The sequence below is a fragment of the Rutidosis leptorrhynchoides genome, chromosome 1 (genome assembly GCF_046630445.1).
Source record: "Rutidosis leptorrhynchoides isolate AG116_Rl617_1_P2 chromosome 1, CSIRO_AGI_Rlap_v1, whole genome shotgun sequence".
Taxonomy (NCBI): domain Eukaryota; kingdom Viridiplantae; phylum Streptophyta; class Magnoliopsida; order Asterales; family Asteraceae; genus Rutidosis; species Rutidosis leptorrhynchoides.
This window is the reverse complement of record NC_092333.1, coordinates 380613385-380685473: the sequence shown is the minus strand read 5'-3', so window position 1 is coordinate 380685473 and position 72089 is coordinate 380613385.

Below are 72089 nucleotides of genomic sequence, written 5' to 3'. Positions count from 1 at the left end.
TCCATTTTTAGAAAGTTTCCATATTTAGAAAGCTGCCATGATTAGGAAGTTCCCATTTTTAGTAAGTTCCTCTTTTAGTAAGTTTCCATATTTAGATAGTTTCTACGTTTAGAAAGTTTTCCATTTATAGTAAGCTTCCATTTTTAGTAAGTTTTCTCTTTTAATAAGTTAGTGTCGAACACTAGTGAGTTGTCCTAAATAAGTCTATCTCTTATTAAGTGTAAAAGTAACTAAGTGTATGATTACTATAGTCGGGTTGATATTGTGCATCATACCCAAACATCTATGCCACCGACGAGTCACTAGAATGACCAATTGTTACCAGTTGGCCCAGGATTTCTCGACCAAAATCTAAGTTTGACATTTGAAATCCACAAGCGTCCCATAGTGGTACCAAGGATCACCCTAGGCCTTAAGTAGCGTTGACGTTTGAGTAATCACACGTTATCGTGAATGACTATTGTAATCGTATGTTATACTATAAGTAGTATATTATAAGTATTAGTAATAGTGTAAGTGTTAAGTAGTATTAGTAATATAGTATAAGTAGTATTAGGGTTTTAATTAAGTAGAGTAGTATTAAATATTAGGGTTTAGTAATTAAATAATGATTAGGGTTAGTAAAGTAATGATTAAATGATTAGGTAATGATTAGGGTCATTTAATGTTTAGGGTTTTGGTAGTAAATTAGGGTTTTAATAAATTAGGGTTAGGTTAATTAGGGTTTAAGTAATATTAGGGCTTTATGTATTTAATATTTATATATATGTATGTATCGTATATATGTGTATATATATATATATATAATTTTTATATTTTTTTCATTTATATATATAACCGTGTATATATATGTATATCTATAGAAAATATATTTATATATATATATATATATATATATATATATAGAATCGTAAATGTATATATATATTAGGTATATATTTATTTGTTTCCTTTTTATACTATTAACAAATCTTTATCAAATCTCTAGGGTTTTGAAGATCAAACAAAACTTCTCTCTTTTTTTAAAACCGTAGAGGTGTATGTATATGTATATATTTTATTTTTATTTTTTTTTACATGAACAATATAGATGTTAAGCTCATGCATGAATAATTATGATTATAACGCGAATTGAAAGATAGAATCTAAAAGTTTGGATCTAAGGTTTTTACCTTGATGAACGATGATGAAGATTAACAAGAAAAGTTGAAGAAAACTTGAAGATGAAGATCAAAGCTCTCCAAAAATCAAGAACACCTTTGAAGATCCTTGAAGAACACGAAGAACACGATGAACAACTTGAAGATCACTTGAAGATCTTGAAGATGGTGTGGTGGTGGTTTCTTGGCCGCCACTTCAAGAGAGGGAGAGGGAGATTTGAGAGGTGATTTTGTGAATGAGAGAATGGGATGAGAAAAACCTAAAGATGGCTCCTCTATTTATAGTTGCATTAGGATGATTCTAGATCTAGGGTTTAATGGGAATACTTGGAGCAAAAGTTAGAGATTAGGGTTAGGGTTTTGGTGGTGGTTGTGGCCGTAAATGGGAGGGCAAAATAGTCCTTTTTGCCCATAAAAAATTGACCAAAAAAGGGTTTAGGGTTAGGGTTGAATTTTTTCATTTTAGTCCTTGATCTTGTGATTAGTTTAAATGGTTCTTTAAGTATCCAAGTTTAATCATTTAAGCGTACAAGGCTTAAGGTTATTTATTTTGTTCACGAAAGTTTGTTAGCTCATTATTTTTATTTTTTATTAACTTGTCGTTTATTACACAAGGTTAATTATTATGTCTTATAATTCTTAACTCTTAACAATTATTGATTAAAGTTTAATCGTTAAGTTTAATTATATTGTTTGGGCATTTAATATTGGAAAAATATAGAATGGAAAAATGAGGGTCGTTATAATACCTCCCCGTTATTAGAAACTTCGTCCTGAAGTTTTAGGTAGAGCTCTCGTTTACATTAGTAGTTGAGAAGAGATGGAAGTATTTCCGTATCATTTGGTCTTTGCGTTCCCAGGTATATTCGGGGCTTCTACGCAAATCCCAACGAACTTTAACAATAGAGTTTGATTTTCACGTTCCCGGGTACAATCGGGGCCCTTACATGAATTCGAATGAGTGTTAACAATATGGATATTGTTTTGTCTACACGTTTGATCTCATGATCCTTAACTTTAATAGGTCGTTTACAAAGTGCATTAAATGCGGAGATTTTCCAAGGAATAACAAGAGTGTCGTTTGACTAGTTTTCCTTTAAAAGGAAAGATGATGCTATACCAGCATTAAATGTGTCGTTGAGCTCATTAAAGTCTTGAGTGTTTATGCCGCAATAGTAGGGCAGATAAAATAGAGTAGAGTACGTAAATATTTCAGTTACGTAGTTTGATGTATGGCTAGTGTTTGTTAGAGATAGTACCAGCTTCAAGTTGCGAAAGGTAACCATAATACCTTTAGTTTTCAAAAGATGTATAATAGACAAATGAGATGTTAGTTGAGGATCCATTGACCTCAGGATAATATGAGCGATTAAATGTAAGACATCGTTCAATATACATGAGAACTTGTCTTTAGAAATAGTTTCAGAACATAGCTTTAAGATTTATGATTTCAGTTTCATGTCGAATCATAGATTAAAACTCGGCTAGAATAACATCTAGTTGCAATTCATGAAGAAAGAAATGTTTAGAGTATCTTCATAAAGGTAACTCCTTCAGAGTAGGAAAAGTGTTTTCGTACCAATGGCAACTCGGTTTATTATTTACTTACGAGTTTAAATGCGGATTCAAATAAATGTAAATCATTGTTTATAAGATATTGTTTCTATCATGAAGGAACCTTTTCTTCCTTGTTCAAATGATCGTAGTATTGATGTTTACGAGGGTGTTGTGGTTTAACCGTGAAATACCGGAAGTAGAAACTTCTTAACGATTAGCATAGCAAGGAAGAGATGATGTTTGTAGGGAGATAAGTTTCATTCTTGCACGGAGAATGAGAATGAAGGTGATCCAAACACATTGGAGAGTAATGCGAAAGTTTTAATAACAAGCCAAAGTAATTTTTGAAAAGTTGTGACGTTTGATGTGCAATATAAACGAAGAGAAGCTATTAGTAAGACTTGAGTTATGTACAACACGTATTATTTTACGTGAAATAATTTGAACATTACGAAAAAGAGTTGATTAAAAGAATGTTTAATTTGATAAAACAAAGGTAAATTGATAAAAATGCGAAAGTGTTTATATAATTACTGAAAGTAATTTTAGAGGAGGTGACAAAATGATGTTCATAGTAAAGCTAGGGTTACGTTAAATTTTGTAAAGTAATTTCGATTTAATCAAAGTGGAAATTTGTAGAAGCGAAAATATAGTTTGATATGTACTACTCAAAGTATGTAAAGTTAAATTTATGTATAAGGTTTTATAAATCGCATAAGTGAAAAAAATCATTTTTATAAATTCTGAGATAGTTTGAAAATAAAGACTCGTGTAAGAAATCTTTGGAAAACGGTATACTTGTATTTAAGAGTTTATTTGTTTGGGAAAAATTGATTTAAGATTTTAGAAATTCCAGAGGATAATGGTGTAATAATTGTTTCAAGGTAGTGAAAACTAATGAATTGGCATGAGTTCTTGGACTCAAAATGTTTAACATTAAAGTAAGAAGGAAGATAATGTGATTATCATCAAATGAGTAAATCCCTCGAATTTAGAGTTATATATGAAAGAACATCAAATAAGATTTGCAACTTTGAATCGTTCGAGTGATAGTGAGAGTTCGAGAACTCGGCATGAATAATCTGGCAGTCGTATAGACAAGTATAAGTAAATGCTAAAGTAGTGACTTTCAACTATGTAATGATCGTTTGAATTCAGCCTTAGTTGGTCTGAGAGGAGGATACGTTAAAGTATGATGGAATCATTTCAATTGTTACAGCAGTTTTTCAGATGTGGTGAGTTTAGCTCAAGCCACATCTTGAGATAGTGTATTTCACCTATGATTTTCGAGTTGACAATGATCGGTTATTGTTTGAGTATGACACCATTACTTGCATGGTGCCAAGTTGTCTACTATAAGTAAATGCACAAGTGCAGAAGTTTCTTGACTATAATAGTCAAAATGATACACGTATAGAGACTTTATTCTTCAAAAGATTATGCATATGAGATATTTATCATCTCGACATAGAAAATAATATCGACGTTTGTGGGTTCAAATGGGTTTATGAAAGTCATATGTAAATTTACACCAAAAGTATAATAATAGAGAGGATCTGGTTATAACAAGTGATGATTAAGTATCAATGATCAGGAGATATTTATTTAGGATAAAGGAATGTAAAACTTCAAGATTCGATTGTTTACAACCTTTATGGTACATGAAAGTTTGTTAAATGAGTATGAGATCGATATATAGTTTGATTAGAATGAGTTCTTTGTATCTACTAATTTCAAGATGATCATTTTTCTCCTTTCATGCCCTTGCATTTGGGTTTTTGAACAGACAGCTTGAGAGTTTTCTTTGATTCACTTTCTATTCCATACGTCATGATATTGGAATTTTTCTATAAATTACCGTTATATAATCACATTGGCCACCGTCATTATATTTCACTAATTCATATTTCCATTCCAAGGTCAATCCATAAGGTCAGGATATGTGATCAATGATGATTTCTAATATAGTGTGTTAAGGATAGCAGTAATCTTAGCTGGATCGACAACATGTCGGTTTTAAGCCAAAACTTGCACTTGGAAAAGTTTGCGTAGAGTTGTTCTTTTTCTTAAGATTTCAAGAATGAATTTGAAAATGTTGCTCATGTTCTTTCCCACTCTTGGAACAGATCGAAATGTCATCCATGAAAACATTTACGAACTTGTCGAGTTATGGTTGACTAGTTTTAAGTTGCAGTCTTCATTGACTTGGTCAACTTTCATATCTTTGAAAGTTATGGAAGTTGTGAAATGGACGTAGTCAAACGAGAAAGTTTATGAGACTTCGTGGTAAGAGTTGGTGCATTTGGACGAACCATGATTCTTCACTACATAAGGGTGTATAGAAGTTTGATAAACCTGATAGGTCATAAGTTTAAAAAATTTTAAGAGGGATGAAGATGAATATGATATAAACGAAACACTTTATATTATTAAGAACGAGGCTTTAAACAAGCCGTTTTATTACACGATTTGGAAATAGAAATAGTTTAAGGCATAGCCTTTATATAGATAGGAAAATGGAAAATAGGAAAACAAAGAACACGATACGCTTCATTTCTTCTCTTTCTCAGCCATCACTTTCTCCATCACTTTGTCCATGTTATTCTTCACAAGTTTCTCTAGCCTTTCGGTTTGAGAGTCGAAGGACTCTTTGATGATTTCCTTCAAGATTTTGTTTTCTTTTTCTAGGTTGTTTAGACGCACTTCTATCCGAGCAACATGGCGTCTGCTATACTCTCTATTCTTCTCACAACTACTCTGAAGGTTGATGATATCATGCTTCACCATTACGTGCTCCATGTTATTACAAAATAATGGACTGGTTTCACCAGTAGTAGCGGGTTCGGGTTGCTTTCTCTTTAGAGTTGAGTTTTTAGATGATTCTTCAATAGGCTCTTCTTCCGGCTCATAATTTGAGAAGTCACTGTCGTAGTTAGGGAGATCTTGAAGAGAATCTCATTCGGGAGTACTCATTGGTTTATATACCAGTGAGTGATAAGAGCCAGAGTCAGCAGAATTAGCATGACTTTTTCCTTTGATTTCAGATCCTTGAGTCGGGTGAAAATTAGGAGAAGTAGGTAGAGTATCCGGGCTATAAGTTGGTGAGGGAGGACCACCAAAGCCATAAGGTGGGCTTTGGACTGGTCTTTCAGTGGAAGACCTTTCAGTATCTTTTTCGGTTGGCTCGAAAAGATTCATTTTGTTCGCTTGATGAGAGTTAGGCATCCTAACATTAGGAAAGAGATTTTGATCAGTTTTAAGATAAGATTGTAAGGCATATGTTTTAAGATTACAAGGCAATCCTAAGTACTTTAAAGTCTAAGGCAGGAAAGGTTATAGTTTCCTAGATTGATAAGGCACCCTAGCTAACAAGTAAGACACACATAAAGATGCAATCTTGGTTCTCTATAACAGCCTGGTTATGCTCTGATACCACTCTGTGACAACCTCCAGATAGGTTCTGGAAGAAACGTCACTAATATCAAACAAACCAACATATTATAATATACGAGAATAATACTAAATGATGAAAACAAACTTTATTGAGTACGCAGTGGAAAATGAAATGTCGTTACAATAATGGAAATTACAATAAAGTAATTGTCTCAAATGAAAGAATAATAAATGCGATATTTCTTGATCCTAAGTCCACGTAGCATCACATAAGCAGTAAGTAAATAAGCTTGATCAATCGGCACCTGAGATAAACATGCTAAAGTGTCAACCAAAAAGGTTGAGTGAAATCATAGGTTTAACAACGGTAGTTATTGTTGTTTTTAGACCACAAGATTTGTTTTCATAAGTAGATCACACAGATCTTTAGTTGTTAAAGAAGATCACAAAGATCTTAAAAGTTGATCTCGCAGGGATCAAAAAGTTATGCCAGTTCGTGATATTTAGACTAAACGTTCAATTTTGCCCCAAGACAAGTTGTGTGTATACTTGTCGGTTTAATTTCATTATTAAGTAATACAATGACTTGCTCAAATGTATCGGGGATGTAACTCCCGATAGGCCTACCCCCAATAATTAAGAATACGTTCAACGAGCAATTAAAAATATCACTGTAGGGACTTAGTCGGAAATAGTCGGGTATAGCATAGGTTAACAGTTGGTACTTGTGTCTAAATTGTAAAAAGTAAAAGTAGCATGTGTCTCACCCCAAGTAAGTTAAATAATTTGTACACAAAGTAAAGTGAGGCTATGAAGTTCACCTTAATAGGAGAAGAGTTCGTTATTTCTTGGAAGAGAAGGATAAGTGAGTTGGATGATCGTGAGCCGAATGTCAACCTAATGACATTAATAATAGTTTAGATGTTTTGCCCGAGTTAAAGATAAGTTTAAGTATATATGTACTTAAGTATAGTTCGTTTTGCTAAGTTTCTATTCTTAGTAAGTTTCCACTTTTAGTAGATTTCCATTTTTAGAAAGTTTCCATATTTAGAAAGCTGCCATGATTAGGAAGTTATCATTTTTAGTAAGTTCCTCTTTTAGTAAGTTTCCATATTTAGATAGTTTCTACGTTTAGAAAGTTTTCCATTTATAGTAAGCTTCCATTTTTAGTAAGTTTCCTCTTTTAATAAGTTAGTGTCGAACACTAGTGAGTTGTCCTTAATAAGTCTATCTCTTATTAAGTGTAAAAGTAACTAAGTGTATGATTACTATAGTCAAGTTGATATTGTGCATCATACCCAAACATCTATGCCACCGTCGATTCACTAGAATGACCAATTGTTACCGGTTGGCCTAGAATTTCTCGACCAAAATCTAAGTTTGGTATTCGAAATCCACAAGCGTCCCATAGTGGTACCAAGGATCACCCTAGGCCTTAAGTAGCGTTGACGTTCGAGTAATCACACGTTATCGTAAATGACTATTGTAATCGTGTGTTATACTATAAGTAGTATATTATAAGTATTAGTAATAGTGTAAGTGTTAAGTAGTATTAGTAATATAGTATAAGTAGTATTAGGGTTTTAATTAAGTAGAGTAGTATTAAATATTAGGGTTTAGTAATTAAATAATGATTAGGGTTAGTAAAGTAATGATTAACTGATTAGGGTCATATAATGTTTAGGGTTTTGGTAGTAAATTAGGGTTTTAATAAATTAGGGTTAGGTTAATTAGGGTTTAAGTAATATTAGGGTTTTATGTATTTAATATTTATATATATATGTATGTATCATATATATGTATATATATATAATTTTTATATTTTTTTTATTTATATATATAACCGTGTATATATATGTATATCTATAGAATCGTATATGTATATATATTAGGTATATATTTATTTGTTTCCTTTTTTAACTATTAACAAATCTTTATCAAATCTCTAGGGTTTTGAAGATCAAACAAAACTTCTCTCTTTTTTTTTTTAAAAACCGTAGGGGTGTATGTATATGTATATATATATATTTTTTTTACATGAACAATATAGATGTTAAGATCATGCATGAATAATTATGAATATAACGCGAATTGAAAGATAGAATCTAAAAGTTTGGATCTAGGGTTTTTACCTTGATGAACGATGATGAAGATTAACAAGAAAAGTTGAAGAAAACTTGAAGATGAAGATCAAAGCTCTCCAAAAATCAAGAACACCTTTGAAGATCCTTGAAGAACACGAAGAACATGATGAACAACTTGAAGATCACTTGAAGATCTTGAAGATGGTGGTGGTGTGGTGGTGTTTTCTTGGCCGCCACTTCAAGAGAGGGAGAGGGAGATTTGAGAGGTGATTTTGTGAATGAGAGAATGGGATGAGAAAAACCTAAAGATGGCTCCTCTATTTATAGTTGCATTAGGATGATTCTAGATGTAGGGTTTAATGGGAATAGTTGGAGCAAAAGTTAGAGATTAGGGTTAGGGTTTTGGTGCTGGTTGTGGCCGTAAATGGGAGGGCAAAATAGTCCTTTTTGCCCATAAAAAAATCGACCAAAAAGGGTTTAGGGTTAGGGTTGTATTTTTTCATTTTAGTCCTTGATCTTGTGATTAGTTTAAATGGTTCTTTAAGTATCCAAGTTTAATCATTTAAGCGTACAAGGCTTAAGGTTATTTATTTTGTTCACGAAAGATTGTTAGCTCATTTTTTTTATTTTTTTTATTAACTTGTCGTTTATTACACAAGGTTACTTATTATGCCTTATAATTCTTAACTCTTAACAATTATTGATTAAAGTTTAATCGTTAAGTTTAATTATATTGTTTGGGCATTTAATATTGGAAAAATATAGAATGGAAAAATGAGGGTCGTTATATTGGATAAGCTGAACAATGTGACGTTTTAGCTCGAATGATTGTCGTTGTATCTCGAAAAATTGAATCGGTCCTCCTCGACCTTCAATCGAGGGTTTGGTATTTTTGGCGAGGGTACCTCGTAGTGCCATCGGGTTATCGAGAGCTTTGAGCTTGGCTTCGTTTCGCACTTTGGATAATATTGACTCCGGATCAGGAACAAATATGAGAGGTCTTGTACTGGGTCGGGTTTGGGTCATACACTAGGTATGCCTTATTATTATTTAGTTTTTCAGATAAATGAAAACCTAAGGGTTTCTAAGGTATACTAAGGATTAAATAAGGCGGATGTTTTGGTTCTTACTACTGATTCCCTGGTATTTTGGTAACAAAGTTTTTCACAAAATGGCCTTGCAAACCCAAGTGGCCAGATCGACTACGGAGAGGAAGGATCCTTTTGGTTCCAATAAATTAGAGACTGTTAGGAAAATCCAATAACCAAGTTCGTGTATAATTGTCTTTCTAAGACACCACTGTAAGTGTGTTCAACAAATTCGATTAAAACAGTATTGCCTAATACCAGTCCCCGACAGGGGCGCCAAAAACTCCTCCTCCTCTGATGTGCACAAAACAGACGGTTTATTTTATGCGGTGTCGTTAGGTCGCTAAACGTCTATTAAGTGAATAGCAAGGGTGAGTGGTTTTAAATTTATAATTGCGGGGCCTGAATCTACTACTCCTTCTTATGGTTGAGCAAGTGAAGTATGACCTAGGGTCGTTCGTTTAAGAAGTCAACAGAATCGAACCTTTTGCTATAGTGTAAACCTGATATTACTCTAGGGAGTAGTTCGGATATATTTTGGTTTTATAAATCCTGAATAATAAGTATAGAGATATATAAGTAAGTAAAGCAGTAAACCTAGTATTGTCGGCTCGTGGGTACGTTATGACCAATTACGTGCTATACTATCCAAAACGGCCCTGTCAAAGACATGTCACTGGGTAATACTGATAGGCTTGAAGATTCTGAATAGACAGCAACACCACATACCTCCGACGCTATAGCAACACGACTACGTGAATACACTAGACGGCTCATCAATAGGAGCTACCCGGTAATGTGGCGTACTAACGATCGTTAAGGTCTAAACTTTCTTAAGCATAGCTAGAATAAAAGGCATATCATAACCGAGAGACGTGATGTGTTTCGATGCTTTCTTTAATGATTGGTAAAAGATGAGTTAGGTTCTTATTTAAAACAAAGTCAACCATGATAAACACCATGGCCAGATTTACAAGCGTAAACACGTTCGGTTATCCTAACCATCCAATCCTTTGTGATATAAACAAACAGAACCTGATTTAACTAAAGAATCCCTCAAGCGAAGTGCAATGCCTGAGGCCGCGTTATGGTGTAAATGTACATTATCTACATTGAAACCGTTTCCATGGCCATACATAACAAAGGCATAGAGTACTACAACGGGTGTACCTCCTCATATACATGCGATGTTTAAATGCTACTGACTACAGTGGAATAGCCTGAGGCTAACCGTGTACTCCAAGAGTCAATCAGAGTTTCCATTTACAAAAGAACACTTACCGGAATCCATAGTGTCGGTTGACGTACTACAACCGGTGTGCCTTCGTCAAGCGCACAATATATCCGGCCGAGTTTTCTTATGAAGGGGTGAAAACAGACAGTGTACTCTAAATCGAGGATCGCGACTTCCCAATAACAGAGCCTATAACCACGTTCTATTAGTTGGAAAAGCGATTGAGGTTAGTAATAATTGGAGAGCATCATAACAACATCACATTACACATTCATTATTTCAACATTGTAACTAACTACGGCATAACATACACTAAAAGATAACTACTCGCTTATCATGTCAACAATATCATCTATCAATAGAATAATGAAAGATACTATAAAGGATAGTATAAAAAGATAAGAGTACCGTAGATTAATCGAGCTCTGAAAGTACAAAAGTGACAACTTCGGACGCAACTCCAATCGTTTACAGACTCCGTTTAACGCCTACTCTAGGTAATTATCGCTAATCGATAATTATTATCATAATCCTAGAGAGAGAAATTAGAGAAAGAAGTGAGATTGAAGTAAATTGTGTGGTTATGTGTGTGTTGAAATGGATGATGAATGAGCCTTTTAATAGGTGAAACTGAGCCTAGTAGCCCGTGTAAAGTGCGCGTGGAGAATTGGGCAGCCCGTGTGGAGTGCCCGTGTAAATGCCCTGGTGGCCCGTGGAGGATGCCCGTTTACTGTTGTGGTCGTGGAGAGTGCCCGTTTATTTGATCAATCTAGCAGCCCGTGTAGGATCATGGCAGCCGGTGCCTGGCCATCTAGCAGCCCGTGTGGCCTAGCTTGGCAGCGAGTGTTTGGCTTGTTTTCGAGGTCGTTACTTGATTTCATCGTTTTCGCTCTAGATTCTTTGTTTTCTCAGATTCTTTTTGCAATGCCCTTGTAATTACTTGATCTACCAAATAAAGTGAATAACTGCCATATTCTTTGATAAAGTCGATTACTTTATTGTATTTAGGGCTTGATATTGGGTATAAAAACATGTCGTTATTGCCGATATCAAACATGAATCCACGATTTCCAAGTTAAACTATAAAATCATTCAATTGCAAGACTCCTTACTCAAAAAGAATTCGAAAATCACACTATTCAATAAAGATGTTCTTCAAATGAAAGCTCAATTTGCAAAATATGAAGATAAACTTTACAAAAATGAGCAATCAAAAGCTTTATTTGAAATGAATATTTCGAAGCAAACCATCTATATGAATAGACCGAAAACAATACATGGTGATACATGGTGGGTTGGTTTTGAAGATCTCAGGACATTGGATGGTGCAATGAAATCCCTTCCTTGTTTGTATAACTATGATTACATTCAAGCTGGATTACCAAAGCATTTTGTTCATGCTTCTGATGCTGATATTGATGATATACTTGCTATACGTTCATCTAAGAAATGTTATCAAATTAGCTTGATGTATGAAAATATTAATGCTAAAGTGGGTAAACAAAATCATGCTTTCTAGAAGTAATTAGTTGAACTAGAAAAGAGTATGTAGTATGCTGATTATGTGCCTAAACGTAGATTGGTTTACATTCCCACACTCATGCTAGAAAAATTCATTCTGATGCTTGAGAATGAAGTGTTTGACAAACCTAGTTCTAGTATTACCATACAACAAGTGTTTGACCAACCTACTATTGAATCCAAACCAATTCTACTGACCATTACTGCATGTCCTGTACCAAAAGTTCATTTTGGTGAAGATCTAGCACATGAACTGAATGACTTTACCAACAAGTTTGTAACTAAAGTAGACAACATGGAAAAGAAGTTAAAACTTGCTAAGTCAAAATCAGTAGATCACAAGGCTCTAGATCAAAAGGTAGGACCTACGGTAAAACCTGAGGTAGAACCTCATGACAAAACAGACACAAAGCCTAAGGAAAAGAGCTTACAACATCTAGTTGATCAACTTGAGAAAGATAACATAGAATTGCAAATTAGATGTAAGTCTCTTAAACAAATGCTTGATATGTGTGATAAATTGCCTCTACTTCCTAAGGTAGAACCTACTAATGCTTTTAGGGATGGTGAATTCTTAGTTTCCATGAATGACTTATGCCTTGAGATTAAGAGCTTAAACAGCACAATAGATCTACTTAAGAAGACTAACACACATAAGCATGCTTCTCCGAATGCACACACAAAGCAAATAGATTGTATGAATGTGAAACCTGATTCTACAAGTGTTGATGGGATTGATACGAAAGTTAAGGGTACGACTAAATCTTGTGATTCTAAACCCATTACTATTCTTAAAAATTCATTACGATCTCAAAAGGAGAAAAGTTTTACATATGATTCATCTTCGAAATGGTTTATGGTTCAGAAAATAAATCATCCTGATGGTTCTCATTCAATTAAGAAGATTCCCACGATCTTAATGTCAAATCATACAAGGGAAAGTTTTTTAAACAGCCCACAGAAGTCTTCAAAACACACGAGTCCAAAACCTGATTTGACTTTTAATCATTCTGTAAAACTTGAGATTGCTTATGCTAAGGATTCATGTAATGTGCTTTTGAATGATGCTTTGAAATCTAAATTGCATGATGCATTACCTGTAACATGTTTGTGCGATCCAAAGTTTTCTACTGTTACTAACTATAGAGGACCCAAATAGCTTTGGCTACCTAAACTTTAGGAAACTAAACATTTACAGGGTTTCGACATTTGTATGTGGTATATCGACTACGGTTGTTCAAGACACATGACGGGCGATAAATCTTTGCTTGTGAACTTAGTTGAAAAATTCCTAGGAACGGTTACATTTGGAAATGATGAAATTGCGACGATAACGGGTTATGGAGATTATGTAAAGAATGGCATAACGATCAAACGGGTCTCATATGTTGAAGGTCTGGGTTGTAGCTTGTTTAATATAAGCCAATTGTGCGATGGAGATCTCAAAGTCGTATTCGAACGTCTTCAATGTGCGGTGCAATCTACCGAAGGATATTATCTCTTAGTTGGTAAACGTAGTGCTTCACTTTACACTATTAACCTAGATGATGCACCAACATATGGTAATTTGTGTTTGGCTACAAAATCTACAAAAGAAAATTCGTGGTTATGGCATCACCGGATGTCACGCCTGAATTACAAGGGAATTAATCGACTAGTCTCTAAAGACTCGGTTGATGGTATTCCTAGTTTTCACTACAATAAGCATCATGTGTGTCCATCATGTGCAATGGGTATGCTTATTCAGACTAATCATCCGCTCAAGCAAATTCCAAGTACTTCAACGTCTTTGCAACTCTTGCATATGGAGTTATGTGGACCCATGAGAGTTTCTAGCCTTGGGGGCCGGAAACATGTGCTTGTTATAGTTGATGACTATTCCCGATATACATGGATTTTTCTTTTACGATGAAACACCCTCCCTTATCATTGAGTTCATCAAGAAAACTCAATGTTATTTTAACAAGAATGTTAAAAGTATCCGAACTGATAATGGGAAGGAATTTAAGAACGACCTGCTTGATAGTTACTTAAGAGACCAAGGCATTAAACACTAATTCTCTGTTGCATGGACCTCTCAACAGAATGGAGCTGTAGAACGATGTAATCGTACATTGTGCGAGACAGCACACACGATGCTTGCCTACTCCAAACTAGCTCCAAAAATGTGGGGTGAGGCCATTTCGACTGCATGTTATACCCAAAATCGCTCAATCATAAATAAACGATTTGATAAAGCTCCTTACGAGTTCAAAACCCGATTTAAACCTGGCTTCCACTTCTTCCGCACATAAATCAAATTTCTCGAAGAAGGTGTTCCTACGGTAACTACAGAGAAACTGGATATTTTGTTTGATACAATTTACTCTCTTCAACGGAACTTAGATGTTCAGGCCGTACCGGTTACACCAACTCAATCAATTTCTATTGAGACACAACCTAGTCTTAATAATGAAGATACAATAACAAATGATTCACCTGTTGCTTCTTCATCTTCTCTCCCACCTCCAGATGTTACTCTTGATTTGATTCAAGATGCATCACTTGATTCAACTCCATATGTTTCTTCGGTTAATCAATCAGACTCCGTGGAAGCTGTTGCTTCAGAACAAGAGGATCATGGTTCAACTTCAACAATGATTGATGTTTCACTTGATACTACTAATCTTGAACCTCTTCCACATATCAACCGATGGACTAAGATTCATCCAATTGATCTTATTATTGGTGATGCTAATGCTCCGGTTACAACTCGAAGGGCTACTCGCAATTTTTGTTTTTATACTGCCTTTTTAAGTAAGATAGATCCAACTTCGGTTGCTCAAAATTTACTTGATCCTAACTCGGTGATAGCAATTCAAGAAGAAATAGGTCAATTTGATCTTTTCCAAGTATGGCGATTACTTTCAAGACTACGGGGTGAACAACCAATCGGGGTTTAGTGGATTTTCAAAAACAAGAAAGATTCTGATGGGGTTGTGGTTCGAAATAAGGCACGTCTTGTAGTCAAAGGATACTGACAAAAAGAGGGTATTGACTACGATGAGACATTTTCTCCAGTTGCAAGGATCCAGGCTATTCGTCTTTTTACTGCGTATGCTTCGTGTTTACGGTGTTTCAAATGGATGTCAAGACTACTTTTCTCAATAGTCAACTTCAAAAAAAGTTTGTGTTGATCAACCTGAAGGCTTTGTCGATCCTATTCATCCAAACCACATCTATTACTTCATGAAGAATCAAGGACCAAAACGTCTTCAAAATACCAAAATAATTGAAGAACGGTGGCAGGGACTTTGAAGAACACTTGAGAATTAATATCGAAATATGCAATGTTTCAGATTTTGATATGAATCAAATATGCTTAAAAACATCTTTCAAGTGCTCGCCAATCATCATTTGTACCTAAAATCAATCTATTAGCTCGAATTTGAAATAATCAAATTTATGCTCAACCATGAGCTTTTAGATCTGAAAATTTACGGATGAGATTAATCAGAATCGAAGGTTCAGATAGCTTTAGATAGCATCCACACACATAAATCAATGATTAATCCGATGTGTTAACTATTGAAATGCTCCAGAGACCAAAACACATTAAGTTTTCGAATGAACACGATCTCAATCTCTATAGATTCAAAGTTGTTAATCTCGTTTGATGATAATCGAGTGCTCGGTTTTGGTTATTGAACACGAATCCGAGCTTGTTTTGTTGATTAATCTACAACTTCAAAAACGCCTAAAGTGACGTTGAAGATTATGATGATGATGATGTTTGATAAAGTGACGTAAAAGGCCTTTGGTGCTTGTTAGTTTTATGGACTAATATATTTCTGCAGTTGAAAAATAAGTTTGTATTCACTAACTTTTCTCAAGCCAAAGCTGTGAGAATGGTTGATTTTTGTGGCAGTTGGGGGAATCAAGTATTCGTTGTTCCTGAGTTTGTTTTAAAAGAACATCTTAGGGTGTAGAAATAAAGTAACACAATGTAGTAAAAAAGTCTATTTATTTTATTTACTGTTTGGTGAAATTTTGGGTGAAAAGGATTATGGATGAAAATTTTAAGAAACTTCGGGGACCAATTGTGTATTTTTGTCTAAGGATCGTTAATGAATTTGACGAAGATTACCTCAATTTTAAAAATTTTGAACACGTAATCCTTTTCTTGCGCTAAAATAAAATTAGAATCGTTTTTGGGCTTAGGCAAATTGAGGGTTACCTTGATTGTCAAATTTGATAACTTAGGTTACCTTTTCGGGTTATTTGCCCTTTTATTAAGTATTTTACTACGGAATATATATTTGTCTAATTGTCTTCTAATTTGTTGCTTTTTTTTTTAACCTGGGTATCCAACTTTTTGAACCGACTAATCCCAGGACGACTACCCGCTTTGCGAGCAGTCCGGAGTCATTAAGTAGACTTATATTTACATATTTAGTCTATATGTTCTCAGATTGATTTTTTTTCTAAAGTACTATTTGAAGGTTCACTGTTTTGGCCCTCCCACTTACACAAGCTTTCAAGTTCTTCCAATGATCGAAGCGCGGACCTACAAACCACATTATATATCAATTACAGTAACATTTAGCTTTAAATTAAAGAACTTATATTGTACACAGAATATATAATATTTAATATAATATTAATAATAAATAATAAATAACAGTACTAGTTAGTTATATGAAAAAGTTGATTGAAATCATCACCATGCATTGATACACTTATCCTTAAAATGGAAAATGAAACTAATACAAGCACGTGTCTAAAATTAATTGAAACTATTGTCTTTGTAACACTTTTGTCGTGGGTCTCATGTATAACTTTATCACATAAACGGTTTGTTTGTACGCATCCTCTTAAATCTTTGTAGGCTATGTGGCACGAAATTATATGTATATATTTTCTTAGATAATTTAAGAAAGCAAAAGGAGCTCATGAATCGACAAAAGAAGTCGTGGATCTTCTGAGAGAAACTCATGAAAATTGTTATATGAGAAAATTACGTAGAGTCCATTCCCCTTTTCATTTTCAAAACTTAATCATTGTTACAACTCATTCACTTCTAGAATTTTTGACCGCTCAAACTAAAACTGCATCCCTAGTAACACGAAGTAACCATTCAAGCGACAACACGTACATCACTACTAGAACCACTCCATTCAGGACAACATTCTCATGCCTTTGGGATATGTCGTTGTCCCGGAAAGTTTATCCGGACGAATACCATTTTTTTCTGAATTACCGTGAATCCCAATTTGACTTTTCTCTCCGGCAATAGAGGACGATTATTGACATATAGGGACGACATGTCGTCTCAGAAAAAGTAATTAAAATATTAATTATTTTTATTATTAATTAAAAAATGATATATTAAATTCTTTTGAGTCGACTTTTAGGAACGACATCTCTTCTTAAAAAAATAAATAATAATTATTAACAATAAATAATTTGAAAATTTTTTGGGGACGACCTTTTAAGGTTATCATCCCCAAAGAGAAGCTGCAATTTATTTATACAGGTTTGAATCGTTGTACCAGTCGTAAAAACGGCACGTTTCAAAACAAACAAAACCTGATGTACGATAATAATATTTCACAAACACAACAATAACATTAAATAAAACTTGTCTCCTAATCAAACACACGATTATTTGACGATGACATAACACTTACTAGTCTCCGAGTCAAACTTTACACAATAAACATAAACAAATTGCCTTATCAAAGAAACACAAACAACTTACCTTTCTCGTTCTTCTTCATCTTCTTCGTATCCACCTTCATCTTTGCCTCCACCTTCACTTTCACCTTCCTCGTCATGAGAACTAAATTTGGGATTCACCAAAAAAGATTGCAAACGGGGCGGGATAACCATACGATTAGCTGCAAAAACTTTGGATTTCGCGGTTTGATAAGATGGTTGTGGTGGTGGTCTTCTAGATCGACCCGTGGATGATGAAGATGCGGAATTACTAACCGATCCGGGTAAAGTTTTACCCACTCGGAGGCGGTGTCCAATTCGATCTCCCACCACTTGCAACATAACAAGTTCATCACTCATTTCCGGATTTTTATCTTATCCCACCATTTTTCTCTACAAAGTTAAAATAGTAATGTTAGTAAAATTGATATTGCTCGAATTACACACATTTATCCTCGCAATATCCTCTTACATTCATTGTGTTTTGATGAGATTAGTGATGGTTAATGATATTCATTTGATTAAAAGATATTCAAGGAAAAAATAGTCCAAAAGTACAAAATAATGCAAGGGAATCAAGACTTGAGCCTAAGAAATGAACCAAGTGAAATTTTGGAGAGAAAATATTGTTCCAGGGTCAAGAGCGGCGCTCCTAAGGTCAAAAGTGGCGCTCCTTTGTGCTAAAAATGAAAAATCAAAGTCAGTAGGTGCAACAGTTATAAGGAGCGGCTCTCTTAGAGTTAAGAGCGGCTCTCCTGGAGTTAAGAGCGACGCTTTCATATTTTTTATGCTTTAAGAAGCGACGCTCCTTAAAACTGGAGTGTAACAACCCAACCCAATATCCAACCGAATAGTAACCAAAATTTTTTTTTTTATACAGCATAGGTGCGCGGCGCGCAGAAGCCCCATCAGCTTCTGTCCAGTTTTATCATTTTTCAAATAAAGATCTCCCACTTCCCGACATATTTTGACTAAACGCTTTTCACAACATGTTATAATATGAAAAACTCACACGATTCAATAATAATATAAGTTTTATGAAATTGGGCCCACATCGACCCGAATTACGAGTTTCGTACAAAACATGAGTTTCGACCACATTAGTATAAAATTCCGAATGACACTATGAGCATAGTGTTTGGGGGTTAAACTACCCAAATCTCGGTCAAACTCCAAAAGCTATCACATCAAAAGCGTCCCCTATCAAACAAAGCGGGATCTCTAATTCAAACGAACGCCCTTACCCTTGTCCACGCCGGAGCCTATAAAAAGGTAAACAACGAGAGGGTAAGTAAAGCTTAGTGAGTGCAATAATTATACATACACATATATAACCCATCTATTTGCAATCGCACCCACTAAATACTTTATACGAAAATATAACTCAAATAGCATGCCGTCATACTCATAATGCTAACGACTCGTACACTATCACAACACCACATTAGTATATACTCAACACAATATATATATATATATATATATATATATATATATATATATATATATATATATATAGCATGCTAAACAATATCCAACAACATAATATGGTTAACCATAACGCTATGGTGCTACCGGCTCGTGGTTCACACCATACGCATTTGAGTCTCACTCTTTTATAGTGCTACCGACTCGTGGTTCACACTTTGGCGCTACCGACTCGTGGTTCACGCCTCATTTTATAGTGCTACCGGCTCGTGATTCACACTTTGTTTTATAGTGCTACCGGCTCGTGGTTCACACTTGATGCTACCGGCTCGTGGTTCACATCATGACACTCGTCACATACATGCTATGGTACTACCGGCTCGTGGTTCATACCATAACATTCACAAATAAATACGCCATATAAATATACGCATAATTATTCCACTCACCTTAAGGATTCGGTGACGGTTTTATCCTTCCGCAAGCTTCAAAGCCAAGTACCTAATACAATAAGTACTCGATCAACACCCAAACTAGTTGGACTAACACAAACACCCTACTCAAGTGCATTTAATGACTTAATGCATTAAATCACCCATTTACACCAAAACCGTCCAATTAAGGTCAAGACCATCATTAATCACTAAAACCTAGTGATTGAGGTCCAACAACACTAACTAATACACAATTAGGGTATTTCATACCCATCTTTCCCAACTAGGCCAATCATTATCCATTCGACCATTTTAAAGTCAACACACCCATTTCGGGTCATCCACTAACCCCATTAACACCCATTTGCTTAACAACTAGGCGTGCTAGTAAATTACTAACCAATCAAGGTTGATAAACACCAATTAACACTTTGAAACCCTATGTTAGTTACTATTGAGTCTTCATGACTCAATCTTACCCAAGAACACCCAAAATCACCAAATATGGGTTTTATGTTCATCACTAACCCAAACCCTAACCCTTAAACAAATTAAAATAGGGAAATCAAAGTTAGAACATACCACCACAACCAAAACGTAGCTAACGGCTAGATGAACAACTTTAATGCTTGAGCTTTAACCCGGATCAAGCTTCTTCCTCCTTGATTCAAGCTTTCTCTCACTTAAAGGGTTTCTCTCTCTAAGATTAAAGTGGAATTGAAGATGATGTTGATGGTTGTGTTGAATGTGCTTCAACCACCACAAATCTGGCCATAAGTGCCCTAAAACTGGCCCCATGTGAAAGGACCATAATGCCCCTCATTAAACTTTTATTTAAAAGCTGAAATCTGCCAACAGTGCAAGTGCGTGGCGTGCACACATACCCTTGCGCGGCGTGCACAAGGGTCTGCGCAGAATCTGACCTCTGTTTAATTACACAATGCATCCCACACTATATGCACCCTATTTACACTTCTGTACAGTGATTGTTCGCGTCTTATAACTCTCCCCCACTTGAATCGGAGCGCGTCCTCGCGATCCAAGCCGCATGACAAGCGGGAAGATAAACTAACACAAACTCTTCGGTCTCCCAAGTAAACTCGGAACCTTTACTACGACGTCATTGAACTTTAAAAGTTCTCACCTCTTTATTTCTCAACCTTTTGATCTTCTCATCGAGTATAGCAATCGACTCCTCAATAGACTCTAACTTATTGTTTAGCTCATTCTCGTCTAAAGGCACCCATGAAGAATCATCCGCAAGACACTTACGGAGATGGAAAACATGAAATGTATTATGAATCCCCGCAAGCTCTTCGGGTAATTCCAAATGATACGCAACTTCACCAACACGAGATAAAATCTTAAATGGCCCAATAAACCGAGGAGCTAACTTTCCCCGTTTTCGAAACCGAATAACACCTTTCCATGGCGAAACATTAAGCATCACCATGTCACCTTCTTGGAACTCAATTTGTCGTCTACGCTTATCGGCGTACAATTTTTGTCTATCTTGAGCCTTTTTTAAATGAGTCTGAATCATATCAATCTTGCTATTTGTCTCTAAAACCAAATCGGTGCTCCCGATTTCTCTTTGTCCCACTTCACCCCAACAAACCGGAGTTCGACACCTACGCTCATAAAGCATCTTGTAAGGTGGCATCCCAATACTAGTATGATAACTATTATTGTACGAGAATTTCACCAAAGGCAAGTGCTCATCCCAACTACCCCCGAAATCAATAATATACGCCCGTAACATATCCTCCAATGTTTGATTCGTACATTCAGTTTGACCGTCCGTTTGAGGGTGGTACGCCATGCTCAATTTCAATTGTTTACCCATATCTTCATGAAACTTTTCCCAAAACCGAGATGTGAAACGAGTATCTCGATCCGAAATAATAGATATAGGAACCCCGTGTCTCGATATCACTTCCCGAATGGGAAGAAACAAAGCACTTTTCGTCAATCGATCAACTATTACCCAAATCGAGTTAAATCGGGTTCTCGCCGTCTTTGGTAACTTTGTGATGAAATCCATGGTAATGTGCTCCCATTTCCATTTTGGAATTTCTAACGGTTGTAACATACCATATGGCTTTTGGTGTTCGACTTTAACTTGCAAACACGTGATGCATTGTTCAACATACTTTACAACATCACGTTTCATGCCCGGCCACCAATACTCCTTCTTTAAATCAAGATACATTTTCGTCGCGCCCGGATGAATGGAATACTTTGACTTATGTGCTTCATCAAGTAGCACTCGTCGGAAATCTCCCATTCTAGGCACCCACACTCGTCCTTGAAAGGACAACAAACCATGCGGGCCTAAGGTAATAGACTTCGTTTGGCCCACGATTCGTTCCTCATGTTTGTTGTTAACAAAAGCTTCAATTTAAGTCTCGCCAAGCTTTACAAGAAAATCGTTAGTAATAATCATGCGTAGCGATCCTACTCGTATCGCCGGATGTTGAATCTTCCGACTTAACGCATCCGCGACCACATTCGCCTTACCCGGATGATAAAGTATTTCACAATAGTAATCTTTTACCACATCCATCCATCTACGTTGACGATAATTCAAATTCCGTTGATCAAAAAGATGTTTTAAGCTCTTGTGATCCGAATAAATCGTACACTTGACACCATATAAGTAATGGCGCCAAATTTTCAACGCATAAACAACTGCCGCCAACTCAAGATCATGAGTCGGATATCTCGTTTCGTGTTCCTTTAATTGTCGAGAGGCATACGCGATGACTTTACCTCGTTGCATTAGAACACAACTGATCCCATTTAAAGAAGCATCACAATGAATCGTCATGTCTTCTACACCTTCCAGCAATACTAAAACCGGAGCTTGACATAACTTCTCTTTTAACAATTGGAAAGCAATTTCTTGCTCCTTTTTCCAATTAAATCTCGCGTTCTTTCTCGTTAATTTTGTCAATGGAGAAGCGATTTTAGAAAAGTCTTGGATAAACTGACGATAATAACCGGCCAATCCTAGAAAACTTCGGATTTTCGTAGGCGTAGTCGGTCTTCCCCAACTCTTCACCATCTCAATCTTCCCCGGATCTACTTGAATACCATCCTTGTTCACAATATGGCCAAGGAATTGAACTTCCCTTAGCCAAAATTCACATTTGGAGAACTTTGCATACAACTTCTCCTTCCGCAACGTCTTCAACACACCACGCAAATGATGTTCATGTTCCTTCATACTCTTCGAATAGACAAGTATGTCATCAATGAACACAATAACCAACTTGTCCAACATATGTTGGCATACTCGGTTCATAAGATCCATGAATGCCGTCGGTGCATCCTTAAGACCAAAAGGCATCACTACAAACTCAAAATGCCCGTAACGCGTTCGAAAAGCCGTTTTCTCAATATCTTCCTCACGGACCCGCATTTGGTGATAGCCAGACCGTAGGTCAATCTTAGAGAAATACATTGCACCTTGGAGTTGGTCAAAAAAATCGTCAATCCGAGGCAATGGATAACGATTCTTTATCGTCACTTTATTTAACTCCCGATAATCGATGCACATCCGCATACTACCATCCTTCTTCTTCACGAAAAAAACCGGAGCACCCCATGGAGAAGCACTCGGTCGGATAAAACCCTTTTCAAGTAATTCTTGGGTTTTTATTTAACAACTCTTGCATTTCCGTTGGCGCTAAACGATAAGGAGTTTTAGCAATGGGAGTATCCCCCGGAACCAACTCAATGCGAAATTCTACTTGTCTTTCCGCCGAAACACCCGACAATTCATCCGGAAAAACGTCTTCAAATTCACTAACCACCAGAATTTCACGAATGGGTGGTGGCTCTTCACGAGTATCAACTACATGAGCAAGAAAAGCCATGCCACCACTAACAAGAAAACGCCGTGCCCGTGCATACCGTGCATAAGTGCATAATTGTGACAACCCGGAAATTTCCAACCAAATTTAAACTTTAATCTTTATATGTTTCCGACACCGAAAATTTTCAACCAAATTTAAACTTTAATCTTTATATGTTTCCGCCACGATAGGCAATATTTGTTAAGTTAAATTTCAATAATTTTAAACTATGTTCATACATTCATTCAACCTCGACCAAGTTCCAACGATTCACGAACCATTAAACGAATATGATTATATATGTATATGTGTATATATATTATAACTTAAAACGTAAACAAAATATTAGATTAAATACTTTATATGATTGTATCTGTTTCAAAATATTTATCAATGGAATTAGAAGATAAGATCAAATGATTGAATTATCAGATAAATTGAATTATGATTACAAGTCTCTGTTGAAAGGCCCACGTTGATTTGAGAAATCTTTCCATTTTAACAATATTCGAAAGATGGTAAAGTGATTTATAAATAAGAACAAATTGTCAATCATTGAGAACTAGACAAAGAATAGTGGAAGATTGAATCTCATAAAGACTCGATTGATCTATTTAGTTTCAAACGTACAAAAACATTTTCAGGTTAAAAAGAACTTTATTATTAAAATGTATATAACTTTTATAAATATCTAGAACCACTTTTGACAACTCATTACTTAACTAGTATGATAAAGATAACGATATTTATATTTTATTTTATTAAATATATATAACGATTTAAATTAATATCATATATATTTATACGCATATTATACGTGCATAGTTTTATACTTTTACTATACTTAAACTTTACCTTTACTTTATTTTTACTTTACTTTAACTTTAATAATTCACTTTAATAATTCATACTTTAATAATTCATACTTTAATAATTCACTTTAATAATTCATACTTTAATAATTCACTTTAATAATTCATACTTTAATAATTCACTTTAATAATTTAAAAATCTATTATAAATAGAATTCAATAGATTTCATTATCTCATAGAAACTTGAAAATATTTTTCTCTAAACTCTCTCAATCGATTTACATATATATATTTACTCCGTATTATTTCAAGATATTATTAATATACATAAAATATTACGACGGAGTGCTGTCCGAGTGATTTCGAAATTGTTTTTCGAGTAGGATAGGATTAAGGAAATTATGGGTTATAGCTATGGAGGTGATTGAGTATGGTTCATGGGTATGCTCGTGAGGTCAATATAGTGTTTATCATTTCCGTTGCGTCTACGTACCTTTCCTGCAATATTGAATCTCAATATTGATACGTGAGTACTCATAATTTAACTTTTACATACTAATAGTGTATCCCTGACTAGTGCACGAGTATTTAGGATTATGCATGCTTGTACTTTTAATATTGCCCTTAGACAGGTTAGGTTGAATCTTGAATTAGTTACACTTACGGTTGAAATAAGGTATAAGATATGCATGTCCTTGGAAAGCTAGCGAAAAATTAAGAACATTTCCTTTAGATATCGAATGGTTTCGATGAATGGATTAAAAGTTATAATCAATTGAATTTTTGATATTTTTATTAAAAATGATTATTATTATCGTCGTTTTTATAGTCGTTCTAGTTTTATCTTATTATTATCATTATTATCTTTATCAATAAAAGGGATTTATCATTAAAAATTGTTATTTTTTTATTATTACTATCGTTATTATCGTTAAAGTTATAATTAGTATTATTGTTATTATCCAATTATTATTATTATTATTATTAGTATTATTATTATTATTATTATCATTATTAATATGTATATCATTATTTAAAAATGGTTATTGTTATTGTTATTATTATTATTACTATATTATCATTAAGATAATTATTATTATTATCGTTAATAATGTTATAGTAACTATCATTATTAATATTAGTGTAATTAAAACAAATATTTGTAACATCTAATTATTTTGATTACTATTATTATCATTATTATGAACACGATATAAAAGACGATTAAAAGCTATTAAACGAAACGATTAGGAAATAATGAGTAAGAGTATCATGATGAAATTAAAATATTATAAGATATTGATTTAGATAAAATTATCGTTCTTATTATTTTTATCATTACTATTATTATTAAAAGTATCGTTAGTATTAAAACTATCATTTTAACAAAAATTATCATTTTAATAGAAATGTCATTGTTACTATAAAATATCATTATTATTATTATTTTAAATAGAATTATTATTTTAAAGATAATATTAAAAATTATCGTAAATATTAAAGTTATCATAATTAGAATTATCGTTTTATCATAATGTCATCTTAGTAATTATAAATATTGATATTTTTATAATAATAATTATTATTACAAAATAATACAACTTTTACTTACTATCATTATAGATATTATTTTATCAAATAAATAGGTGATACACACATATTTTACTACGTGTAATAACTTACTTTAATAATACCTATCATATTATCTTTATGATATTAAATGAACCCTATAAATTTTATTACTTAATATATATAAAAGAATATTTTATTATATAAATTTAATATAAAATTTTATTTATTAATAAATAAATTATATTATTTACTCTAATAAATCTTTTAAAAATATTTAAAAATATAAAACGACGATATTTAAACTATATATTAATCATGTATAGATTTTTGGAAATTATTTTGAGTCAAATTTACTTTTGTTGACTTTTGCATATTAGTCTCGAGCATTAGGATTGTGGTACACTATGACTTGACCTAATTTGTTAGACAAATATTGACCAACACATAAATATATATAATTAATTTAGGTTCGTGAATCCGAGGCCAACCTTGCACTTGTTCAATGACGTTATATGTATATTTACTACGAAATACAGTATGGTGAGTTTCATTTGCCTTTTTAACCTTTATATTTTTGGGACTGAGAATACATGCGCTTTTATAAATGTTTGACAAAATAGACACAAGTAATTGAAACTATATTCTATGGTTGAATTATCGAAATCGAATATGCCCCTTATTATTAAAGTCTGGTAATCTAAGAATTAGGGAAAAGACACCCTAATTGACGCGAATCCTAAAGATAGATCTATTGGGCCTGACAAACCCCATCCAAAGTACCGGATGCTTTAGTACTTCGAAATTTATATCATGTCCGAAGGAGGATCTCGGAATGATAGGGGATATTCTTATATGTATCTAGTTAATGTCGGTTACCAGGTGTTCACCATATGAATGATTATTTTTGTCACTATGCATGGGACGTATATTTATGAGAAGTGGAAATGAAATTCTTGTGGTCTATTAAAATGATGGAAATAAATGATTATGATAAACTAATGAACTCACCAACCTTTTAGTTGACACTTTAAAGCATGTTTATTCTCAGGTGTTAAAGAAATCTTCCGCTATGCATTTGCTCATTTTAAAGATATTACTTGAAGTATTTCATAGCATATTTCGAAGAACGTTGCATTCGAGTCATTGAGTTCATCAAAGATTATTATTAAATCAATTTATAGTTGGATAGTGGATATTATGAAATGGTATGCATGCCTGTCAATTTTCGATGTAAATAAAGTTTGTCTTTTAAAAACGAATGCAATGTTTGTAAAATGTATCATATAGAGGTCAAATACCTCGCAATGTAATCAACTATTGTGAATCGTTTATAATGTATATGAACGGGTCCTTTCAATAATGGCACAAGTCTTCTCCGTATCTCGCCATGAATAATTAACTCTCCCCCACTTGGGGTCTTCACACGAATAGATTTTTCATGGCATGCAATATCGGCTCTATGACGATCGAGCCAATCCATACCAATGACAATATCGAATTCACCCAAGGTCATCGGGATAAGATCAATTTTAAACGTTTCGGAACCAAACACAATATCACAATCGTTACAAACATCAACCCCTAGCACCGTCTTACCATCCGCTATTTCGACTTCTACCGGATGACTTAACTTAGCTAGTGGTTTATCAAGCTTAGACACAAATTTTGGAGAAATAAACGATAAATTAGCACCGCTATCAAATAGGATCCTTGCCGGATTAGAGTTAACCATGAAAGTACCTGAGACAAATTCGTTTGATTGCTTGGTCTCATCATTAGTCATCAAATAATTGCCTCCCCTAGCCGTACCCGCCGCCTTCTCCAACTTCTTAACATGATCGGTGTTCAAATCAGGACACTCCGGCCTTCGATGCCCTTCTTTACCACAATTTTAACAAGTAAGCTTGTTCGACGCCTTGGTACAATCACGGGCCATGTGCCCCCTTTGATTACAATTAAAACAAGTGGGTCCATAACTCAAAGAACCACCTTTCTTCACGCTATTAGCACCTTCGGAACCCTTCTTGTTCTTCTTGTTTGAAAAGTTCGAATGACTCGACCCTTCAAATTTTCTCTTAGAGAAAGAGAAATCGCTTTGCTTTGGAACTTCCGGTTCGAAGCCCCGGGCTAACTCAAACAATTCATCAAAAGACTTAGCCATTCCCTGACTAATCTTACGCTTCAACTCATCGCTTAATGTACGGTAAAAATCTAGCATCAACTTGTGATCATCACCAACATACTCCGGACAAAAACGAGTCTTTGCTAAGAAGGTAGACTTGAGAGTAACCAAATCCATTGAACCTTGTCGCAAATTGTACAACTCGTCCCAGATTCTATCAAGGTCGGAAGGAGTTCGGTATTCTTTGAAAAATTCCTTTTTAAACTCCTCCCACGTCAAGCTCATGCATTGCTCTTCCCCATATAATCGGATTTTATCGTCCCACCACAACTTGGCCTCTTCACGCAACATACTAGAACCGTACCTCGTCTTCTTTTCGGGAGGATACTCCGCGGTACGGAAGGCCCCCTCGATGTTGGAGATCTAACATGTACTTTTCAACGGATCCCTTACCCCATTAAACATAGGGGGTTGAGCATCCTTGAAGTTTTTGTAATGGAAGTCTAGCCTTCCTTGCCCATCACTACCATCACCCCCTTCGCCCCAAGGATGAATGTTTCTAGCTTCTAATGCCTCTTCGATTACGGCATTCATTCGCTCATTGATTAGCTCGGTTACTTGCCCATCAACCGATTCTTGGAAAACCTTTCAGACATCCTCAAGAAATTCCGCTCTTAGCTTTTTAAAGATGGCCTCAACTTTGGCCGTAAACTCGAGGTCCTCGCTCGTACCTCCTTCATGGTTCCCAGGTCCGTTTCTCGTCTTCATACTATAAAGTGAAAATAGGTTAAACAATGAAACGAAAGGACACAACATAATATTCATATACACCTCACCGCCCCATCTTGCTTAACAATCGTCGTACATCGCTTGTTTGACACGATTTGAACCTGTAACAATGTAGCTAATCATTGTTACGCGAGCACGTCGCATTAAATCGCTAGTACAATGTCTATCTCGCTTGATGATTGCAAAACACAACACAAAACAATTAGCTCATAGTTAGTTCACCTAAACCTAGGCACTAACCAATCCCCGGTCTGACCCGTCTCCTACAAGTCACGCATAACGCGCATACACAATAAAGTCTAAGTCTAGGCACCTATCTCAAGTCACCTAAATCCCTTAGACCATGCTCTGATATCACTTGTAACAACCCAACCCAATATCAAACCGAACAGTAACCAAATTTTTATTTTTTTTATACAGCATAGGTGCGCGGAGCGCAGAAGCCCCATCAGCTTCTGTCCGGTTTTATCATTTTTCAAATAAAGATCTCCCACTTCCCGACATATTTAGACTAAATGCTTTTCACAACATGTTATAATATGAAAAACTCACACGATTCAATAATAAAATAAGTTTTATGAAAAGAGCCCACATCGACCCGAATTACGAGTTTTGTACAAAACATGAGTTTCGACCACATTAGTTTAAAATTCCAAACGACACTATGAGCATGGTGTTTAGGGGTTAAACTACCCAAATCTCGGTCAAACTCCAAAAGCTATCACATCAAAAGCGTCCCCTATTAAACAAAGCGGGATCTCTAATCCAAACGAACGCCCTTACCCTTGTCCACGCCGGAGCCTATAAAAAGGTAAACAACGAGAGGGTAAGCAAAGCTTAGTGAGTGCAACAATTATACACACACATATATAACCCATCTATTTTCAATCGCACCCACCAAATACCTCATACGAAAATATAACTTAAATAGCATGCCGTCATACTCATAATGCTAACGACTCGTACACTATCACAACACCACATTAGTATATACTCAACACAATATATATATATATATATATATATATATATATATATATATATATATATATATATATATATATATATATATATAGCATACTAAACAATATCCAACAACATAATATAGTTAACCATAACGCTATGGTGCTACCGGCTCGTGGTTCACACCATACGCATTTGAGTCTCACTCTTTTATAGTGCTACCAGCTCATGGTTCACACTTTGGCGCTACTGGCTCGTGGTTCACGCCTCATTTTATAGTGCTATCGGCTCGTGGTTCACACTTTATTTTATAGTGCTACCGGCTCGTGGTTCACACTTTGTTTTATTGTGCTACCGGCTCGTGGTTCACACTTGATGCTACTGGCTCATGGTTCACATCATGACACTCATCACATACATGCTATGGTACAACCGGCTCATGGTTCCTACCACAACATTCACAAATAAATACGCCATATAAATATACGCATAATTATTCCACTCACCTTAAGGATTCGGTGACGATTTTATCCTTCCGCAAGCTTCAAAGCCAAGTACCTAATATAATAAGTACTCGATCAAAACCTAAACTAGTTGGACTAACACCAACAACCTACTCAAATGCATTTAATGACTTAATGCATTAAATCACCCATTTACACCAAAACCATCCAGTTAAGGTCAAGACCATCATTAATCACTAAAACCTAGTGATTGAGTTCCAATAACACTAACTAATACACAATTAGGGTATTTCTTACCCATCTTGCCCGACTAGGCCAATCATTACCCATTCGACCATTTTAAAGTCAACACACCCATTTCCGGTCATCCACTAACCCCATTAACACACATTTGCTTAACAACTAGGTGTGCTAGTAAATTACTAACCAATCAAGGTTCATAAACACCAATTAACACTTTGAAACCCTAGGTTAGTTACTATTGAGTCTTCATGACTCAATCTTACCCAAGAACACCCAAAATCACCAAATATGAGTTTTACGTTCATCACTAACCCAAACCCTAACCCTTAAACAAATTAAAATAGGGAAATCAAAGTTAGAACATACCACCATAACCAAAACGTAGCTAACGGCTAGATGAACAACTTTAATGCTTGAACTTTAACCTGGATCAAGCTTCTTCCTCCTTGATTCAAGCTTTCTCTCACTTAAAGGGTTTCTCTCTCTAAGATTAAAGTGGAATTGAAGATGATGTGGGTGGTTGTGTTGAATGTGCTTCAACCACCACAAATCTAGCCATAAGTGCCCTAAAACAGGCCCTATGTGAAAGGACCATAATGCCCCTCATTAAACTTTTATTTAAAAGCTGGAATCTGCCAACAGTGCAAGTGCGCGGCGCGCACACATACCCTTGCGCGGCACGCACAATGGTCTGGGCAGAATCTGAACTCTGTTTAATTACACAATGCATCCCACACTATATGCACCCTATTTACACTTTTGTACAGTGGTTGTTCGGGTCTTACATGGAGCGACGCTTTTGTCGCTAAACCAGTCCAGTTTTTCAGCGTACCTATAAAAGAAAATAAGATAGGGTTTTTGAAGAGTGCTACGATTGGGGTCCGAAATGGAGCCTTAAAAGGGTCTAAATCATGATTCATTGAAGATCAAAGCCAAGTGGAAGTTCCTTGTCAAAGATTAATGAAGCTTAGTGGTAGATTTCCATCATCGTTTCTATTTCATTTGTATTTCCTTTGATTTTGGTACTCTTCTCTTCTTATTTAGTTGTAATGATGAATGACTGTTTTTTTTATTTAATTTGTTCTTGTTATTGTAGTAATGTTAGCTTAGATTTGTTTATGTTCAATTGATTGTAAGACTCAATGCTTGGATTTTGTCCTAATCTATGAAATGGATGTTTGAATAAGTGTTGATTATTGTGTTTGGTTGAAGATCCACTGCCATGATTGTTTTAAGCTTCTTTTACATAGATTGTTAAACTTTCTTAGTGATTTGATTTGTAACGCAATTTGTTCTTCAACACCAATTGGTGATCTAGATAATTAATATTGGGGATTTCAAGTGATGGTATCTTTAATTTAATCTGTTCTCAAAGGGATTTTAGTCAACATGGAAGTATTAGTCATTTCAAGTGATTGTTGTGAGTAAGAATTTTATTGACTTTAATTCAAGATCAAGTCTCAATGATTTACTTAAAATAAAATTTAAATCTTTTGAAGTGAGTTTACATGAGTTAATGAGCTTTGATTGATTGATATTTTATGAAAATTGACGAACTGAAATGAAATTATATGTTTTAACATTGATGTGTAACAAATGAAAGGGGCGTTCCATGTGAAAGGGTGAATCGATTAAGTGGACATATTTTTCTCTTATTTTCAATATCTTTATTTAAATATTTAGTTTAATTCAAAACTCTTTTAAAACCCCCTCTCTTAGGATAAATATTAGGCTTGAAATCTCAATTTAACCACTCTCTGTAGAACTAACTTGGACTTTCTATTAGCTCTATTACACGATTAGGATTAGTTTCTTATTTTTGTGATAATTGTTTTGTAGTAGTCTCTTGTAATGATTTAAAGGTAATGTGTTCACAAAACATTAAAACTTTTTGGAGGCGCTGTCGCGGGTCGGTTTTTAATTGGATTTTGAAATTTGCTAGTAGTTGTTCGATCCTTTTGTACAAATTCTATTCTTTCAAAAGTTATTTTTTGTTTTATTTTTTTTATTCGGAAAATGTTTGCTTGTTTGTGGTGTGATTAAGCTAGATGGTTGGTAATATTCTTTGTATGATTATTTGATGCTAAAATCCATGAATGATGAGCCATAATTGGATGATTTTGTGGGTATGAAGAATTCTAATGGTTATATGGGATGAACAATGGTTATTATTTAGGTATGAATGATGGTTATGGGTATATAAAAGAAGGTTTCATGGGTTTAAATGATAATGGGTGTATGGATTCTTGGCAAGCTAATCTGAGCCGCGAGGTTATTGTGATACTTATGATGTGTATTATCTAAACGGGGGTTATAATATTTTTTGTATGAATGATTTTGTCCCCATGGATTAACCTTATGATAATGGTCCTATTTCTAATTTTGACTTTATGGGCCAACCAATGGACTATTGTTATCAGGAGGATAACTCGACATGAGATTCTCCTCAACATTAATTTCAAGATCAACAACAAGAGGACATCGATCCGAATTTATATGAGTTATTCTCAAACTTCATTGACGTATAATATAACCAAAATAACAGCTTTAATGATGCACCACAATCTTTAAGTGAAGATCAATCACACTGCAGCTTTAACCTTTGGTTTTAACGTAGTATCCTTCCATTGATGTCACATTCTTAAAACATTGATTGTCCGTGATACAAAATTGCACTTTTCAATCCGTTCATAGTGAGAACGCATGCCCCCCCCCCCCCCCTTGGATACTTGACTAACCTATTAGGAGCATTTCAGATCAAGCATTAAAGGTACATAGAAACTAATATGATTCTAGACATAGTAAACTCACCATGTGGACTTATGATATGGCCGAAACGGACGGTTTTATTTATGCGGTGTTGTTAGGCCGCAAGGCGTCAGAATCAACCACCAACACGGGGTAATGGTTTTAAATTTATATTTAGCGGGGCCTAAATCGTACTATTCCTTATTATGAGTAAGGGAAGTATGACCTAGGTTCGTATTTTAATATATCAATAGAATCGAACCTATATTTAAAGCTTATGATAATTCTAAGGTGGAGGAGTAGTGCTTACCTAATTTTGGGTTTTTTAGTTTATAAGACAGATAATGTAAATGCATAAAATTTGTAATTCAGATAAGGTTAAAACAAGTGCATGCTATGATTTCGTCAGTTACTTTGTCGGGTTATGGAATGCTGGCTCATGAATAGGAAGTGACCTTGTATTCATTACACTAGTCCTAAACGCCCCTGTCATAAGACATGTCACTGGGTAATGCGATAGGCTTGAAGATTCTGAATAGACAGCAACGTCCCTTACCCCCTGAAATGTCCCGTTCTTATTGATTAAAAACGTTCCATATTAATTGATTTCGTTGTGAGGTTTTGACCTCTATATGAGACGTTTTTCAAAGACTGCATTCATTTTTAAAACAAACCATAACCTTTATTTCATAAATAAAGGTTAAAAAAGCTTTACGTAGATTATCAAATAATGATAATCTAAAATATCCTGTTTACACACGACCATTACATAATGGTTTACAATACAAATATGTTACATCGAAATCAGTTTCTTGAATGCAGTTTTTACACAATATCATACAAACATGGACTCCAAATCTTGTCCTTATTTTAGTATGCAACAGCGGAAGCTCTTAGTATTCACCTGAGAATAAACATGCTTTAAACGTCAACAAAAATGTTGGTGAGTTATAGGTTTAACCTATATATATCAAATCGTAACAATAGACCACAAGATTTCATATTTCAATACACATCCCATACATAGAGATAAAAATCATTCATATGGTGAACACCTGGTAACCGACATTAACAAGATGCATATATAAGAATATCCCAATCATTCCGGGACACCCTTCGGATATGATATAAATTTTGAAGTACTAAAGCATCTGGTACTTTGGATGGGGTTTGTTAGGCCCAATAGATCTATCTTTAGGATTCACGTCAATTAGGGTGTCTGTTCCCTAATTCTTAGATTACCAGACTTAATAAAAAGGGGCATATTCGATTTCGATAATTCAACCATAGAATGTAGTTTCACGTACTTGTGTCTATTTTGTAAATCATTTATAAAACCTGCATGTATTCTCATCCCAAAAATATTAGATTTTAAAAGTGGGACTATAACTCACTTTCACAGATTTTTACTTCGTCGGGAAGTAAGACTTGGCCACTGGTTGATTCTCGAACCTATAACAATATATACATATATATCAAAGTATGTTTAAAATATATTTACAACACTTTTAATATATTTTGATGTTTTAAGTTTATTAAGTCAGCTGTCCTCGTTAGTAACCTACAACTAGTTGTCCACAGTTAGATGTACAGAAATAAATCGATAAATATTATCTTGAATCAATCCACGACCCAGTGTATGCGTATCTCAGTATTGATCACAACTCAAACTATATATATTTTGGAATCAACCTCAACCCTGTATAGCTAACTCCAACATTCACATATAGAGTGTCTATGGTTGTTCCGAAATATATATAAATGTGTCGACATGATAGGTCGAAACATTGTATACGTGTCTATGGTATCTCAAGATTACATAATATACAATACAAGTTGATTAAGTTATGGTTGGAATAGATTTGTTACCAATTTTCACGTAGCTAAAATGAGAAAAATTATCCAATCTTGTTTTACCCATAACTTCTTCATTTTAAATCTGTTTTGAGTGAATCAAATTGCTATGGTTTCATATTGAACTCTATTTTATGAATCTAAACAGAAAAAGTATAGGTTTATAGTCGGAAAAATAAGTTACAAGTCGTTTTTGTAAAGGTAGTCATTTCAGTCGAAAGAACGACGTCTAGATGACCATTTTAGAAAACATACTTCCACTTTGAGTTTAACCATAATTTTTGGATATAGTTTCATGTTCATAATAAAAATCATTTTCTCAGAATAACAACTTTTAAATTAAAGTTTATCATAGTTTTTAATTAACTAACCCAAAACAGTCCGCGGTGTTACTACGACGGCGTAAATCCGGTTTTACGGTGTTTTTCGTGTTTCCAGGTTTTAAATCATTAAGTTAGCATATCATATAGATATAGAACATGTGTGTAGTTAATTTTAAAAGTCAAGTTAGAAGGATTAACTTTTGTTTGGGAACAAGTTTAGAATTAACTAAACTATGTTCTAGTGATTACGAGTTTAAACCTTCGAATAAGATAGTTTTATATATATGAATCGAATGATGTTATGAACATCATTACTACCTCAAGTTTAGTAGGTAAACCTACTGGAAGTGACAAGAAATGATCTAGCTTCAAAGGATCTTGGATGACTTGAAAGTTCTTGAAGTAGGATCATGACACAAAACAAGTTCAAGTAAGATTTTTACTCGAATTAAGATAGTTTATAGTTATAGAAATTGAATCAAAGTTTGAATATGAATATTACCTTAAATAATAAAGATAGCCTACTGTATATATAACAAAGGTTTCTTGATCTTATATGATTACTTGGAATGGATTAGAAAGCTTGGAAGTAAATTAGTAAACTTGAAGGGATTTTTTAAGTGTTCTTGAAGTGTTCTTCCTATGATGATTATAGCTTGATTCTTGAAGTGATTTTTGATGAAGATGATGATTAACTACTGGAAAAATACGTTCATAATAGTGTGTGTGTTGAGAGAGAATTAGAAAGAGAATTGGAAGTGAAATGGAGTGAATGATGAGTGGTAATTAGTGAGTGGTGAGTGGGGTTAAAAGGAGTTCTAGTTAGTTGACTAGCTCATGGTAGAAGTTAAAATTGATTAGTCATACATGACATAATCAAGAGTGGAATCTCATGCTAGTTCCTATTGGTATATACTCATAGTAAGTACGTTTTGAAGCTGTGTATAATACGGGTAAGAATACGACTAGAATTCTTGATGAAAGAAAAGAATGGAAAAGTAACTGTAACCATTTTCGTTAAGTATGAGTGTTTTGATATATGTCTTGAAGTCTTCCAAAAGTATTTTAATACATCTAAATACACTACATGTATATACATTTTAACTGAGTCGTTAAGTCATCGTTAGTCGTTACATGTAAGTGTTGTTTTGAAACCTTTAAGTTAACGATCTCAATTAATGTTGTTAACCCATTGTTTATTATATCTAATGAGATGTTAAATTATTATATTATCATGATATTATGATATATTAATATATCTTAATATGATATATATACATTTAAATGTCGTTACAACGATAATCGTTACATATATGTCTCGTTTCGAAATCCTTAAGTTAGTAGTCTTGTTTATATGTATATAACTCATTGTTAATATACTTATAGAGATACTTACTTATCATAATCTCATGTTAACCATATGTATATCCATATATGTATCGTCATGTCGTTTTTACAAGTTTTAACGTTCGTGAATCGCCGGTCAACTTGGGTGGTCAATTGTCTATATGAAACATATTTCAATTAATCAAGTCTTAACAAGTTTGATTGCTTAACATGTTGGAAACATTTAATCATGTAAATATCAATCTCAATTAATATATATAAACATGGAAAAGTTCGGGTCACTACAGTGCCTACCCGTTAAATAAATTTCGTCCTGAAATTTTAAGCTGTTGAAGGTGTTGACGAATCTTCTGGAAATAGATGCGGGTATTTCTTCTTCATCTGATCTTCATGCTCCCAGCTGAACTCGGGTCCTCTACGAGCATTCCATCGAACCTTAACAATTGGTATCTTGTTTTGCTTAAGTCTTTTAACCTCACGATCCATTATTTCGACGGGTTCTTCGATGAATTGGAGTTTTTTGTTGATTTGGATTTCATCTAATGGAATAGTGAGATCTTCTTTAGCAAAACATTTCTTCAAATTCGAGACGTGGAAAGTGTTATGTACAGCTGCGAGTTGTTGAGGTAATTCAAGTCGGTAAGCTACTGGTCCGACACGATCAATAATCTTGAATGGTCCAATATACCTTGGATTTAATTTCCCTCGTTTACCAAATCGAACAACGCCTTTCCAAGGTGCAACTTTAAGCATGACCATCTCTCCAATTTCAAATTCTATATCTTTTCTTTTAATGTCAGCGTAGCTCTTTTGTCGACTTTGGGCGGTTTTCAACCGTTGTTGAATTTGGATGATCTTCTCGGTAGTTTCTTGTATAATCTCCGGACCCGTAATCTGTCTATCCCCCACTTCACTCCAACAAATCAGAGACCTGCACTTTCTACCATAAAGTGCTTTAAACGGCGCCATCTCAATGCTTGAATGGTAGCTGTTGTTGTAGGAAAATTCTGCTAATGGTAGATGTCGATCCCAACTGTTTCCGAAATCAATAACACATGCTCGTAGCATGTCTTCAAGCGTTTGTATCGTCCTTTCGCTCTGCCCATCAGTTTGTGGATGATAGGTAGTAATCATGTCTAGACAAGTTCCTAATGCTTGCTGTAATGTCTGCCAGAATCTTGAAATAAATCTGCCATCCCTATCAGAGATAATAGAGTTTGGTATTCCATGTCTGGAGACGACTTCCTTCAAATACAGTCGTGCTAACTTCTCCATCTTGTCATCTTCTCTTATTGGCAGGAAATGTGCTGATTTGGTGAGACGATCAACTATTACCAAAATAGTATCAAAACCACTTGCAGTCCTTGGCAATTTAGTGATGAAATCCATGGTAATGTTTTCCCATTTCCATTCCGGGATTTCGGGTTGTTGAAGTAGACCTGATGGTTTCTGATGCTCAGCTTTGACCTTAGAACACGTCAAACATTCTCCTACGTATTTAGCAACATCGGCTTTCATACCCGGCCACCAAAAATATTTCCTGAGATCCTTGTACATCTTCCCCGTTCCAGGATGTATTGAGTATCTGGTTTTATGAGCTTCTCTAAGTACCATTTCTCTCATATCTCCAAATTTTGGTACCCAAATCCTTTCAGCCCTATACCGGGTTCTGTCTTCCCGAATATTAAGATGTTTCTCCGATCCTTTGGGTATTTCATCCTTTAAATTTCCATCTTTTAAAACTCCTTGTTGCGCCTCCTTTATTTGAGTAGTAAGGTTATTATGAATCATTATATTCATAGATTTTACTCGAATGGGTTCTCTGTCCTTCTTGCTCAAGGCATCGGCTACCACATTTGCCTTCCCCGGGTGGTAACGAATCTCAAAGTGGTAATCATTCAATAATTCAATCCACCTACGCTGCCTCATATTCAGTTGTTTCTGATTAAATATGTGTTGAAGACTTTTGTGGTCGGTATATATAATACTTTTGACCCCATATAAGTAGTGCCTCCAAGTCTTTAATGCAAAAACAACCGTGCCTAATTCCAAATCATGCGTCGTATAATTTTGTTCGTGAATCTTCAATTGTCTAGACGCATAAGAAATCACCTTCATTCGTTGCATTAATACACAACCGAGACCTTGCTTTGATGCATCACAATAAATCACAAAATCATCATTCCCTTCAGGCAATGACAATATAGGTGCCGTAGTTAGCTTTTTCTTCAATAACTGAAACGCTTTCTCTTGTTCATCATTCCATTCAAATTTCTTCCCTTTATGCGTTAATGCAGTCAAGGGTTTTGCTATTCTGGAAAAGTCTTGGATGAACCTTCTGTAGTAACCAGCTAGTCCTAAAAACTGGCGTATGTGTTTCGGAGTTTTCGGGGTTTCCCACTTTTCAACAGTTTCTATCTTTGCCGGATCCACCTTAATACCTTCTTTGTTCACTATGTGACCGAGGAATTGAACTTCTTCCAACCAAAATGCACACTTTGAAAACTTAGCGTACAATTCTTCCTTCCTCAATACTTCTAACACCTTTCTCAAATGTTCACCGTGTTCTTGGTCATTCTTTGAGTAAATAAGTATGTCATCAATGAAAACAATGACAACTTGTCAAGGTATGGTCCACACACTCGGTTCATAAGGTCCATGAACACAGCTGGTGCATTAGTTAAACCAAACGGCATGACCATAAACTCGTAATGACCGTAACGTGTTCTGAAAGCAGTCTTTGGAATATCATCTTCTTTCACCCGCATTTAATGATACCCGGAACGTAAGTCAATCTTTGAATAAACAGACGAGCCTTGTAGTTGATCAAATAAGTCGTCGATTCTCTGTAGTGGGTAGCGGTTCTTGATGGTAAGTTTGTTCAACTCTCGGTAGTCGATACACAACCTGAATGTACCATCTTTCTTCTTGACAAACAAAACAGGAGCTCCCCACGGTGATGTGCTTGGTCAAATGAAACCACGCTCTAAAAGTTCTTGTAATTGGCTTTGCAGTTCTTTCATCTCACTGGGTGCGAGTCTGTAAGGAGCACGAGCTATTGGTGCAGCTCCTGGTACAAGATCTATTTGAAATTCAACGGATCGCTGTGGGGGTAATCCCGGTAATTCTTTCGGAAATACATCGGGAAATTATTTTGCAATGGGAACATCATTGATGCTCTTTTCTTCAGTTTGTACTTTCTCGACGTGTGCTAGAACAGCATAGCAACCTTTTCTTATTAGTTTTTGGGCCTTCAAATTACTAATAATATGTAGCTTCGTGTTGCCCTTTTCTCCGTACACCATTAAGGGTTTTCCTTTTTCTCGTATAATGCGAATTGCATTTTTGTAACAAACAATCTCTGCTTTCACTTCTTTCAACCAGTCCATACCGATTATCACATCAAAACTCCCTAACTCTACTGGTATCAAATCAATCTTAAATGTTTCGCTAACCAGTTTAATTTCTCGATTCTGACATATATTATCTGCTGAAATTAATTTACCATTTGCTAATTCGAGTAAAAATTTACTATCCAAAGGCGTCAATGGACAACTTAATTTAGCACAAAAATCTCTACTCATATAGCTTCTATCCGCACCCGAATCAAATAAAACGTAAGCAGATTTATTGTCAATAAGAAATGTACCCGTAACAAGCTCCGGGTCTTCCTGTGCCTCTACCGCATTAATATTGAAAACTCTTCCGCGGCCTTGTCCATTCGTGTTCTCCTGGTTCGGGCAATTTCTAATAATGTGGCCCGGTTTTCTACATTTATAACAAACTACATTGGCATAACTTGCTCCGACACTACTTGCTCCGCCATTACTCGTTCCGACACCATTTGTTCCTTTCGTTCTATTAACCCCTGGTCCGTAGACCTCACACTTCACCGCGCTATGACCATTTCTTTTACACTTGTTGCAAAATTTGGTGCAGAACCCCGAGTGATACTTTTCACACCTTTGGCATAGCTGCTTCTGATTGTTGTTGTTGTTGCGGTTATTATTGTTGTTGAGATGATTGTTGTAGTTGCTGTTGTTGTTGTTGTTGTTGTTGTTGTTGGGCCGTTTGTTGTAGTTGCGATTGATGTTGCGATTGTTGGGATAATTGTTGCGATTATTGTTGTAATTGCTGTTGTTGTTGTATTGGTGATTCTTATCACCGTTTTCCTCCCACTTTCTTTTGACTTGCTTCACATTGGCCTCTTCAGCAGTCTGTTCTTTAATTCTTTCTTCAATCTGGTTCACTAGTTTGTGAGCCATTCTACATGCCTGTTGTATGGAGGCGGGCTCGTGTGAACTTATATCTTCTTGGATTCTTTCCGGTAATCCTTTCACAAACGCGTCGATCTTCTCTTCCTCATCTTCGAATGCTCCCGGACACAATAGGCACAATTCCGTGAATCGTCTTTCGTACGTGGTAATATAAAATCCTTGGGTTCGTAACCCTCTAAGTTCTGTCTTGAGCTTATTGACCTCGGTTCTGGGACGGTACTTCTCGTTCATCAAGTGCTTGAATGCTGACCACGATACTGCGTACGCATCATCTTGTCCCACTTGCTCTAGATAGGTATTCCACCATGTTAACGCAGAACCTGTGAAGGTATGCGTAGCGTACTTCACTTTGTCCTCTTCAGTACACTTACTTATGGCAAACACCGATTCGACCTTCTCGGTCCACCGTTTCAATCCGATCGGTCCTTCGGTTCCATCAAATTCCAAAGGTTTGCAGGCAGTGAATTCTTTGTAGGTGCATCCTACATGATTTCCTGTACTGCCAGATCCAAGGTTATTGTTGGTATGTAGCGCAGCCTGTACTGCGGCTATGTTTGAAGCTAGAAAAGTACGGAATTCCTCTTCATTCATATTCACGGTGTGTCGAGTAGTCGGTGCCATTTCTTTCAAAATAGTCAAATGGAACAAGTTAATCATACAGAATATTAAGAGTAGTTAATAGTATTTCGTAGCATAATATGAACTCATTTATAAAAGCTTTTTCTTCATATTAGCGTTTTATAAGTTTAAATTCGGGTAGTACCTACCCGTTAAGTTCATACTTAGTAGCTAATATACAATTCAACTACTACAATTCTATATGAAAAACTGATTGTAATAATATTTCGCGTTCAAACTTTTATACAATATTTTACAAACTTACAATACCGCTTATTTTACATAAAGCATGAAATATAGCACACAATAACTTTGATACAAGATAGTTGTGAAGATAATTCTAGCTAGTACACAAGTCGTTCAGCAAAGGCAATAAAGACACGTAATTCATACGTCCAAAAACAAGTCATGCATTCTGGTTTTACTAGGACTACTTCCCATCCTTGGTCTTGTGGAACATAACCGTTATGGCCGTTGATAAGACAGCGTGTTGTAATGTCGTCAAAGGGACGAGGGTTACGTAATGACCAACAGTCTCGTAATAACCTAAAAACCTCATATCTTACCCCAATTACCGACTCCGTCATTTGTGGGAACGTTTTGTTTAATAGTTGTAGCCCGATGTTCTTGTTCTCACTTTGGTGAGAAGCGAACATTACTAACCCGTAAGCATAACATGCTTCTTTATGTTGCATGTTAGCCGGTTTTTCTAAATCACGAAGTCCTATATTCGGATATACTGAGTCAAAATAATTTCTTAACCCGTTGCGTAAAATAGCATTTGGGTTCCCCGCAATATATGCGTCAAAGTAAACACATCGTAACTTATGGATTTCCCAATGTGATATCCCCCATCTTTCGAACGAAAGCCTTTTATAAACCAAGGCATTCTTGGAACGTTCTTTGAATGTCTTACAAACTGATCTCGCCTTAAATAGTTGTGCCGAGGAATTCTGACCGACTCTAGACAAGATTTCATCAATCATGTCTCCGGGTAGGTCTCTTAAAATATTGGGTTGTCTATCCATTTTGTGTTTTTATACTGTAAAATAGACAAGAGTTAGATTAATAAAAAAAATACTTATTAATACAAGCAATTTTTACATATATCATAAAGCATAAGCACACTATATTACATATATTACACCACACGAATACAACTATCTTATTCCAACTCGCTCGTTTCTTCTTGTTCGGTTTTGGTTCGTTTTGCCAAGTTTCTAGGGATATATGATGTTCCCCTAATACGAGCCGTCGTTGTCCACATTGGTTTAGAAAAACCTGGTGGTTTAGAGGTTCCCGGGTCATTGTTACAACTTAAGGACTTCGGGGGTTGACGATACATATAAAGTTCATCGGGGTTGGAATTAGATTTCTCTATTTTTATGCCCTTTCCCTTATTATTTTCTTTTGCCTTTTTAAATTCAGTTGGGGTAATTTCTATAACATCATCGGAATTCTCGTCGGAATCCGATTCATCGGAGAATTGGTAATCCTCCCAATATTTTGCTTCCTTGGCGGAAACACCATTGACCATAATTAACCTTGGTCGGTTGGTTGAGGATTCTCTTTTACTTAACCGTTTTATTATTTCCCCCACCGGTTCTATTTCTTCTTCCGGTTCCGATTCTTCTTCCGGTTCCGATTCTTCTTCCGGTTCCGACTCTTCTTCCGGTTCCTCTTCGGGAACTTGTGAATCAGTCCACGAATCATTCCAATTTACATTTGACTCTTCATTATTATTAGGTGAGTCAATGGGACTTGTTCTAGAGGTAGACATCTATCACATAATATCAAACACGTTAAGAGATTAATATATCACATAATATTCATATGTTAAAAATATATAGTTTCCAACAAAAATGTTAAGCAATCATTTTTAAAGAAAACACGGTCGAAGTCCAGACTCACTAATGCATCCTAACAAACTCGATAAGACACACTAATGCAAATTTTCTGGTTCTCTAAGACCAACACTCGGATACCAACTGAAATGTCTCGTTCTCATTGATTAAAAACGTTCCATATTAATTGATTTCGTTACGAGGTTTTGACCTCTATATGAGACGTTTTTCAAAGACTGCATTCATTTTTAAAACAAACCATAACCTTTATTTCATAAATAAAGGTTTAAAAATCTTTACGTAGATTATCAAATAATGATAATCTAAAATATCATGTTTACACACGACCATTACATAATGGTTTACAATACAAATATGTTACATCGAAATCAGTTTCTTGAATGCAGTTTTTACACAATATCATACAAACATGGACTCCAAATCTTGTCCTTATTTTAGTATGCAACAGCGGAAGCTCTTAGTATTCACCTGAGAATAAACATGCTTTAAACGTCAACAAAAATGTTGGTGAGTTATAGGTTTAACCTATATATATCAAATCGTAACAATAGACCACAAGATTTCATATTTCAATACACATCCCATACATAGAGATAAAAATCATTCATATGGTGAACACCTGGTAACCGACATTAACAAGATGCATATATAAGAATATCCCCATCATTCCGGGACACCCTTCGGATATGATATAAATTTCGAAGTACTAAAGCATCCGGTACTTTGGATGGGGTTTGTTAGGCCCAATAGATCTATCTTTAGGATTCGCGTCAATTAGGGTGTCTGTTCCCTAATTCTTAGATTACCAGACTTAATAAAAAGGGGCATATTCGATTTCGATAATTCAACCATAGAATGTAGTTTCACGTACTTGTGTCTATTTTGTAAATCATTTATAAAACCTGCATGTATTCTCATTCCAAAAATATTAGATTTTAAAAGTGGGACTATAACTCACTTTTACAGATTTTTACTTCGTCGGGAAGTAAGACTTGGCCACTGGTTGATTCACGAACCTATAACAATATATACATATATATCAAAGTATGTTTAAAATATATTTACAACACTTTTAATATATTTTGATGTTTTAAGTTTATTAAGTCAGCTGTCCTCGTTAGTAACCTACAACTAGTTGTCCACAGTTAGATGTACAGAAATAAATCAATAAATATTATCTTGAATCAATCCACGACCCAGTGTATGCGTATCTCAGTATTGATCACAACTCAAACTATATATATTTTGGAATCAACCTCAACCCTGTATAGCTAACTCCAACATTCACATATAGAGTGTCTATGGTTGTTCCGAAATATATATAGATGTGTCGACATGATAGGTCGAAACATTGTATACGTGTCTATGGTATCTCAAGATTACATAATATACAATACAAGTTGATTAAGTTATGGTTGGAATAGATTTGTTATCAATTTTCACGTAACTAAAATGAGAAAAATTATCCAATCTTGTTTTACCCATAACTTCTTCATTTTAAATCCGTTTTGAGTGAATCAAATTGCTATGGTTTCATATTGAACTCTATTTTATGAATCTAAACAGAAAAAGTATAGGTTTATAGTCGGAAAAATAAGTTACAAGTCATTTTTGTAAAGGTAGTCATTTTAGTCGAAAGAACGACGTCTAGATGACCATTTTAGAAAACATACTTCCACTTTGAGTTTAACCATAATTTTTGAATATAGTTTCATGTTCATAATAAAAATCATTTTCTCAGAATAACAACTTTTAAATTAAAGTTTATCATAGTTTTTAATTAACTAACCCAAAACAGCCCGCGGTGTTACTACGACGGCGTAAATCCGGTTTTACGGTGTTTTTCGTGTTTCCAGGTTTTAAATCATTAAGTTAGCATATCATATAGATATAGAACATGTGTGTAGTTAATTTTAAAAGTCAAGTTAGAAGGATTAACTTTTGTTTGGGAACAAGTTTAGAATTAACTAAACTATGTTCTAGTGATTACGAGTTTAAACCTTCGAATAAGATAGTTTTATATATATGAATCGAATGATGTTATGAACATCATTACTACCTCAAGTTTAGTAGGTAAACCTACTGGAAGTGACAAGAAATGATCTAGCTTCAAAGGATCTTGGATGACTTGAAAGTTCTTGAAGTAGGATCATGACACAAAACAAGTTCAAGTAAGATTTTTACTCGAATTAAGATAGTTTATAGTTATAGAAATTGAATCAAAGTTTGAATATGAATATTACCTTAAATAAGAAAGATAGCCTACTGTATATATAACAAAGGTTTCTTGATCTTAGATGATTACTTGGAATGGATTAGAAAGCTTGGAAGTAAATTAGTAAACTTGAAGGGATTTTTGAAGTGTTCTTGAAGTGTTCTTCCTATGATGATTATAGCTTGATTCTTGAAGTGATTTTTGATGAAGATGATGATTAACTACTGGAAAAATACGTTCATAATAGTGTGTGTGTTGAGAGAGAATTAGAAAGAGAATTGGAAGTGAAATGGAGTGAATGATGAGTGGTAATTAGTGAGTGGTGAGTGGGGTTAAAAGGAGTTCTAGTTAGTTGACTAGCTCATGGTAGAAGTTAAAATTGATTAGTCATACATGACATAATCAAGAGTGGAATCCCATGCTAGTTCCTATTGGTATATACTCATAGTAAGTACGTTTTGAAGCTGTGTATAATACGGGTAAGAATACGACTAGAATTCTTGATGAAAGAAAAGAATGGAAAAGTAACTGTAACCATTTTCGTTAAGTATGAGTGTTTTGATATATGTCTTGAAGTCTTCCAAAAGTATTTTAATACATCTAAATACACTACATGTATATACATTTTAACTGAGTCGTTAAGTCATCGTTAGTCGTTACATGTAAGTGTTGTTTTGAAACCTTTAAGTTAACGATCTCAATTAATGTTGTTAACCCATTTTTTATTATATCTAATGAGATGTTAAATTATTATATTATCATGATATTATGATATATTAATATATCTTAATATGATATATATACATTTAAATGTCGTTACAACGATAATCGTTACATATATGTCTCGTTTCGAAATCCTTAAGTTAGTAGTCTTGTTTATATGTATATAACTCATTGTTAATATACTTATGGAGATACTTACTTATCATAATCTCATGTTAACCATATGTATATCCATATATATATCGTCATGTCGTTTTTACAAGTTTTAACGTTCGTGAATCGCCGGTCAACTTGGGTGGTCAATTGTCTATATGAAACATATTTCAATTAATCAAGTCTTAACAAGTTTGATTGCTTAACATGTTGGAAACATTTAATCATGTAAATATCAATCTCAATTAATATATATAAACATGGAAAAGTTCGGGTCACTACACCCCCGACGCCCGTGCAGTCTAACTACAGGCATACACGTTCAGACGGCTCATCCAATTGAGCCACTCGGTTGGGTGACGTATTAACATTCCACAAAGGTCTAAACTTTCTTAAGAATAATAGGATACATGGTTTACCGTATCTGAGAGATGTGATGTGTTTCGATGCTTTCGTTAATGATTGGGTTTTAAAAAGGTAGTTAGGCCCTTAAAAAGAGTTCAACCATAAAGAACATCATGACCAAGTCAAGTTGACTTCCATGAATACGTTCGGTTATCCTAAAGGTCCAATCCTTTATGTGTTTAAACAAACGGTTCCTTATGGTGAAGTGTACTAATCTGCACTGACCGGGTTCCATGGCCTTACTTAGCAGAGGTACAACTTACAACAACCGCTGTGCTTCAGCGTGCACGTACGAATTTTATATGCTTGGTGACTACACTAGCATGGTCTAGGACCGACAATGTACTAGGGGTCTAGTTAGATATTTCTTTTACCAAGGGGTGCCACAGGTAGTGTACTCTAAATCTGGGTTCGCGACTTCCTAATAACAGAGAAATAACTACGTTCTATTAGTTGGAAAAGCTATGGAGTTTAAAGCATAATCGGAAAGCATCTTGACAACATACACAAACCATAATATTATTTCGGCATTATAACTGATTACATCATAGCATACACTAAAGATAACTACTCGCTAATCATGGCAACAACATCACAAAACATAATAATGGAAGACATTATATAAAGATAAAGGATAGAAGTACTAGTAGATTAAAAGAGTTCCGAATACAAAAGTGAAAACTTCAAACTCCAGACCGCTCCTAATACAATCTTCGGCATTCTTCTCCGGGTACTAGATTTCCCGCATGTAGTTGAAGACCTTGAAAGTATGACTAATATTGTAGAAAGAGAGGAAGAAGTGAATTGAAGTGTGTGTAAAAATGGATGACAAAGACCCTTTAAATAGACTTGAAATTTGCCTGCAAACGGCTGGCAGGCCGTTTGGCAAGCCGTTTGCAGGGGCCGTTTGCTAGCTTTGCCCGTTTGCTGTGCTCGTTTGCCTTGGGTGTATGGCACGTCGTTTACCATAGTGGCAGGCCGTTTGGAAAGCCGTTTGGCCTGCCCAGGTTTGCTGAATTCACTGGATCGTAACTTGATTTCTTGTCTTTCACAGTTTTCGCTCTAGAATCTTCGTTTTAGCTCCGATTCTCTTGATTCTTTTTGCACCGTCTTCGTAATCACTTGTTCTTCAATTTTAACCGACGAAGTGGATATTTTGGCAATAAAGTTTGGAACTTTATTGTTTTTGGGCCTTAATACTGAGGTGAAAATGTGACTTTTTAGCCGATATCAAATATCTCACACTTAGACTTTGCTTATCCCCAAGCAAACTGCTCGTTTTTACCTTAAGAAATCTTTTTGGAGTTTCTTTTCTAATAGCTTAAGTGGTTTGCTTTTTATTATAAGAGCGAAAGATAAGGTGAGTCATCTATGTTAGGTTTGAAACTATCTCTGCAAGCATGCGAGGAGGTTACATGACTTAGGCTAGCTTTCACGGGTCACTCAAATCACATAAGTGTTTAGGGTTCCCTATAGATCTAAGAAATCAATTCACTCATAGCCAGTCATGTTACACCCATCTTCATAAGCTTGATAAAGACTCGAATCATTGCTACTAATGTGAAAACGGTAGTAACCATAGCTTCTAGGTCATTTGTCAATGATGGAAAGGAATTTTGGAGTGGTGGTTAAGTTGTTTTAAGAGGGATTGAATAAAAATGGTAGTAGAGTCTTTTTGCAGTCTTCTATTCGGAATTTAAGATAGATAGGAGTGTTGATATTTTTTAGAAGCACTTTTGAACTTTTTTTCATTTGATAAGCATTTGCGGTCAAGTTCTTCTTCGGCGTTTCTCTTCATAAGTTCTGCTCCTTTTTTCAGAATTTTGAATATATATATATATATATATATATATATATATATATATATATATATATATATATATATATATATATATATATATTTTGGAGATTTATTTTCGAGAAACTGTTTGCCAGTAAACTATTTTCAAGACCTTTGCCATGATACTTGGGAGGTTTATAACATCGGGTTTTCGGAAGGAATCTTATTTTCTGAATTTTTTCAGTGATAGTAAAGATGAGTTGGTGTGGTAGAAGTGGTGAAGGTGTGAAAGGCTTATTTTGACAAATGGCTAGCTCTTCTGATTATAACCGAATCACATTTCGTTACTTGAAAATGCATATCTAGAGCAAGTTCTGATTCTTAGCACAGACATCGGCACTCACAACGGAAAACAGCGAAGCATTAAAGATGAATGCTGGTCTTATTTGGGTGCCTCACTATAATCAATTTAGGTCGATAATGCCTAGTCATGCAATGCTCAATTAGAGATTTGGTTCGTCCCAACAAGATTTCTACCCTACTTAAGCCTTAATTCTATTTACAAACGCTTCAGGTTTTCAAAAATACTTTTTCAGAAAGGCTTTCTCTTGTTAAAAATTTTGAAATTTGGCTTAAGAACTTGGAATCTTCATAATGGGTTATTTTAATATAGCATAAAAAGTTTATACGAACATCCCACACTTAGACGAACATTGTCCTCATTGTTCCTAGTGTATCCCACACTTATGAGTTTTAGTTAAAGATTTGGGAATATTTGTCTAGTGTTTATTTGGGTTGGAATCTCACACTTAGTGATAAGCTAGGATGTGGCATAATTTAAAATTTGAGCTAGTAATGGGAAGAAAGGAGTACCCCCAACAGATGTGTAATACCCCATAAAAAGAACACTCTAAATTTGATTATATCATATTTTGAAAGTGTTATCATTTATAAGTAAAGAGTTATATTTTAGGTTAAGTTCAATATAAACAATTTTACCTAAGATTGTATAATAATAAAGTTGTCATAAATTAAATATTATTTAATTTGTTATATGTTTAATGAATTGTAAAACTATGCTTTATTTAATTAATTAACATAATCTCTTTGCTAGTAACATTATGAACGTAAAACAATAAATTATACTAGCTTGTTCATGTATCATCAAATGCTAGTCAATATCTTTGTACTAGATTTCAAAACTAAATTACCAAGTTTAATATTAAATAAAGAAGATCAATAGATGGAATTTGTTTAGGCCAACATTTATTAAAAAGAATGGGGATAGCCTGATGAAGTTATATTTACATAAATATCATCCATTTGACAATCTCTTGGCTAAACTAGATGAAATCATATTCTCACCAACTTGATAGTCATTTTACTCACTACATTCCATCATAAGATTAAGAGGAAGAAAATAGAGACGATAGAGATATTGAAGAATAAACTAAATACTTGCAGGTCTAGTCTCGATTCTAATGCGAACACATTTTAGAGATTTGGCTCGGTGATCGCTTCCTTTGGTGGTATTATGTTATCCTTGGAATTTCGTCTTTCAACATAAGGTTCGGATATTCTAGGTGGTTCTAGGATCACTTCGGTAAATCTTTCCTCTCAAAACTTTGTTTCGAATTACGTATGAAAATTATTGGTATGACATGCTTCTTTGAAAATTCGTTATATTTGTTAGTCTATATATTGTGTTAGGATTTCCTCATTTTTGATGTACTAATGAGGTTGCTAATTATGTTTGTTAATTGACGAATCATGATATTTTAGTCTTTGGAAAATGTGTCAAAATCGTGTCCCGAAAACCCCACCAAAAAAGTCCCGAAACATCTACTATATCAGCCTCGAAACAGCCCGAAAAAGTCCCGAAAACATCCCCGAAAATGTCCCCAAACAACCCGGTAAAGAACATTTGTGAGTGTGACGAGTGGTACGGTGATTCGTATTGAGTGTCCCTCATTCCATGTGGCTTTACATGTCCCGTAAGTCCCGTTTAAGTTGTTAATTTGTAAAGGGCTAAAATATTATGTAACATGACTCGTGACAAAAGTTAGACCGAATGGTTGGGTTGACACACGATTTTAAAATAATACGACATACTATGTTATAAATGTTTTAAGTATTTGGCAAGCGTAAAATATTTTGGTTCACTATTTATATTATTTATTAACATATTTTAAAGTCTATTAATCACTTGAAAAGTATTTAGAAAATCATTAATTATAAGTCGGTTAAAACGATTTCATAAAATGTGTGTGACAACCCGAAAATTTCCGAGTTAATTTAAACAAAAACTTTATATGATTTCATTAAACTTCAACTGTTACTGACGATTCACGAATAACTAGTTATAAAAGATATGTAAATACAATTGTGTGTGTATATACATCATTATTTTTATCAGTATTATAGTTATTATTATTAATAATTATCATCATCATTAACATAATTACTAATATATTATTAATATTATTAGTATTATCACTTACTCTAAAAGTGATAAGATTATTGATAAATTAATACAACTTACTATTAATAATATTGTTTTGATTATCAACATTATTATTAATAATTATCATTAACCTTGTTATTAATATTAATATAATTATTATTATTAGTATTATTATTATTATTATTATAATTATTATTACTACTAATATTATTATTAATTCTATTAAAAGTATTAAGTATTTTTACCTTATTAATATATTTATTAATATTATTAGGTAAAGTAATACATATATATATAAATAAATAAATAAATAAAAATTATTGAATATAACAGATACCTAATTCGACCTAAATCCAGTATCTGCTTTTTATTTTTTTTATTTTTGATGATATCTGCTTTAATTACTTTAAGTAGATCGTATCTGTTTATTTTTTATTTTTATTTGTATCTGCTGTTATTTTTTTTTTTTTTTTTCTGTTTGATCAGGAATACAATCGACACCCACTCAATCAATCACATTTTTCTTTGTTTATAAAATAGAAGATCTTACATTATCATTTATCAATTACACTAACCATTACAGCTATTTATTCGATTCAATTAAAACAGAAAATCCATTTAAAAGGCTCGTACCTCTGTTATGAACTCAAATTACAATGGCTCGATTTCGTATTTAATTTCAAAATCCTTAAATGCCATGTTGTTAGGAATCCTCTAAGTAAACTAACTACAAAGTTTGAGCTTCCAATTCTCTAAAACGAGTGTGAATTCATGAGTCAAAGTTTCGATTTTAAAAAGTCAAACGATTATTCTTGGTGAAATTCGAATTCGCTTTTGAGTTTTAAGATAAATTGATGGTTAATAAAGTTTCTAGGAATGAATTTCAACTTATTTCATTTAGAGATCGAGGTCTGAAACCGTTTTGAATTCGAAATTGATGTTGAAGTGGTTCATCGAAGTTCTTCAGCTGTTTCTGCATATTTTGTTTATTCCTGTCAATCCACACCACTTATACCCAGTTCATACCTGCTGTAATTAAAAGACCTAAATCGAATTTGAAACTCTCTGTTATGAATTTGTTTGTTCGTTCTCTAGTTTAATTGATTTGGATATGGTGAAGAAGTATACAAAATACGGTTTAAATAAATATAAGTTATAAAATAAATTAGAAAAGTAAATAGCAGCTCACTGGTTTGGATGCGTTTGAGTTAGCGAGGGGTCACGGGTTCGAGCCCCGCCTTGGGCATTTCTTTTTGATAAACTTCTAAAGGTAGTTTTCTTTATCAAGTTTTTATTTTATTTATTAATGTTATTATTATTAGCATTATAATTATTATCATTATTATTATTATGATTTTAATCATTATTATTATTACTAGTACTATAACTATTATTATTATTACTAATAAAAATTACCAAGTATTATTAACATAACTAAAATTAACAATTTCAATTACTATTATTATTGTTACTACTAAAACTATTATTACTAGTATTATTAGTAGTGTTATTATTGTATTATTATTATCATTTTAAATATTATTATCATTATTATGATTAGAATTATTATTTTTATTATTTTGAAAACAATACAAATTGTTATTATTATCATTTTACCACTAGTATCATTATTGTTATCATCATTAATATTATTATTGTTATAATTATTATTACTATCAGTATTTTTATTACACTTATAATCAAATACAACTTTTGATTATCAATATTAATATTATTTTACTAAATAGATATTATGTATATAAAAACGTATTTACCATTAATATTACACATAAGTATGTATTAACCATATTATCAATTTTATACGAATATTCATATATAACAAATTAGATATTTTTAAAACAAACCAAATATATATTAATATAATTCTTTAAATATTTATCATTTTAAATACATATACACAAATTAAATATATATAATATATAATAATATAAGTTATAATATGTGAAATTGTTTAATTACGATTGCACGTTTTAATATATATAAAACTGATATAGGTTCATGAATCCAAGGACAACCCTGTACTTGTTTAAGTGTATCATACGCATACCATACAAACTATCGTATCGTGAGTTCATCTGCTCCCTTTTTATATATTTTTGGGCTGAGAATACATGCGCAACTTTTTTACTGTTTTACACGTATCAAATGTTAAACTGTGATATGTTGGGCTATGATCAGCAAGTCCCCAATAGACAAGTATAAACGATAACTTGTACGGGGCAAACTTGAAAGTCTAGTCTAAATATCAGTACCAACTATTAAACTGTGATATGTTGGGCTATGACCAGCAAGTCCCCAACCGACAAGTATAAACGATAACTTGTACAGGGGTAAACTTGAAAGTCTAGTCTAAATATCAGTACCAACTGTTAAACTATGCTATACCCGGCTATGTCCGACTAAGTCCCTACAGTGATATTTTTAATTGCTACGGCATTCTTAATTATTGGGGATAGGCCTATCGGGAGTAACGTCCCCGATACATTTGACTAAGTCTTTGTATTACTTGATAATGAAATTAAACGAAAAGGACAGAACAAATTGTCACGGGGCAAACAATGTTTAGTCTAAATATCACGCACTGGCATAACTTTTTGATCCTGCGGGAGATCAACTTTTGGATCTTGCGAGATCTACTTTACAAACTAAATCTTGTGGTCTAACACTATTACTGAAATCATTATTTATTACAAACCTATGAACTCACTCAACCTCGTGTTGACTTTTTAAGCATGTTTATTCTCAGGTACTTAATTATTGCTTCCGCTGTATATCTACTGCTTTGATGATGATTGCTTGCTATGCTTGGAGTCTTCATCACATATCATATCAATTAAAGACATATTTATCTTCCGCTGCAAAACTCAACAAAACGTCTCATGTAGAGTCATTCTCGTTTATACAACTGTGATTTGATATAATTAGAAACAAATACCCCAGGCCCTATTTGGGGGTGTCACAGATTGGTATCAGAGCTGGTTTAACTGCATCCAAAGCAACAACCAGTTAACGTTCCCAACATTCGGGTTCGGTTAACGGCAACGACTTTGGGTGAGTTAGTCGTAGAGGGGGTTCTCACAGTCTTACCTGTGACGAAGCATTGGCTCTTACTCCTTGCGATCCTTTTATGGTTGGCCAAATAACAGCGGTGACGCGGGCTGTAAAATCAGAGTCTGAGGTACGCTCAGTGGTCACTAGACACGGCACTGTTTGGGAATAAATTCCCAATCTGTTGTGACAGATTGGTATCAGAGCAGATTGTTGTAGAGAACCAGGATTGCATTTTATGTGTGCCTTATATAATTAAGTACCTTAGCAATGTAGGACTACAACTTTCCCTGACCATAGTACCTTTAATTGTTGCCTTTAACTATTAAATGCTACATTATGCCTTAGAAACTATGCTTATTAAATTCTTTAATGTTTCTTAGAATGCCGAGCCAATCTGAGAACTCTGTCTACTCTCCAATTATGCCACCACATTCAAATGCGATACCTATTGATTCTGCTGACTCTGGCTCTAATCATTCACGGGTATACAAACCAACGAGTACTTCTGAATGGGAAGCTATTCAAAGCCTTCCTAACTACAATGGTGACTACTCAGGCTACGAGCCCGAAAAAGATCCTATTGAGGAATCGTCTAAAAACTTAACTCTAAAGAGAAAGCAAACCGAAACTGCTACTGCTGATGAAGCCGGTCCATCAAAAAGGGCTAGCTCACCATCTCGTGAAAACATCGCTCAGATAGAGGTGCGTCTAAAAAACCTAGAGAAAGAAAACAAAATCTTAAAAGAAATCATCATAAAATCCTTCGAAACTCGAACCGAAAGGCTAGAAGAACTTGTAAAGTATAACACAGAAAAAGTGATGGAGAAGGTGATGAAAGTAAAGGACGATGAAGAACGCAATACCAGCTGGGGAAAGCAATCTCTTGTCTATTTGAGAGAAGATGTCGACCTTAGATTTAAGATGAAGGAAGACCACATGAATAGTCAACTTTCTATGAGAGACTACATGTACCATGTAATCAACAATGATGTTTCCAATCTTTATGATAACCTAGAGTATCTTTATGAGGAACAAAAGGAGAAGAACGAGAAAGTTGAAAAGTTTATGAAGAAGGTTGAGGACGAGAAAAAGAAATATGAAGACTACTTCAATCTTAATATTTCCTAGTTATTTTCCTATTTTCTATCTATGCAAAGGCTAGGCCTTAAACTATTTCTATCCCCGAATCGTGTAATAAGAAGGCTTGTTTAAAGCCTCGTTCTTAATAAAATAAAGTGTTTCGTTTAAATCATATTCATCTTTATTCCACTTAAATTTTTTTTCAAACTTATGACCTATCAGATTTATCAAACTTCTATATGTTATTGAAGATAATGGTTCGTCCACAAGCTCCTGCTACTACTTCAAACACTCACGTATCTTATACCTTTATGCATCGGTTTGCGAACTGGAAAATGTCACTAGGTTATCACAGTATACGAATTGAAATTCTTTAATCAATATCTGGTTACAAATCTCAACACATCATACCACCATTATTACATAAATGGATGACACATCATATCTTATCATATCTTATAATATCTATCCCAGTAAACTTTGTCTACCACTTTTCCTAAATTTCCTCTGTAAATTACGAAAATCTTTTTGCTATAAATACGTATTAAAGGAGAGGAATATATCATTCAGTATTCAATACCCATTTCATATCAAACCCTATTCCAAACATATAATATGAATTTCTCGAACTCCTCGAGCTCCTACGGCAGCATAACCAGAACAAACGAACCAATTAGCCATCATCTATTCTGGATGAATTGGGGATGGGTTCGTAGCCGACTCAATCAATGGAGGCAAGAAGAAGGTGATCCCTTTCACCAACCAAATTCACCTCTTGGCGAAGAACCTGAAGCACTTACCGGCGAACCAGTTCGGAATACCATTTTCTCTCTTCTTTTCAGGGTATCCCGTCACGAATATATAATATCGAAGATTTTAGATCTTATTCACCCCCTTGTTCCAACCGCCAATCATCCTGGAATAGTAGAAGAAGTCAATGAGCTTCGCGCTCGAGTGGTGGCTCTGGAAAATCTGGTGCGAAACCTACGAACACCAGCAGCAGCACCTGCAGCATGACCAGTACCACCAGTACCATCATCACCACCACCAACAACATCCGCATCACACTCAGTACCTCAAACATCAACATCATACGCCCATGGATACCAAGGAATATTAGTAATAATGAGTTAAGATGTATTGACTCATTCTTCGTGAAGAATTATATATGTATACCTTATATATATATGATTGGAACAATAATAAATCTTGTCGTACTAAGCAGTTATGTGTGAATCTCAACTAGTATGTACTACTTGGTTAATTCATATCACTAATATGCTATAATGTACACCCTTCGTTAATGACTTAACAATTGTTAATCACTGCTTCAGCACAATAAACTCCATTTCATAATAAATCAAGTGTAACGATGAATGTATTGATTCATAACTTTATTAGCGAAATATTTCACGACAATTATGAAATCTCTAAGGTTTTGGAGATTATTTACTCTCGTTCCAAACCGCAAATCAGATGAGTTTAATATATATTAACTCATTAAATCCATGATTACATCTGAAGAACACATATATGAATGTATATCTTCATAAAGATTGTAAATTCTATTGTACAAACTGATAATTGTGAAAATATTTTAACGGGTAGGTAATACCCGAGAAATATTTGCATCTCACATTAATACACTGTACATTCTTCAATTTTGATTCATAAACCATTAATTATACTCACTACCTTCACTGTGATACACAATCATTTTCATACAAATTTAATTACACATTCTGAAATTAACATATCGGAATTCAAGTAAAGCTTTAGCAGGTGTTATCTTCGTAAAGATTACTACATTCATGAATTATATTCATTCGTATTCTATGATGAATTATCACATCAAACCACCGAAATTATCATCAACAACGCCTATTCGTTAACCATTAGATCCGTTGACGATTACAATCAGCGTTTAATCATCTAAAAATAAATTTTCTTGAAACCATCTCGGATTGATAACCAATGATTCAGATATGGTAGCATTAAATGCAGAGGAAACAAAAGAATTTTCCTCGTCATTAGATCTTAGAAATTCTAAGATATCACCGTATCTTTCGTTATAAATATCCTCTATATTTCTGAAGATATCTTTATAACGATTCATGTCAGCAATTAATTATCTCTTTGCGATATCTTTATCATAAAGGAAACTGTTTTAGTTTCTATATTCTATAAAATTAAAGTTTAAATTATGAATGATTTGAAGTAGTGTTGGGAATTGAAGCATGAGTTAGTATAATATAATGACGTCAGGCCAATGTGATTATATTACAGTAAGTCATGCTAAATTTTTAATGGAATATGATGATTCATAGACTTTATAATCATCATTTGCCATGTTACACGACTCTTACATTCTATTTAAACTCTAAACATATCAAGAAAATATTTTTCTTGATGATTCGGTCTTTTCCGGATATTCTGGTAATATGACAAATCAAATCGTGCTATTACTTTTCCTTCTGCTTTGAATATCATGATCATTCGAAACTTCATACCTATGAATTCTGGACCGTTACTTACTTTACAAAAGCATGAAGCTTCGACATATAAGGGGATATATAAAGCCTGATAACAACACCGAAATTACAAACCGTGTATATCAATGCGTATAGCAATATAAAGACACGGGAGAACTAAAAACATAATAAATCCTAGAGCATAATAGAAGTAAACAGACTCCTCTGGTGGGAGTTGGAAATGAAGGATGATTGTGGCGATAACCAATATAAGGTCAAGAACAAGAACTGGATTGAGCATATTAACAAAACTTTTGGAAGTATGAATTGAGAAAGAAAGTATAGAAGTGGTGAAGATAATGAAATGGAAGAAGCAAATTTATAGCAAAATTTCAGATACAGCAATCAAGGCAATTCACCGCATTTAATTAAAGAAAATCCTAATTTCCGTAATTACCGGAGAATCAAATCTTATAAAGATTTCGAAGATTTCTTTAATTCCTTGAAATCCGGAAATCAATCGTAACTACGTCAAAAGTTAAGGCGAACATTTAATTTTCTCATTTACTCTTTTGCGATAGCTTCGTTCATACTTTTTCTATAATCGAATTACTTTATCCATATTATTTAATGTCAATAAAACTTTAATTCATCATTCTTGTTGTAAAGAATGACGATCTTTATCAAATTTCATGACTATGATTTTCATGAACTCCTCTCTGTTTTGTCTGCCCTAATATTGCAGCATAAACGCTCAAGGTTTTAAATGAGCTCAATATTATTCATAACCCATTTCATGTATCCAATTTACTGAAATGACTTGCATAACATCATCATTTTGAATGATCTCTGCATTAATGATAAAATGTACTTCGTAGAAGAACCTGTAGAAATTATGGTTCGTATGACTTAAACGCTTGAAACAAAACAATATTCTATGTGTTGAAATTCACGCAAGGCCCCGAGTATACCAGGGAACGTGGAAACCAAATAAAACGAAAATATCCTCACATGTTTACAAACAACGCCGATGGATGGCAACTACTAAAATTTCGGGACGAAATTTCTATTAACAGGGGGATACTGTGACAACCCGGAAATTTCCGAGTTAATTTAAACAAAAACTTTATATGATTTCATTAAACTTCAACTGTTACTGACGATTCACGAATAATTGGTTATAAAAGATATGTAAATACAATTGTGTGTGTGTATATACATCATTATTTTTATCAGTATTATAGTTATTATTATTAATAATTATCATCATCATTAACATAATTACTAATATATTATTAATATTATTATGATTATCACTTTTACTAAAAGTGATAAGATTATTGATAAATTAATACAACTTACTATTAATAATATTGTTTTGATTATCAACATTATTATTAATAATTATCATTAACCTTGTTATTAATATTAATATAATTAATATTATTAGTATTATTATTATTATTAATATAATTATTATTACTACTAATATTATTATTAATTCTATTAAAAGTATTAAGTAGTTTTACCTTATTAATATATTTATTAATATTATTAGGTAAAGTAATACATATATATATATATATATATATATATATATATATATATATATATATATATATATATATATATAATAAATAAATAAAAAATTGTTGAATATAACAGATACCTAATTCGACCTAAATCCAGTATCTGCTTTTTATTTTTTTAATTTTGATGATATCTGCTTTAATTACTTTAAGTAGATCGTAGCTATTTTTTTTTATTTGTATTTGCTGTTAATTTTTTTTATTTTTTTTCTGTTTGATCAGGAATACAATCGACACCCACTCAATCAATCACATTTTTCTTTGTTTATAAAATAGAAGATCTTACATTATCATTTATCAATTACACTAACCATTACAGCTATTTATTCTATTCAATTAAAACAGAAAACCCATTTAAAAGGCTCGTACCTCTGTTATGATCTCAAATTACAATGGCTCGATTTCGTATTTAATTTCAAAATCCTTAAATGCCATGTTGTTAGGAATCCTCTAATTAAACTAACTGCAAAGTTTGATCTTCCAATTCTCTAAAACGAGTGTGAATTCGTGAGTCAAAGTTTCGATTTTAAAAAGTCAAACGATTATTCTTAGTGAAATTCGAATTCGCTTTTGAGTTTTAAGAAAAATTGATGGTTGATAAAGTTTCTAGGAATGAATTTCAACTTATTTCATTTAGAGATCGAGGTCAGAAACCGTTTTGAATTCGAAATTGATGTTGAAGTGGTTCATCGAAGTTCTTCAGCTGTTTCTGCTTATTTTGTTTATTCCTGTCAATCCACACCACTTATACCCAGTTCATACCTGCTGTAATTAAAAGGCCTAAATCGAATTTGAAACTCTCTGTTATGAATTTGTTTGTTCGTTCTCTAGTTTAATCGATTTGGATATGGTGAAGAAGTATACAAAATACGGTTTAAATAAATATAAGTTATAAAATAAATTAGAAAAGTAAACAGCAGCTCACTGGTTTGGATGCGTTTGAGTTAGCGAGGGGTCACGGGTTCGAGCCCCGCCTTGGGCATTTCTTTTTGATAAACTTCTAAAGGTAGTTTTCTTTATCAAGTTTTTATTTTATTTATTAATGTTATTATTATTAGCATTATAATTATTATCATTATCATTATTATTATTATGATTTTAATCATTATTATTATTACTAGTACTATAACTATAACTATTATTATTATTACTAATAAAAATTACCAAGTATTATTATTAACATAACTAAAATTAACAATTTCAATTACTATTATTATTGTTACTACTAAAACTATTATTACTAGTATTATTAGTAGTGTTATTATTGTATTATTATTATCATTTTAAATATTATTATCATTATTATGATTAGAATTATTATTTTTATTATTTTGAAAACAATACAAATTGTTATTATTATCATTTTACCACTAGTATCATTATTGTTATCATTATTAATATTATTATTGTTATAATTATTATTACTATCAGTATTTTTATTACCCTTATAGATAACAAGATTTAATAAAAGACGATATATCATAAGTTTGTCATAAATAATGATTTCAGTAATAGATCACAAGATTTAATAAAAGACGATATATCATGTATATCAAAAGTATGCCATGAGCGTATAATATCAAAATTAAACGATTTTACCCCGTAACAATACATATGTAATTGTTGAGATCATTATTATACCACCAATTGACCTGAGGTCAACAGTGCGGGACGTTACTCCCAATAGCGCTATCTATAATAATTTCGTTTGCCACTTTAATTCATCTAGCAATTAATGATATTACAAAGCAGGGTTTTGCATGTTTCAAATGAACACAATAAAAATACTCATGTTGGTCGCATAATAAGTTTATACTTGTGTCTATCAGTTATAAAAATAGTATATGTATTCTCAGCCCAAAAATATAGATAAAAAGGGAGCAAATGAAACTCACTATACGATACGATAGTTTGTAGTAAATATGCATAGGATGGCACTGAACAAGTGTAGGGTTGACCTCGGATTCACGAACCTATATCAAATATATATATTGACATGTATAATGGTAATTGAACAAGTTTATATATTATTAATGACTTTATTTGTTATTTTTATGTGTTACATCAGATAAATTTAATATATTTAATTTATATATTTTATATATACTAATATTTATCATTCGTTATGACATTTTAATATATTAAAGTTTATTTATGATATAAAATATATTAATTGATATCTTTTATATATAGTTTAATTAATATCCTTTTAATAATAAGAATATAGTGATATGTAATATTAATATTAAAAATATCTATTTGTAATAATACTTAATTAAGGATGATAATAATAATATTGTTAATAAGTTAATTTTAATAATGACACTTTTTAATAAAGATAATTATAAAAATGATAATTTTATTAAAAATGTTAATTTCAATAATAATACTAATTTTACAAGAAATTTTGATAGAATTTAAAGTACGGTTACTTTTAGTAATAATGGTGATAATGATATTAATTTTATTACTAATAATTATAATCTTATTAATAATATTAATAGTAATACTTATGTTAATAATACTAATTAATAATAATAATTATAATACTAATTTTAATAATACTAATTCATTTAAATCATAAATTAATTTTAATTTAAATCATTTTCATAAACTTATAATAATAGTAATAATAGTAATAATAATAATAATAATCATAATAATAATATTAATAATATTAATAGTATTAAAAATTTTAGGAAATGAAAATTACCTCAAAATAAGCCCTTTTTTTAAAAAAAAAAATTGCCCCAAACCGAGCTTGAACCCAAGACCTCTTGAACACCCGCACGCACCCAACACCATCGAACCAGTTTTATTTTTGTGTTTTAATTTGTAACCCATATATATTTAACCCGAATTAATTACTCTTATTTCTTCTTCTTCTTTTTAATTTAAAATTGACCAGAGATAAAACGTAAACTTTGATTTTTGGATTTATAAATCAAACAGAAACGATTGTTGTGAGGTTTGGAATTAACAGAAAAGAAAAAGAAAGGAAAATTTTAAACAGAAACAGATATTGCTATTCTTCGTGAACCAAACAAAACTCAAACATCAATCTTCATTTTAAGAACATTTTAGATCCGATTTTCTACATGAAATAAGTTGTAAATCGTTCTTAGAAACTTTCTATATCATTAATTGAAACAAAAACATTAAAACGAGCTTGAACTTCACGAAGAACAAAAGTGTTGACTTTTTAAATAAGAACTTTGACTTCAAAATTAAAACTCAATTTGAGGAATTGGAACTCGAAAACTCTCAGATAGTTTACATAGACGATTCCAAACACTTCTACATTTATAGTTTTTAAAAATTGATTCGTATTCAAATTTTTTGAAAAATGATGCTAGAACAGAGGTGTCGAGGGAAAAAGAAAGAAAAAATTTTCTGTTTTTGCATTCATTGAGTTGCAGTAGGGATTTTATAAGTGAAACTAAATGATTTATCGATTTGTTTACAGTGATTAATGGCCTGCAAGGTTTCACGATTAAAAAAAATATATTAAAGCAGATACGATCAGTTAAAAAAATAAAAAGCAAATTTCACGATATAAAGAATGATCAGAAAAAATAAAAAAAAAAATTAAAAGTAGATGCTGAATTAGGTCGGATTAGGTATATGTTGTATCATAATTTAATTAATATTAATAATAATTAAATATATTATTAATAATAATAATACTAATAATAATAATAATAATAATAATAATAATAATAATAATAATAATAGATTATGTTAATGATACTAATAATCATATTAATCATAATAATAATAAATGATAAATGATAATAATAATAATAATTTTGATAATAATAATATTAATAATAATAATAATAATAATGATATTTCATTATTTTAATATTAATGGTAAGTATTAATACTAATAATCTATTAGTAATTATATTAATGATAATGATAATTATTGACAATAATAATAATGACTGTAATTGATGTATTTACACACACATATATATTTACATATCTTTTTATAACCGTTTATAAATGAAGCGTCGGAATTAGTCGAGGTTAAATGAAATCATATAAAGATTTTTGTTTAAATTTTGTCGAAAATTTCCGGGTTGTTATAGTACCTACCCGTTAAAAGAAATTTCGTCCCGAAATTTTAGTGGTTGCCATCAATCGGCGTTGTTCATAAATAGATAAAGATATTTACATTTTATTTGATGTTCACGTTCCCAGGTATACTCGGGGCCTTGCGTGAATTCCAACAGATAGAATATTGTTTTGTTTCTAGCGTTTAAATCTTACGATCCATAAATTCTACGAAGTGCATTTTATTATTAATGCAGAGGTTATCTAAAGGATTTAACAAGTGTGTCATTGATTAGGTTTTCTTAGAAAGAGATGATGATGCTATATAAGCATTTCAACAAGAATGATGAATATGAGTTGAAAAATAGAGTTTTATTAACATTGGGTAACATGGATGATTCGATTACAGGAAGAGTATAAATGAAGCTATCGTAAAAGATTGAAATGAGGAAATTAAATGTTCGCCTTAACTTTTTACGTAGCCACGATTGATTTTCGGAATTCAAGGAATTAAAGAAAACCTTTATAATCTTTATAAGATTTGATTCTCCAGTAATTAAGGAAATTAGGATTTTATTTGATTAAATGCGGTGAAATGCCTCGATTGCTGTGTCTGGAATTTTGCTACAAAATTAGCTTCATCAGTTTCATTATCTTCACCACTTCTATACTTTCTTCCTCAATTCATACTTCCAAAAGATTCGTTAATATGCTTCATCCAGTTCTAATTCTGGATATGGTCCTGACTTTTATATCTATCATGCTTCTTTTTCATCTGTCGCCAGAAGAGTCAGTTTACTTCTACTATGCTCTTGGATTTATTATGTTTTTAGTTCTCCCGTGTCTTTATACACGTTTTGTAATTTCGGTGTTTCTTATCGGGCTTTATATTTTCCTTTATATGTCGAAGCTTCATGCTTTTGTAAAGCAAGTAATGGTCCATAATTCGTAGGTATAAAGTTTTGAATAATCATAATATACAAAGCAGAAAGGAAAGGTAATAGCACGATTTGATTTGTCAAATTACCAGAATATCCAGAAAAGACCGAATCATCAAGAAAAATATTTTCTTGATATGTTTATAGGTTAAATAGAATGAAAGAGTTATGTAACATGGCAAATGATGATTATAAAGTCTATGAATCATCATCTTCCATTAAAAATTTAGCATGACTTACTGTAATATAATCACGTTGGCATGACGTCATTATATTATACTAACACATGCTTCAATTCCCAACACCACTTCAAATCATTCATAATTTAAACTTGAATGTTACAGAAATATAGAAACTAAAACAGTTTCCTTTATGATGTAATAAAGATATCGCAAGAGATAATTAATTGCGGACAAGAATCGTTATGAAGATATCTTCAGAAATATCGAGGATATTTATAACGAAGAATACGAAAAATATTTAAAATCGAAGGATAATGATGGAAATTCTTCTGTAATGATTTAAAATGCTTAAAAAGATCTTCTGTGATTTCCTTCAGAAATCGAATCATCTAGATTCTTTGGTTATAGGTTTAGTCCTTGGGATTTATCCACAGCTTCCTTCATGTTTTGCTCAATCTGTCTTTCAATACCAGATTTTCTTTTGAGCTTTTCTAACACACAATTCTTTATTATCAAGCTTCTGGTCATTAAGACCATCTACGGCCTTTGCTGCTTCATCAGCATTATTGGGGTTAACGAATCTGAATCGTTGGTTATACTTCTAAGGTGTTTTCAAGAATTTGGAGTTGAAGTGTTTATGCGTAGGATGTATCCATCAATGGATCTAACAGTTGACGAAGAAATGTTGTGATTTTCAAAAGTAATGAATGATAATTTCGGTTGTTTGATGTGATAATTCATTGCAGAATACGAATGAATATAATTCATGAATGTAGTGATCTTTAGGAAGATAACACCTGATAAAGCTTTACTTGAATTTCGATATGTCAAAATCAGAATATGTAATTAAATTTGTATGAAAATAGTTGTTCTTTGGTGCGCGGATGCAGATATTGATGGATGTAAGTAGTATAGTTACTGATTATTGAATCAGAATTTGAAGAATGTACAATGTAACATATTAATGTGAGATATAAATACTTCTCGGGTATTACCTACCCGTTAAAATATTTTCACAATTAACAATTTGTATAAAAGAATTTTTAATTACAATCTTTATGAAAATATACCTGCATATATATTTTCCTTCAGATGTAATCATGGATTTAATGAGTTAATATAATATTAAGCTCATTTAATTTACGGTTGAAACAAGAATAAATAATCTCCAAAACTTGAGAGTACATAATCGTCGCGGAATATTTCTTTAATGAAATTATGAATCAATACTTCATCGTTCATTATTATTGATATACCTCGGTGTATGATGTTGATGCTCGTGGAGTCCTTGTAAACTTCGCAAGGCACGAATAATGTTCTCTAGAAAGTTTCGAGTACATCGAAAATGAAAGTATACAATCAAACATGTATTCGAATAATACACTTGGTTTATTATGAAATGGAGTTTATTGTGTTGAATCAGTGATTAACGATTGTTAAGTCATTAACGAAGGATGTACATCATAGCATATTAGTGATATGAATTAACCAAGTAGTACATACTAGTTAAGATTCACACGTAATAGCTTAGTACGAAAAGATTTATTATTGTTCCAAATCATATATATATATATATATATATATATATATATATATATATATATATATATATATATATAAAGTATACATATATAATTCTTCAGGAAGAATGAGTCAATACATCTTAACTCATTATTACTAAGATTCCTTGATATCTATGGTGTTGCTTTCTTTAGTAGTTTCGGAGTTTGTGGAGCTTGTGATGTTGCTGGTGCTTTCAGTGCTTGCGGTTTGGTGATGTTAGCGGTATTGCTGCTGATGGGGCTGGTTATGCTGATGGGGCTGCTGATGCTTGTATATATCGAACCATATTCTCCAGAGCCATCACTCGAGCGCGATGCGCGTTGACTTCTTCTACTATTCCAGGATGATTGGCGGTTGGAACAAGGGGATGAATAAGATCTAAAATCTTCGATATTATATAATCGTGACGGGATACCCTGGAAAGAAGAGAGAAAATAGTGTTTCGGACTGGATCGCCGGTAAGTGCCTCAGGTTCTTCGCCAATAGGTGAATTCGGTTGGTGGAAGGGATCTCCTTCTTCTTGCCTCCATTGATTGAGTCGGCTACGAACCCATCCCCAATTCATCCAGAATAGCTGATGGCTGATTGGTTCGTTTGTTCCGGTTACGCTGCCATTGGAGCTCGAGGAGTTCGAGGAATCCATATTATGTGTTTGGAATAGGGTTTGATATGAGATAGGTGTTGGGTACTGAATGATATATTTATTTCCTTGAATACGTATATATAGCAAAAAGATTTCCGTAATTTAAGGAGAAAATTTAGGAAAAGTGTTAGACAAAGTTTATTGGGATAGATATGATAAGATATGATCAGATATGATGTGTCTATACTCCATTTATGTAATAATGGCAGTATGACGTGTCAAGATTTAAAAATGATAAGTATGTAATCAGATAAACTTTCGATTAAAGACTTTCAATTCGTAATGGCCTATTCAGGTCTAGGGGCTTGAGCTATAAGATCCTTTAAATCGGTAATCCAAACCCTTCCATTCTAGAGTTTCTTAGACGCCACCCGTCAAGAAAGTTCAATGATCAAAATAATGAGAAAGCAAAGATTTTGAAAGTAATGAATATGAATAGTAGAGATTTCAAGAATCATGGTTAACATTTCATGTAATACATATGTAATACACAAAACCATGATAGATGACATAGGAGTGTCAAGAATTTCAGAAATCATGGTGTCGTATTCAAATGTGGTGGCGAAATTAGATAGTATTTAGGAGAGTGAGCAGAGTTCTTAGATTGGCTTGGCATTCTAAAGAAGATTAAAGAATTTAGTAAATAAAGTTTCTAAGGTATAGTGTAGCATTTAACAATTAAATGAAACAATTAAAGGCACTATAGTCAAGAAAAGTTGTAGTCTTACATTGCTAAGGTACCTAATTGTATAAGGTACACATAAGATGCAATCTTGGTTCTCTACAACAACCAACCTTCTCTGATACCAAACTGTCACACCCCCAAATAGGGCTTAGGGTATTTATGACTAATTGTATCAAATCACAGTTGTATAAACGAGAACGACTCTATATGAGACATTTTATTGAGTTTTGCAGAGGAAGATAAATAGATTACATTATATTTAGAGCATTAAATGTTTTTAAATGAATTGATAAGTAATGCATGAAGACTCCAAGCATGGCAAGAAATTATCATCAAAGCAGCAGATATATAGTGGAAGCAATATTTAAGTACCTAAGAATAAACATGCTTTAAAAAGTCAACACGAGGTTGAATGAGTTCATAAGTTTGTCATAAATAATGATTTTAGTAATAGATCACAAGATTTAATAAAAGACGATATATCATGTATATCAAAAGTATGCCATGAGCGTAGAATATCAAAACTAAACGATTTTGTCAAGATCATCATTATACCACCAATTGACCTGAGGTCAACAGTGCGGGACGTTACTCTCAATAGTGCTATCTATATTAATTTTGTTTGCCACTTTAATTCATCTAGCAATAAATGATATTACAAAGCAGGGTTTTGCATGTTTCAAATGAACACAATAAAAATACTCATGTTGGTCGCATAATAAGTTTGTACTTGTGTCTATCAGTTATAAAAATAGAATATGTATTCTCAACCCAAAAATATAGATAAAAAGGGAGCAAATGAAACTCACTATACGATACGATAGTTTGTAGTAAATATGCATAGGCTGGCACTGAACAAGTGTAAGGTTGACCTCGGATTCACGAACCTATATCAAATATATATATATATATATATATATATATATATATATATATATATATATATATATATATATATATATATATTAACATGTATAATGGTAATTGAATAAGTTTATATATTATTAATGACTTTATTTGTTATTTTTATGTGTTATATTAGATAAATTTAATATATTTAATTTATATATTTTATATATACTAATATTTATCATTCGTTATGACATTTTAATATATTAAGTTTTATTTATGATATAAAATATATTAATTGATATCTTTTATATATAATTTAATTAATATCATTTTAATAATAAGAATATAGTGATATGTAATATTAATATTAAAAATATCTATTTGTAATAATACTTAATTAAGGATGATAATAATAATAATAATAATAATAATAATAATAATAATAATAATAATAATAATAATAATAATAATAATAATAATAATAATAATAATAATAATAATAATAATAGTATTGTTAATAAGTTAATTTTAATAATGACACTTTTTAATAAAGATAATTATAAAAATGATAATTTTATTAAAAATATTAATTTCAATAATAATACTAATTTTACAAGAAATTTTGATAGAATTTAAAGTACGATTACTTTTAGTAACAATGATGATAATGATAGTAATTTTAATACTAATAATTATAATCTTATTAATAATATTAATAGTAATACTTATGTTAATAATACTAATTAATAATAATAATTATAATACTAATTTTAATAATACTAATTCATTTAAATTATAAATTAATTTTAATTTAAATAATTTTCATAAACTTATAATAATAGTAATAATAGTAGTAATAATAATAATATTAATAATATTAAAAATTTTAGGAAATGAAAATTACCTCAAAATAAGCCCTTTTTTAAAAAATTTTTTCCCCAAACCGAGCTTGAACGCAAGACCTCTTGAACACCCGCATACACCCAACACCATCGAACCAGTTTTATTTTTCTGTTTTAATTTGTAACCCATATATATTTAACCCGAATTAATTACTCTTATTTCTTCTTCTTCTTCTTCTTTTTAATTTAAAATCGACCAGAGATAAAACATAAACTTTGACTTTTGGATTTATAAATCAAATAGAAACGATTGTTGTGAGGTTTGGAATTAACAGAAAAGAAAAAAGAAAGAAAATTTTTAAACAGAAACAACTATTGCTGTTCTTCGTGAACTAAACAAAACTCAAATATCAATCTTCATTTTAAGAACGTTTTAGATCCGAGTTTCTACATGAAATAAGTTTTAAATCGTTCTTAAAAACTTTCTATATCATTAATTGAAACAGAAACATTAAAACGAGCTTGAATTTCACGAAGAACAAAAGTGTTGACTTTTTAAATACGAACTTTGACTCCAAAATTAAAACTCAATTTGAGGAATTGGAACTTGAAAACTTTCAGATAGTTTACATAGACGATTCCTAACACTTCTACATTTATAGTTTTTTAAAATTGATTCGTATTCAAAGTTTTTGAAAAATGATGCTAGAAAAGAGGTGTCGAGGGAAAAAGAAAGAAAATTTTTTATGTTTTTGCATTCATCGAGTTGCAGTAGGGATTTTATAAGTGAAACTAAATGATTTATCGATTTGTTTACAGTGATTAATGGCCAGCAAGGTTTCACGATTACAAAAAAATATATATATAGTAAAGCAGATACGATCAGTTGAAAAAAATTAAAGCAAATTTCACGATATAAAGAAAGATCAGAAAAAATAAAAATAAAAATTAAAAGTAGATGATAAATTAGGTCGAATTAGGTATATGTTATATCATAATTTAATTAATATTAATAATTACTAAATATATTAATAATAATAATAATACTAATAATAATAATAATAGATTATGTTAATGATACTAATAATCATATTAATCATAATAATAATAAATGATAAATGATAATAATAATGATAATTTTGATAATAATAATAATAATAATAATAATAATAATAATAATAATAATAATAATAATAATAATAATAATAAGAATAATAATAATAATAATAATAATAATAATAATAATAATAATAATAATAATAATAATAATAATAATAATAATGATATTTCATTATTTTAATATTAATGGTAAGTATTAATACTAATAATCTATTAGTAATTATATTAATGATAATGATAATTATTGATAATAATAATAATAATGATTGTAATTGATGTATTTGCACACACACATATATATATTTACATCTCTTTTTATAACCATTTATAAATGAAGCGTCGGAATTAGTCGAGGTTAAATGAAATCATATAAAGATTTTTGTTTAAATTTTGTCGGAAATTTCCGGGTTATTATAATGTCATACTATACTCCTGTGTTTGTTATATCCGCTCACTGGGCTTTGGCTCAGTTGTATTCCATTTTTTTTCTTTATTATATGAAAGGTACTCAAGGGAGTTGGGAACGGGGGAAGAGTGTAGAGTTGAAGTGGACTTAGCACCTTTGCTTTAGAGTTTATCAAACTTAGTAATATTAGTTTAATGTCAATTAAATTCAGCTTTGACTATAGTTTGACTTTAAATAAGGTTATCGCCCTTTTGTACCGTTAAGTTACTTTTCATATATATTATTAGAGCTTTGTAAGTTTGTGGCTTTACAAGATGTGGTTACTTGTGAAGAAACTGGCTGGTTTGCAATCTTGGAAGTTACGTCCTTTATTTATCGGCTCATTTGTCATCCTTTATTCTTCTATTCTACTTTATTGCACGGGTTGCCTCTCGATAAGCGCTTTTGTTTAAGGTGGTTGGCTCGACCGTAATGATGCCAAAAAAGCAGACATTTTTCTCTGGTAGTTGTGATCTTGGTTTTCTCGAGAGAATGTGAGTCTTGGTGGATAAATCCTGAGAAAGTGTCGGATCAAAAGTGGTATCAGATCCGGTACTTCTCTTGAAGATCTTTTGAAAGAGAGATAATATGCAGTTTCGGCTCGTGACAGATCTTGAAGTCTGATAAGAATATGATCCACTGCTCTGCTGATTGATCCATGAATGTCAATCATTGAGACAGTGCTGGTGGTGATTACTTCTCTGATAGGATGTTCATTTCGAAGAACTTCAAATAGTGTCAGAAATTGTATCTTTAATATCTCAAAATCCTCTGATCGGTGGTCTCCACAGCAGGAGTCTGTAGCCTTGCACAGATTTGTCAAGAGGCGAAGCTGCAAAAGAGGTGAAGAGTAATCCTGACCCAAGCATTAATGTCATCGTCTTTGAGTATATCTCCTGACATCCAGCATTAAATATGAAACTTGGATCTGTAGACTCGTTGAAGATACGTGCTATCTGCTTTGTAACATGGTGGCAATGTTGACTCGGTCTGCTTCAAGCTGGGAAAATGGATTGTTGCGTCTTACTTCTTTTGTGACTGCGTCTCGTAACTCTTTGATAATCAGATCAGCGTGGTGATCAATTGTTACATAAATCTCTAGCCTGTCTGGTGTGCTTTCGAAATTATCTCTTTCCAAGAGAGCGAAAAAGCTGTGAATATCCCCGATCATTTGCAAATCAGAGTGATAAGTCGGGCGTTCGATGGAAAGATCCATATGCTCTTGGATGAGAGTCATTAGTGCTCGTTGATTTGCTAAGAACGGAAGTGCAGATCCAACTAAGGCATTGTAAACCTTAGAGTAAATGATCTTCTGATCTCGACAGAATCTTGTCTCAAGAATAGTGCGAACCACT